General features: G+C 42.3%; 4 protein-coding genes across 4 annotated transcripts; 1 reads left to right on the top strand and 3 right to left on the bottom strand.

The window, feature by feature from the left end:
* Window positions 1-3,144: 3,144 nt before the first annotated feature.
* LOC114362761 (F-actin-monooxygenase MICAL2-like) lies at window positions 3,145-6,248 on the bottom strand. Its single transcript, XM_028318288.1, has 4 exons — window positions 6,221-6,248; window positions 5,822-6,009; window positions 5,463-5,633; window positions 3,145-3,396 (listed from the first exon to the last, which is right to left on the bottom strand). Exons 1-4 carry the CDS (start codon window positions 6,246-6,248, stop codon window positions 3,160-3,162), a joined length of 624 nt encoding a protein of 207 aa, XP_028174089.1. The 3' UTR covers window positions 3,145-3,159.
* A 13,023-nt stretch (window positions 6,249-19,271) lies between these two features.
* On the top strand, window positions 19,272-32,293 carry LIMK1 (LIM domain kinase 1). Its single transcript, XM_028318287.1, has 10 exons — window positions 19,272-19,286; window positions 19,627-19,803; window positions 21,238-21,399; window positions 23,992-24,209; window positions 24,295-24,301; window positions 24,414-24,568; window positions 25,674-25,920; window positions 26,581-26,757; window positions 27,781-27,942; window positions 28,557-32,293. Exons 1-10 carry the CDS (start codon window positions 19,272-19,274, stop codon window positions 29,472-29,474), a joined length of 2,238 nt encoding a protein of 745 aa, XP_028174088.1. The 3' UTR covers window positions 29,475-32,293.
* Window positions 32,294-40,059: 7,766 nt separating this feature from the next.
* Window positions 40,060-43,559, bottom strand: LOC114362765 (uncharacterized). Its single transcript, XM_028318292.1, has 3 exons — window positions 43,429-43,559; window positions 42,745-42,870; window positions 40,060-40,361 (listed from the first exon to the last, which is right to left on the bottom strand). The coding sequence occupies exons 1-3, from the start codon at window positions 43,468-43,470 to the stop codon at window positions 40,206-40,208; spliced, it is 324 nt and encodes a 107-aa protein (XP_028174093.1). The 5' UTR covers window positions 43,471-43,559; the 3' UTR covers window positions 40,060-40,205.
* A 3,502-nt stretch (window positions 43,560-47,061) lies between these two features.
* LOC114362766 (protein strawberry notch-like) lies at window positions 47,062-66,254 on the bottom strand. The gene is made up of 13 exons (XM_028318293.1): window positions 66,190-66,254; window positions 65,423-65,620; window positions 63,178-63,338; window positions 61,416-61,606; window positions 60,935-61,011; window positions 60,475-60,663; window positions 57,909-58,081; window positions 57,305-57,416; window positions 56,703-56,845; window positions 55,253-55,431; window positions 53,193-53,367; window positions 49,281-49,428; window positions 47,062-48,484 (listed from the first exon to the last, which is right to left on the bottom strand). The coding sequence occupies exons 2-13, from the start codon at window positions 65,526-65,528 to the stop codon at window positions 48,381-48,383; spliced, it is 1,758 nt and encodes a 585-aa protein (XP_028174094.1). The 5' UTR covers window positions 65,529-65,620; window positions 66,190-66,254; the 3' UTR covers window positions 47,062-48,380.
* Window positions 66,255-72,089: the final 5,835 nt, after the last annotated feature.

The following is a 72,089-nucleotide window of genomic DNA, read 5'->3' as shown; positions in this document are numbered from 1 at the left end:
TATTATTATTAGTGTATTTTATAGATTAACGAATATTTTTATTTTTATATGGATGACGAATCTTTCTTCTCAGCTCACGATTCCCCTTTATCTGACGACGATTCCTTCTGTGATACGCTAACTCTTGGAGATGCGTTAAATCATAAATTTACGAACTCTAAACGTTTTTTTAATGTTTGCCATGTTAATGCCCAAAGCATTCCTTCCCACTACGCTGACGTCCTTGAGACTTTCTCCGCTGATGATCTACATGCTGTCCTCGTGTCTGAGAGCTGGCTCAAGCCCTGCCTCGAGTCCACATCATACTCTCTTCCTGGATTTATCCTAATCAGAAATGATCGGACTGGTAAGGGTGGTGGTGGTGTCGCTATATACCTGCGCAGTGATATCCCGCATAAAGTGCTGAGCATGTCGCCATCTCCCTACAGTGCGTCCGCCGAGTTTCTATTCATTGAGGTCAGCGTGAAGGGCGTCAAGGCTGTCCTTGGAGTGGTATACTGCCCTCCAGGTGTAGACTACTTCCCACAACTTGAGTCTGCTTTGGAACCCATTTGTTCGGATTACATGCATCACTTAATCATGGGCGACTTCAACACCAATCTTCTTGTCAAATCTTCCTCTTCCACCAAATTAACTTCCTTGGTCACTTCTTTAAATCTCTCCATTCTTCCTCTACAGCCCACTCATCACAACATTGATTCCCCAGATACTTGGTTGGACCTTATCCTCACTTCTTCGCCTGAGGGTGTTATTGCACATGGCCAAATTGCTGCACCTGGTTTCTCCCGCCATGATTTAGTTTACGTGACCTACAGGCTCCACACAACCAAGCAAAAACCGGCCACGGTGTTAATGCGTAACCTCGCTAAGGTGGATGCAGATGCCATTAAGCGCGATGCAGCATCGCTTGACTGGGAGCCTGTTGTGTCTGCGTCGACTATAGACGATAAGGTAGCCCTATTTAACTCCAATCTGCTGTCTCTATATGATGTGCATGCACCGCTGCGGCCTGTAAAACTGAAACGTCTTCCTGCCCCTTGGATCTCGAGGGGGGTAGGCTATCACTTCACTGTACATCCAATTAACAGAACGAAATCTAGGTAACTGGAACTGCAAGAATCATGCAACGGTGACAAATACCTACTCCTTTTCTAAGATAGTACCTATACAACTTGCGAAGTTGAATATAATCCTTGCACAAGTTTAATTTCTCTTGGGCCGAGCGTAAGAACTTCCCGACTTTTAGATAGCAGGATCTATTTTAAACAGTCGGAATCCATATTTCATCGAGCTGTATTTAGACGTCTAGAAATACATAGTGATGTGCATTACTGCATTGAAAGCGTAATCGAAATGAAAATTAATAATCAGCTCCCGAATTTATTCTAGGAAATACTTATAGCATTCGGAAGTCTGAATGCTTACTTATAAGTTGGTACCCACGTACTACATAATGTTCTCGAGGGAAATTGAGGCTTGAAATAATTTAGCTACTGAATTTCTTTGTCTTTTTTATCGATAAAATACCAAGACTGTTTAGTACCTACTACATTGTGGCCAAAAAAACAACAATGTTCTTCCGTCAAGTATTTCAAATTCACCCAGCCATTAGGGTTTATGTCCTAAAATACGTTTCCAAAACTACATGCTCTTGATTTATGTGACAAAATATAGAGTTTAATCCTAAGTGCTTCACTAAAGCACACCACATCACTAGAGCTAGGGTCGCTAGGAGCCGTTATTAATTTCGGTTCTTCGTTCCCGCGGCTTTCCTTAAGACGGAATTAATGCGCAGTACGTCTCCTTTGTTTGTGAAATGTTGCCACTATTTATTTATCCCGTGGAACAAGGATTAAATGTGTGTTTTAATATTTATTACTTTTAGCAGGGGACTAGATTTTGATGTAATGTTGTGTGAAGTAGACTACTTATTATGGTGTAATTAATTAATCACGGTAATGTAACGAAGTATTGTATACTTTTTTAATAAACTCCTGTTTACTTACTAGTAATTGTCTACTTTTACAAAAAGTGGCCCTGGAAACGGAACCCTAAAAATAAACCATTCGGAAGGACGTTTTTAAATATTGAACTAATGAAATACCCATCATATAAGAAAAAAATAATGCACCTCCTGCACCTTTCATTGTGTAACTAAGTTGTAAAACTATACAAAAGATTCATTACTTTCCCTTTACTATTATTAAACTCTTGCATAACTCATGCAAAATTGAGTTTTCTGTTCACAAAGCGCGAGTTGGAAGTTTGGAAACTTCGTGAGCCGGCGTCGGACACCGGCGGCGACAACGGGACATAATTGCTGTTCGCGACAACTTTTAAGCGCGATTCAGGTGTTAATGTGTCGCCATCTGTTGGTGATTGTTTGCAAATTTTAAGGTATCATCTTGAGCGTTGAGCGCACATTTTTCATCGAGTGAACTTTTATGGGGAGAGCTAAAGTTATAAGTTTGTCGTATAAGTAGAAAATGCCACCCAGTATTTGCTTTTATTAGCACTGAATAAGATTTACGGGAATTCTTGAGAATCGTACAAAGAACCCCAAACATATGCCTCCAACAATATAGCGCTTTGAATTGTTGTATTGTAGTTGTAGTAATGAAGCCAGTTTTACCATTACTTATGTTGAAAAGCTTTTCACAAAAGCCTTATTTTGCTCTCAATAAAGACAGCTAAGATACCTAGTTAGTTATGAGGTATCTGATAATCGCCAGATGAAAGAAAACTAAGCCGTGCTCATCCTTAGTTGGGGTTACCTGAACATAAACTGGATTTTTCTTATTTGAGAAATTGTGTGATTTTAATTAGAAACATTCTTTAATATGGAATTCTGGTATTATATTGTGTACATTTTTGTAGCTTTTTAGCACTGCCTACTCAATATCTCTGTTTTGCTCAAGGTCAGCTGGTAGAGAATGACGTATGGCATTAAGCTCGCCTTTTTGTACAGAACATTGTTGTGTGTGCAATAAAGTCTTTAAATAAAATAAATAAATAAATAAATGCTTCCATATCAAAAATCATTTATAAAATAAAATAGGTATTAGATCATCAGATACACGCCCCTTACGTTAATTTCTCGAAAAAGTAGTTTCCTAGAACCTACCTCTACGATTGATAATGGAGAAGCTTTCCGCGACCTTAACTAGGCTGTTTGCCTATTAAAGGGCGTGCACTTACCATGCTAGCGTTCTCCGCGGCATACATCGACGTGAAGTCGAACAGTGCCACGTCTGGTTCCCCGTAGTGGTTGAGGGCGAAGTCTCTGAGCGGCAGGCGGCCGTCGGTAGAGAACCGAGCGGCTTCCTGTGCGTACCGCATGAGAGCGCCGCGGTCTACGTTCTCCACGCTCAGTAAGCGGGAGACTTCGGCGAAATCCTGCAAGATGTGGTCAATAGTGGTAAGCTTGAGCAGGGAAATTGTGAACAATGTTGGGAGTTACATTTAAAAAGGAGCAGCCAACACACAGATTAAAAGCACATATTATTGACATACCTACTCATAGTAGTGCAATTTCAACTTATAGAATGTTTGAGCGTCGATTCAATATTCTAAAAATGGCATTCGCTTGAATGAATGAATGAATGAATTTTTATTTTATGAATTTTATGAATTTTTACCTCTGTTCAAACTCAAACAACCAGTTTATGCCTGCCTGTGATTCAAACAATTTTTGAACTTATTCAACTTTTAGTAGTTCTGGAAAAGTTTCTAAAGCGATTGGAAATGTTCTTACTCGTACTTAACTAAAATTGAATCAACATGACAAGTATAAAATTCGTCTGTCGCCAATGCGTATATTTTCGATTACTAGATCATCAATCGATTGAAAATAAACTTCGCGTTAGCTTTTACTCCAATCCACATAATTAACACATAAACAAATTCGCAGAGTTTAATTTAAAACGTGTAATAATAAATTACAAAAAAAGATTGTGCACGGCCAATGAACATGGTATGTACAAACCAGGAGCGCTATGTAAATTATAGCCTGACCAGAAACATAAAAACCCTGGCATAGAGGCGCGTCAATTGCATTTGATAGTGCAACACTGAGTACAGTCGTACCTGTGTTAAATTAATAGGGTAACTTTATGTATCAGGATTCAGAATTACGGGCTAATTTGATATTTTCATAAATTAACGAAAAAATATTATTATAGGTAACCTGGTTTAAATAAATTAAATGAAACCATCAATCGAGCTAGTAGGATTTATTTTATTATTCATCAATAATAAAATTCAGAACTTGAATATTCAACTGCAATGTCTGCTAAGAACGCTTCAAACTCGGTACTTCTTTCCCAATTCCATAAAATTCAACACTTAAAAAGTGACAAAAAACTTTAAAATAGGTAGTTGAAACAAACCACAGCTAATTTTCATAGTTGACTGTACTATACGATAAACATGTCAGTCAATTTGACAACCTTTGTCGGAAACATTATTCAATGAAAATATTGTCCGAACCCTTAGTNGGCGCGTCAATTGCATTTGATAGTGCAACACTGAGTACAGTCGTACCTGTGTTAAATTAATAGGCTAACTTTATGTATCAGGATTCAGAATTACGGGCTAATTTGATATTTTCATAAATTAACGAAAAAATATTATTATAGGTAACCTGGTTTAAATAAATTAAATGAAACCATCAATCGAGCTAGTAGGATTTATTTTATTATTCATCAATAATAAAATTCAGAACTTGAATATTCAACTGCAATGTCTGCTAAGAACGCTTCAAACTCGGTACTTCTTTCCCAATTCCATAAAATTCAACACTTAAAAAGTGACAAAAAACTTTAAAATAGGTAGTTGAAACAAACCACAGCTAATTTTCATAGTTGACTGTACTATACGATAAACATGTCAGTCAATTTGACAACCTTTGTCGGAAACATTATTCAATGAAAATATTGTCCGAACCCTTAGTATTTCTCTTCGACAAATACTTTAACACATTGTGAACCACTTTTCTTTCACGACTATAAAAAGATTTTAGCAATTTATTCACAAAATCAATTGCGCACATTTAAAATAAAGTTTGTTTACACCACAGATATGGATTGTTTACACTATGACAGCAATAAACTGACATGCAAGGTGACATTATAATGAAGTTTTCAGTTACTGTTGCCATTAAAAGAAATTAGTACCATTAGTTTTCCGCAACATGGCGAGGGTTTTTATGTTCCTGGTCAGGCTATAATACATGTTTATTTTTAAAATGAATATATAATAGAATAGAATTACGTCCAATGACCCCAAGCTACCCATCCTTATCGTTCGCGCGTAATTGTATTGCTGTCGCACTCGTACACTCACTGCTGCCACCCGTCGCACAGTCGCGACAGCAATATAATTACGCGCGAGCGATAAGGATAGGTCATTGAACGAAATTCTACGTGCTTGGCGACCAGAATTTAGTACATAATAGTACTTACGTTTAGTAGCACCCCTTTGTCAAGCAGGCTGTGCTTCTTAGCGGTCATGACGAAGTAGTGTGTGTCGTCTTTGTAGTAGACGATGTTCTCCAGGTCGATGCCCGTCACCTCGTACAGCTCCTTGAAGAACTTCTGGTTGAAAATGAACGCCACGCCGCTTATCTCTGGCACCTGGGGAAGAAAATTATTTCTTCAATTATAATTTAGCTCAAACAAAATATTTAAGTGGACTTTTTCGTTTCAGCCAAATGACGTCCACTCCTGGACAGTTTAGATCTTGAGATGATGCTTGATCCCTCTTGAAGGTAGTCTTATTAAATGAAAGGTCTTAGCGACTGGAATTAATATTGAGCACTCACCGAGGCCTCCTGCTCCGAATGCCGGTTGATGAAGTTGGCTGTGATGGCCATGGCGAGCTTTCCACGAAACTCCTTCCTCTTGAAGCCGCTCAAGGTGTTCCTTTTGCCGTCAGCGCCCAGGAGTACATCGAACTCGTACTGGCACACGGGGTGGTCGGCCGGCGTCACGCGCGCTCGCCATCCCAATGCTAGGAAGAAATCACTTATCAGAAATGGTTCAATACTTCAGACAGCCTGGAGACAAGAAGATTACTTCAGATGAAGACGCCGATCACTAAGGGACTCCAAAATACACTGGCCCGGATGAAGATGCGGCTCTAAAGCGATTCAGACTAAATCTAAATACTGACGAGATGCAATCCTTCAAATGCGCGGGCAGCGAACGCATTATGCACTTACCGGACGAGGCACCTACGCGTCGCCGCATTATACAGTCAAACGCAAAATATGCAATACATTAGGTGTGGTCAGCGAGAATAACTGTAGGTGATAACTGACGTTTTGATTTGAATAAATTTGATGCTATGAACTATTCAACGTTTTATAATGACGGAAAACCAGTGATGTATACAAATGGCAGGATATGAAGATTTTTACGACTACATTTGCTAAACTGACTGAATACTTAGTCTATTTTTTATGAAACAGCTCAATTTAGTTTTCGTAATATTTTATCTTGTTTAGATTGCTTTGTCATATTGGAGTCAGCTGTAGATGACAGACANTGACGATAACTTCTAAACTATGAAAAATCGTAGAACATACATGGGGGTGAAATCGATAGGTCTAGTCCTCACCTATCACCTGCCTTCGGCTTGACACCTTACAAGAAACACCCTGTATAATGAAATTTATGCAATAATAGAGGAAATGCATGAAGCTGGTATTATAAAAGATATTAAATATACAGTGTGTCCGGGCATGTAGTGATCAAACTTTAAGGGCGTAATCTATGGACAATTTTATCGATGAAAATAATTCAAATTTAGAGCTTGAGCCATTTCTCGCAAAATTACAAGGATTTAAGTTTTGAATTTTAAGTTTTCACCTCTTCCTTCAAAAACAAGTGATAGCGTGGGTAGCTTAACACTAATGAGCAAAAAATTTATATCATGCGATATCCAATAAAATTATCTATTAGCAGAAGTAGAAAACAGATACAAGTTTCATACATTTTAAGGGAGTAAGAATGGATTTAATTAGAAAAAAATATGACTTTTTTCACTTCTTTTTCAGTTATTTTCCAACACAAGAAAAACCAGGTCATTAAGGTATGTTTTATTTGCATTTTATTATTAGTATTTGAGCTATTCTACAAAACGAATGTAAATTTATTAGTCTACGTCTATTAGTTTCTACGTAATTGTCGAACAAAGATACCCCTTCCCACCCCTTTCCATAGTAATCGGAATAGGTTGTGTGGTTCTTTCAGGCAGTGCATTTTCGCATGTCGCCTGCACTATGGAAACCGCTGGGAAGGGGTATCTTTGTTCAATAATTACGTCGAAACTAATAGACATAGACTAATAAATTTACATTCGTTTTGTAGAATAGTTCAAATACTAAAAATAAAATGCAAATAAAACATATCTTAACGACCTAGTTTTTCTTGTGTTGGAAAATAACTGAAAGAAAAAAGTCATGTATTTTTCAAACTAAATCCATTCTTAATCCCATAAAATGTATGAAACTTGTGTCTGTTTTCTTCTTCTACTAATAGATAATTTTATTGGCTATCGCATGATATAAAATATTTGCTTATTAATGTTAAGCTACCCACACTTTCACTTGTTTTTGAAGGAAGAGGTGAAAACTAAAAATTAAAAACTTAAATCCTTGTAATTTTGCGATAAATGGGTCAGGCCCCAAATTTGAAGTATTTTTATCGATAAAATTGTCCCTAGATTTCGCCCTTAAAGTTTGATCACTACATGCCCGGACACACTGTATAAAGCTTCCAACGGGAGGGTTTGGCAGTACCATTACACTACAGAAGCCGAGCAGACGGCAATGAATATAGATAAATTTGGTCACCACGTTCATAAGCGTTTACGACTGTCTGAATTTGCGAATATTCTTCTTCTTCTTCTTCTTCTTTGGTTTATGGCGATGAACTTGCGTTTTTTCGCCACTGAGGGCACACTATTCCGCCAATGTCACGTGCGCAGCTTTTACACAGTGGTTGTTGTAAATATATATAATAATAATATAATAATAAAAATAGAAAATTTTGTAGCTGCAATCTAAGCAAACTTATATACCTAAAACAAACAGACATCACAAATAAGACAACACAATACGTGAAAATAAAATATAAAAAGAACAAACAATTATGGGAGACAAAAAAAGGGATGTTGTTGTTGCAGTGCAGGTGACAAATTAGGCTCTTCGAGCTATGTGCCCCGCCCACTGCCACTTGATTTTAGCGATTCTGCGGGCTATGTCAGTCACTCTGGTTCTCCTACGGATCTCCTCATTTCTGATTCGATCACGCAGGGAAACTCCGAGCATAGCACGCTCCATCGCTCTTTGGGTGACCTTGAGCCTTCTTATGAGGCCCATAGTAAGCGACCACGTCTCAGAGCCATACACCATCACTGGCAACACACACTGGTCAAATACTTTTGACTTGAGACACTGCGGTATTTCGGACGTGAGAATTTCGCGAAGCTTCCCGAACGCTGCCCAGCCGAGTTGGATTCGACGATTAACCTCTTTCTCGAAGTTGGACCTACCTAACTGGACTGTTTGTCCCAGGTATACATAATTGTCAACAACTTCGAGTGTAGTGTCTCCAACCTTCAGAGGAGTGGGTACAACACGGGCATTTGACATAATTTTTGTCTTGTCCATGTTCATTTTAAGACCCACTTGTTGAGAGGCTCTACTGAGGCCATCGAGCATTGTGTTTAGGTCCTCCACGGTCTCAGCCATGACTACGATATCGTCCGCGAAACGAAGGTGGGTGATATACTCGCCGTTGATATTTATGCCGAATCCGCTCCAGTCCAGAAGCTTGAAAACATCTTCCAGGGCGGTGGTGAACAGTTTCGGAGATATGACATCTCCCTGTCTCACCCCTCGCTGCAACTGGATAGGTTTCGAGTTCTGATCCTGGAGGCGGACCGACATTGTGGCGTTTTCGTACAAGCCCTTCAGCGCTTCGATGTATCTATAGTCAATTTGGCACCGTTGGAGAGACTGTAGCACTGCCCAGGTCTCGATCGAGTCGAAGGCTTTTTCATATAATCGTTCATCAGTTTATACTTAATTTATAGTATTATACAATGTGTCCGGGCATGTAGTAATCAAACTTTAAGGGCGTGATCTATGGACAATTTTATCGATGAAAATACTTCAAATGGGGCTTGACCCATTTCTCAAAAAATTACAAGGCTTTAAGTTTTTAATTTTTAGAATTCACCTCTCTCTCTCTTCCTTCAAAAACAAGTGACTGCGTGGGCACCTTAACACTAATGAGCAAATATTTTATGTCATGCGATAGCTGATAAAATGATCTATTAGTAAAGTAGAAAACAGACACAAGTTTCATACATTTTAAGGAAGTAGGAATGGATTTAACAAAACATGACTATTTTCACTTCTTTTTCAGTTATTTTCCAACACAAGAAAAACCAGGTCGTTAAAGTATGTCTTATTTGCATTGTATTATTAGTATTTGAGCTATTCTACAAAACCAATGTAAATTTATTAGTCTACGTCTATTACTTTCGAAGCTATTGTTGAACAAAGATACCCCTTCCCAGCCGGTTCCATAGCGCGGCTAGTCATGTAGTCGGAGTAGGTTGTGCGATTCTTTCAGGCAGTGCATTTTCGCATTTCTTTATTTTTCCCTCAAAATATGAGCCTTGTTAGGAAGTTTCGGTTTCGGTTTCGGTTTCGGCCGAAATAGACACCGTTGCCGAAATTCGTTTTCGGTTTCGGTTTCGGTCGTAAAACTAGTTTCGGTCGGACACTACCACAGTATAATCAAAATAGATTTGGATGGTTTCAGAAAAAAAGAGCTCTTTTTTGGCCCAAACGATATTATTACTTGTACAAAAAAAGGTAATTACAATATTTCTTTATGTAATAGAGAGATAGATATTTATATTTACTACATAGCACCAAACAACATGGAAACGGCATAATTTAACCGTTTCAATATTAATTTCTTTTATCTCATAAAGTGCAATAAATTCGTTGCCGCTGTGGCTAATATTGTAAAAGCATATAGCAATCTTCGGTCAATATTTAAAAAGTACCGTATATGTAGCAATTTTCCTCTAAAACAGAAGCCAAAACAGTGTATGTAGAGGCACAATGTTCGCAAGAGGAAACTTTAAATTCATCAGCGTGCAAACCAATTTCGCCGCCGGTTTTCAATTTGGCCCCAATCACGAGAGCCGCATTGGCTCTACGTCAAAGGCTACGACATTTCAACTTTGTAAGACGAACAGCTATTAGCTTACTTTCTACTGGATCGATGTGAAAGGAAATTCATTAAACCCTGTCGTCTGTTTTCTTTTCTTTTTCCGTCTTTTGAATGTAAGTACGAGTATGTTGTTAATTTCCAACAGTGATTAATATTTTTTACTTTCAACATGTAGATATGCAAGATTGACTATGTATTCAAACTTAGGTATGTACTCCTAAACACGGTTAAATAAATAATACTTATGTAGTAGGTAATTTTAACCCTAAGGTACCAATGTTTCGGGACCTGGAATTCTCAGACTAAAAGCACTAGAAACTAAGTCAACATTGTTAAACCCTTGTGCAAAGATTTAAAATAATTAAATATGAAAACTACAATGTCAATTGCCTCATTGTTTTTTGAAAAGGATACAAGAGCTTAGTACATGAGTAATATTTAAATGAGTTAATGTATCCGCGGCCTTAGCGCCTGCATCGAACTCGATCTGCAGTTGAATGTTCGGCGTGTGAATGTTTTTATATGTACCCACTTTTGTGTTCGCGCGTTTACATAATTAATATTTTTGTTGAATTGTATTTTCTCTGTAAGTGATTTTTGTAATCTTTTGAGAAAATAAACATCTTAAACCATAAGTTATTGCTCCTAACTCACATACCTAGAAAAACACTTGAAGCCGTATAAAGAGCCAGCGATGCCAGTTTTTTTTTCGCCAAGTCGGGACTTTGGTACTTTTTGAGTGAAAATAGCGGGATTCTTCCGTCAGAAGCGGGACATAGTAAAAAAACGAATAATCAAAGGTTTTCAAATATTTATCTTTTTATTTGACTTAAAATTACGTTTACGTGACAATAGATAGCAAAAGTAGCTATAGAAAATGTATTTTAACAATAAAAATAATATTTTAAATCAGATTTAGTACGTACGCCACGTACGGTCGAGTTCTCTCCGAAAAGCGGGACCGAGCCTGTCCCGCTTAAAAATCGGGACGTCCCGCCAAAATCGGGACGTCTGGCAACGCTGCCTAGAATGGGATCATACAAGCTCCACAAAGAATAAGTACCGTACGTAAGCATGCTTGATAAAAAACTTAAGAATCCTTCGGAGAATTCCGCGAAAAGAATAGTCTTTTTCGTCACACAAAACATCCCTTTTTCGTTAGTTTTGCTTATGACACTTGTTGAAATTCCGAAATGAAGATGAAGCTTTTTTAGCAGGAGCTTTACTCGCTTATTCTGCTTTTTTGCGTAAAGAAAATGAGCACCACTTACTTTATTCTAACATACTTATATGAAGTCTGTTTAAAATAATAACCACGTAACATTTTGGAGCTTCTAGGTTGAATTTGTTATTTTTGTAGTAGCTTTCTAGTTTCTAGTAATACGATGGAGTAGGTATATGGGATATAGTGCCATACATGAGTCATTATTATCCTACTTAAACACTCTTTAAGATTTTTTGCTTCGCAAGCAGTTCGCTTCTTTATTTGCTATCAAGATTTCTTACAGTGTTCTTCTTAGTCGGACGATGACGCTGACGATGTACAGAGAGGTGATGTGTTCGATATAATTTCCGAGGGCAGCTCTCCTGGCATTGTGTTTCCATATCTGACGTCGCGAGTACACTGGACCATGGTGGACTCAGACAGTGTACTTACTAAGTTATTAATATTATGTAGATTTCGCCGTTCATTTCATTTCTATATTCAGCCCACATGGCGCTCTGGTTCACGTGTATTTTCACAATGGAGCTTAATTTAGCTCACTCCATCAGTCCATCTAGTGGGAATTTATCACAACACTTATATACCCTTAGGACTGCACAAATCTTGCCGGTTAGGTCCAATTGCTCTATAGACCCAATTTACCTACACTCCTACAGGTATTCTGATTTCAGGATCGTTTGATGTTTAAAACAGCACACGTTTGGTCAATCATGAAAATGGTTTTGCTATGTGCGTAGTGAGAGATTTAATTTTTCTATGATATTATGTAATGTAAGGTATTTACAAAAAAAAAAATTAACCTAAGTAAGTATGTCTATATCCGTTGTCTGGTACCCATATAGTACAAGCTTTGCTTAGTTAGGGACTAGGTAGATGGCGCAGTGTCAAATGTCCAAGGATTTTTTTTCAAAGTCAAAGTCAACATTTCTTTATTTGCATAGACTATTGGAATAATAGTATTTACAAATCGTCAAACTTTTAAACATCCAATTGTGGTATGATAGCTTAGTTTGATGAACTAATTTACATGTTAAGTAATAAGAAAAGTTCACACAGCTTCATGTATCCCAAACACGTTAACGCCTCTTTAAGTAAAGATATTTAAAAGCACTTACAGTACAAAGTAACTTCTCATTTCCAGAGCAAAAATAAATCGACTCCGACTTTCCCAGCTTTGCATACGATCGTAACTCTCAATTTTCTGAATCGACAATTTTAAAAGGAACATAATCGTGTCCAACTTATACCGCATCCAATTTCCGTTGCCATCAAAACTTACGACTAACATCGCGTTTTATTCCATAGATAACAAAGTGGACGAAAGCGAGTTCGTATTGAGTTGGAAACAGGGAATTCCCGGTTCTCTGAGGGGCTAGAGTTGGCCGGTTATCGATAGTTTATTTGTCAAAAGTTGGGAGTTTGACTTTGATCAATGGTAAGTTTAGGTTAATGAAAAATTTATTTAATCAATTTTTGTTAAGTTGTCTATTACAATTATGAGGAGTTGACCTCATTTAATTATTGCTCTCATGAAGACACTGGTCTGCTTAATGCCTCTTCCTACTCGACTGTCGACAAAGGATCTTAAGGCAGACAGTGAAATTATTTTTCACTACAGGAGCACTACCATCTCTTATTATACTATTTGACCCACACTTCGCATGTTGGCCACATGGGTTTTGGAAATGCGATATATGGTTTTATAGCCTAGACTTTTTTACGTCGGGAAATGCTTTGCGCATACCCACTGGTCGATGGGGACGGCCAGTGGGTTATGTGGGATTATTTAATTCACTGAATCTCGTTCTCGATATCGATAAATTTATATTTCACTGGCAACACTAGTTCAAACTAGTAACTTAAACTTGAGTGCAAGTTGCAGCTCTCAAACATTCCAGCTAACGAGACGGTGCAGTCAGGTGAAAGTATAGTGGAGTAATCGTTCCAAGGCCTTATTTCTTTTGGATTTGGGTCATTAGTTTCTTTTAAATAACTTGGTTTGATTACATTTAGAATCATCAACATTTCAGCCATAGGACCATTAAATAATACACTCGGCGTCAAATAAATCACACCTTCAAACGCTAGCACTTTCAAACGTATGCAGGCCAGCCCCACTTCCCACCAATATGGGTACCATTTTATTTATTGGGCTTTCAAATAACACTACTATTGGTGGGAAACCATGATTGTGTTAGAAGAAATTCTTTAAAGTTATTGTCGCGGGAGGTGCGATTTATTTGACGTCGAGTGTATAATAAGCCATAGAACATAGGGGGAGGCCTATTTTCAGTAGTAGATACGCGCTCGTATTCACAAACATTAAGTACTATGAGGTCTCACAATGCGCGTGGACGCACAGCGTGACACACGAATCAATCACAGAGCTCTATTCAACGCTCTGTGAGTTCGATTGCTTGCTTCACTTAGGCTGAGTTGCACCACCTAAAGAAGAACGGTCATCTGTGACCCAGGCCCGACAGAAACGAGACATACCTCAGTTTTTTTGTCATGTCTTAATTAGTAAAATTATATATTTTTTATATTCGAAATCTATGTATAACACCAAATTATTACCCTTTGTTTTTGTTCAGGCGTCATACAAAAACTAATACAAAATGCCTATTTATCACCAAAATTGGTAAATGTATGTACCTAAATAGCTGCTATGGAATGTATCTAGGTGACCGGGAGATACAGCCGGATTATACAGGGTGGAAACGAGAAGTTACAAAATCCAAAAATTCAATGTTACCAGCATCCATAATCTGTAACCTATTTATTGGCACCATTTGAAAGAGCTCGTGAAGCACTTTCAGAATCAGTAACTAGTTTTTCGATATCTTGTATAGTTTAGAAATAATCGAGTGAGATCACTTATGGTTCCATATGTATAACCACCCTGTATAATCCGGCTGTATCTCCAGGTCACCTAGATACATTCCATAGCAGGTGTAATAGACATTTAGGTACATACATTTACCAATTTTGGTGATAAATAGGTATTTTGTATTCGTTTTTGTATAACGCCTGAACAAAAACAAAGGGTAATATTTTGGTGTTATACATAGATTTCGAATATAAAAAATATATAATTTAACTAATTAAGACATGACAAAAAAACTGAGGTATGTCTCGTTTCTGTCGGGTCTGGGTTTTTTTTGTATGGGGCGTGACCGTTCTTCTTTGACTGTAACTTTGATGATAACCGGTGTTTTTTGTACGAAGTGTGACAGATTTTTGACGTTTGTCAAAGTTAAAGTAAGATGGTGCAACCCAGCCTTAAACAAGCATCGTTTGTGAATACGGGCGTTAGATTAATTAAGATTTATTTGTTTCAGCGGTCAAACATAATTATGAAAATGTCACCCCACCATATCACGCTTACTATTTGGCGAGCTGAGCAGAACCAGGCGCTAACCAAGGTAGGATTTTTAGAATATTCTTGTAATTGTCACTTTGTGCAATGGCTAAGTCTAGGTAATTGTTCAAAGTTTGTTTAGAAGGACAAATCAGGCTGATATCAACCTGAGTGTCCGAAAAGAATATAGGCACGTTAAAGCGTTGTTTTCTGTAAACCATAATAATAATAATAATAATAAAATCATTTATTTGCAAGAACATGGTTAGATTGGTGTTAATTTAGTTAATTCCAGCATATTCTGTCGCATGCGACGTGCAAAAGTTTTTGTTCTTAAAGTTATGTTAATAGTTATTGCTACATTTGGTCTTAGATTTTACATATTTTTACAACTCAAAATACTTATTTTACTCATAGTTGTTTTTCATTACCATGATAGTAACAAGTAACAATACAATAAATACATGTCAGGGAACAAAATTTGAATTGCAAATGTCAAAGAAATTTAAATTAATTGTAAGATGTCAAATTAAGTTACATTACCGATGTCACATCATTCTATCATTTAAAAAGTCATTCACTGTATAATACATTTTAATTAACAAAAAGTCAAAAACTGCACTTTTAAATTTGGTAAAGGTTAACATTTTTACATTGTTTGGTAATTTATTAAATATTCGTATAGCCATACAATAACAGTTTTTGGAATACAGTGTCAATCTTTGAGGTGGGATTGATAAGTTGTCTGCCTTCCTACCTCTATAGCCATAAGTTTTATTTGTCTCAAATAAATGGGTATATCTCTTGACAAACATTGCCATCTCAAAGATGTATAAGCATGGAAGTGGCAATATGTTTAGATCTTTAAACAATGGCTTGCAACTGTCTAAATAATGTGCTCCGCAAATCGCTCTAATGCACTTTTTTTGTGCTCTAAAGGCTACAGGCATATCGACTGAGTTTCCCCACAATATAAGGCCATATCGTAATATTGATGAAACATATCCATGATAAGCCATAAGAGCTGCGCTTTTAGATGCTGCTTGTCTAAGTCTATTAAGAGCATAAACAAATCTGTCAATTTTATTTACTAGTAAGTCAATATGAGCTTTCCAATTACAGAATTTGTCTATAGTTATACCTAAGAATTTTGTCGAAGTCACATTATCTACATTATTGTTAACATTTTTACATTGTTTGGTAATTTATTAAATATTCGTATAGCCATACAATAACAGTTTTTGGAATACAGTGTCAATCTTTGAGGTGGGATTGATAAGTTGTCTGCCTTCCTACCTCTATAGCCATAAGTTTTATTTGTCTCAAATAAATGGGTATATCTCTTGACAAACATTGCCATCTCAAAGATGTATAAGCATGGAAGTGGCAATATGTTTAGATCTTTAAACAATGGCTTGCAACTGTCTAAATAATGTGCTCCGCAAATCGCTCTAATGCACTTTTTTTGTGCTCTAAAGGCTACAGGCATATCGACTGAGTTTCCCCACAATATAAGGCCATATCGTAATATTGATGAAACATATCCATGATAAGCCATAAGAGCTGCGCTTTTAGATGCTGCTTGTCTAAGTCTATTAAGAGCATAAACAAATCTGTCAATTTTATTTACTAGTAAGTCAATATGAGCTTTCCAATTACAGAATTTGTCTATAGTTATACCTAAGAATTTTGTCGAAGTCACATTATCTACATTATTATTCATATGATTTATGTCAAGTTGTACATTATTTTCATTGAATTTAGCTTCAAATTTAATATACTTTGTTTTACTAACATTAAGGTTCAAATTGTTACATTCCAACCATTCAACAATTTTTTTTAGATTGGCATTTGCCATGAGGGACAATTCTTCCTTCTTTTTACATTTTATGATGAGAGTAGTATCATCCGCAAAAAGTACACACTGTTGCTCTGTGATATTTGGCAGGTCATTAATGTAGAGCAAAAACAATAATGGTCCTAAAACACTGCCTTGCGGGACACCACAGCGATTATATCTGTAAGATGATGTAAATGTTTTTTTAATGTTTGAAGATAACTTGGATATTTTAACACATTGTTGACGGTTTGATAAATAGCTTTCTATCCATGACAAAGCCGGCCCTCGAATACCGTATCTGTCCAATTTATTAAGAAGCCGTTTATGGCACACAAAATCAAATGCTTTGCTCATATCCAGAAATATGGCTAGTGTATGCATTGCGTTATTTAAGTTTTGTGTCACTTCTTTAATTAATTGAAAGGAGGCAAGTGTTGTTGAGCTATTTTTACGAAAACCAAATTGTTCATCTTTTAATAATTTTTCAAATGAAATAAATGTAGATATTTTCTGATGCATAACCTTTTCAAATACTTTAGATAGTATAGGTATTAATGTAATAGGTCGGTAGTTACCGAGTTCTTCATGGGGCCCATTCTTGTGTAAAGGTTTCACAATTGAAAATTTTAATTCAGTTGGAAACTGGCCTTGTACGAGAGAAAGGTTTATTATATGAGCCAAAGGGGTGGAGATAAAAACAGCACTTTTCTTTAAAATGTCAGTGTTGATGTCGTCATAACCTGTAGAATATGTATTTCTTAGTCCTTTTATTATTTTGTATATGTCATTTTCATTAATAGGTGTCAAATAAATACTGTTATGATGGAATGATATATTATGGGCTGAATGTCCGGAATTTATTTCTTTGTCAGTTTTTGGTATGCTTTTATTTGTCATGTCTATAAAATACTTATTGAATTCGTCACATATTTCATTAGGATTGTCAATATAGTTATTATTTCCAATTTTTATTTTTTTAATGTCTTTTTTTGAGTCTATATTTTGCGTGTATTTTTTTAAAATATCCCATGTAGTTTTGCAAACATTCTTTGAGTTTTTGATGTAACGTGTATTTGTGTTTTTTTGTGCTTGGAGTATACATTGCTTTAATACTTTTGTGTAGCGCTGGTAATATTTTCTTTTTCTAATTTTGTTGGAAGAAGAAAGCCGATATTTAAGATAAAGCTGTCTTTTGTAAATACAGCATCGTTTAATACCTCTTGTTAGCCAATTATTTTTCATAGGTTTGTTGACTATTTTTACTTTTATGGTTGGGAAACACAAGTTAAAAAATAAACTAATTAGGTCATGAAAATATTTAAATGCTTTATCAGTATCGTTTTCTTGAAGTACTTCAAGGAACGATAATGCTGAAATACAATTTATGAATTTTTTTACGTTTTCTTCACACATGTCACGCCTATATTCAATCCATGAGTTGATTTTTTTCTGATAATTTGTATTCAAGTCCAGCTCAAAAGTAATGCTTTGACCTGTCTCATGATCAGACAAACAAAGATAATGCAATTTCGGTTCAACTTGTTGATTTATGTTGCTTGTTATTAGGTCTAAGCATGCATTCTTACGTGTTGGGATATTTATATGATTTTTTATATTATAATTACTTAGCAAACTATTCAAATCTTTACTGTACTTATTGTTCTGAGTCATATCTATATTCCAATCCCCACATAATACAATTTTTTTATTACGTTTTTTCGATAGCATATAAAGAAGAGACTGTAATTGTTGAAAGAAAACGTCTAGTTTAGAATTAGGCGTTCTATATATGCAGACTAATATGAGATTATAGAGCAAAATTTCTACAGCACAACACTCAAATGTGTACGGCTTAGCTTGAGAGATATCAATTTTTTTGTAATCCAAGTCACTTTTTATCATTATGCAAGTACCACCTCTACGCTCATTCCTACAGAACGATGCGGCAAGTTTAAAATTGCTGATATTTAAATTTTTTTCAGAACCTTTCTTCATAAAAGTTTCCGAAAAACAAATAAAATCAACAGAACCCAGTTCTTTTTTTAACTCAAGTAATGCTACCTCGAATAGATCTTGCTTGCTGAGAATGCTAGCTATATTCTGATGAAACAATATCAATTTATTTGTCATTGGAACGAAAAAGCTCACTGTCACCTAGCTCGCTTGAGTTTTGTTTTTGTTTTATAAAGTATGACGGTATTATTGTTTNATGTCACGCCTATATTCAATCCATGAGTTGATTTTTTTAGTTTAGTTTGTATAGGGCGTAAGAGTACTGGTTTAGTTTTTTACAAATAACATCAATGTGAGTCTTCCAGGTTAAGTTACTGTCTAACCAAATGCCTAAAAATTTTGTGGTGTCAGTTTCATTAATCTTTTTATTGTCAAATAGAATGTCAATGTTAGTTGAATTCGAATGATTTTTAAATGTCATTAAATTTGTCTTATCTAAATTTATATTAATATTATTCAGTGTCAGCCAGTTTACTATGTCTTTTAGAGTTTTTACGATTTCCGATTTAAGCGAGTCTACATCATCATTTTTCATGAATAATATAGTGCTGTCGTCTGCAAACAATGTCATAGGATATGGGGATATTTTTGGTAAGTCGTTCACATATACCAGAAACAGTAGAGTAAGACTATAAACACTTTTTATTAAATATCTCCGAACAGCGTAGAGTGGATTTATCCGAGTTTGAAGTTAAGCGACACAATTATAAAGTCTAAGTGAGCTGCCACACTGGCGGATTGCAAGCGTTTTCCGTGCATCGCCGCTCCGCTTTGAAAATGCTTATAATCCGCCAGTGTAGCAAGGCCCTAAAGGAGATCTGAATTTCGCTCCCATATCCCAGGCACTGACTGATTAATCGCTAGATTATAGTACTTTATCAGGCTGCAAAAATTATGCCAATTAGCAACTGATTTTCCTGTCGTTTTCCAGTCGGCATCAAACGCGACGCTGCGGCCGCCCGTACCGCGCGCGCTGGGCAAGTGCGTGTCGGCCAGCCACCTGGCGCGCCGCACGGTCACCGTGACCAGCCTCAGCCGCAGCCAGCACGCACTGCACGCGCCCGCGTACATCCTGCGCGCCGCCGGCGCACACATCGACATCACCGAGGTGACCACTACTTAGCCAGCCCTATAAAAATATGTGCAGGATGAACCTGATGAACGGCCTGAGCCGAGGTCCGAGCCGTGGATTATTTTTGAAAATTCGAATCCTATCTTGCGTCCCCCTAGAACTATCAATAAATACAAAATTAAAATACCTCAATGTCGCACAACAATGTATAGAGACAGCCCATATTGCACTGCAATAAGAATATTCAACAAACTACCAATAGTATTAAGAAAAGAAACAAATAAAAAAATATTCCTCAGAGATCTAAAGGACCTACTAATAAAAAAATGCTACTACAGCCCAAACGAGTACTTCAATGACTTAAACTTAAATTAAAAATATTATTGTGTCCGTTACACGTTGATTACTAAATCAATCATTTAATTGCTAAGCCTAAATGGGTAACATGATGTTCTGGATAATATGATAACCACATCTTGTAAACATTCATGAAATGCAATAAACACATTTTGACTTTGACCTACCGTGGCGCCCTCGGGCCGCGTCCGTAGTCCCCTCGATCGGGCCCACTAGAGTGAGCCCGCCGTAGGCTGAACTTTGGTCCAACACCGCGGTGGGCAACCCTCTAGTTGGGTTCTCCACTGATCGGGCGCCTTATTTCGTCTTATTTTCGTCTGCAACCGACGATCGCCAAACGGCTAGAGTACCTTCTGTACTCGCCACTCTGCCCGGTGAAGCTGAAAAAGCTGTTCAAGCTACCAGCGCGCGTCCCTTCAAAAAAAAAGCCATTACATTCATTACTGACTGCGAATTTGTGTCTGTCCTCGGTAGTTGAAAAGGCGTATGTAACATTTTTTCGAATATAAGTTGAGCTCAAGGACAGCTCTCTCCGTTTTGACTTGAAGTTAGATGCGCCCTTTTAACTATCAGGGGCATTATAAATTTATTTTTTCTTTTTTTTTTATCCACAACGAAGAAGCTCTCAGTGACATGTATGTTGGTCTTTGATTCATGTGTGTCAATGACACGGTGGTATGTCAGCAGTAGGTGTAGTATAACTGGCTTAGCGGGTTCATGAAAAATGTAAGCGACATGTCACGGTTACAATTTGCCATATTGTTGAAGTGTCAGAGTTCCCGTCCCGCGATTCGCTTATCAATTACTAGCTTTCCGCCCGCGGCTTCGCCCGCGTGGAATTTTGTCTGTCAGAGAAAAACTTTATCGCGCGCGTCCCTGTTTCAAAAACCAGGATAAAAACTATCCTATGTCCTTCCCCGGGACTCAAACTATCTCTATGCCTTTCATCAAAATCGGTTCAGTGGTTTAGGCGTAAAAGAGAGACAGACAGACAGAAGTACTTTCGCATTCATAATATTAGTATAGGTTCACCATTTTTAATCGCTATATCTTTTTCTGAATACATCTGTTTGAAAATCATTCGACGAATTAATAGAAATACTTTGCATACAGGTGGACGACATCACGAAGTGGCTGGAGCCGCCGGCTCCTCTGAAGCGCAGCAGCGCCGCCACGCGCCTGCACCGCGCGCACAAGCGGCCCGCGCCCGCAGTCTCAGAGACCCCCGCCTTCCTCAGGAACCAGTCGGTTGAAGGGCTGGAGACGCACGCTAAGGTTGGTGCCTACTCTCTCATCCTTTTGATAAATAGTCTTGAGTCTATCAAGCGCAGTAGCAGCTCACTGATACTCTCGCCTTTCTGTGCAACCAGTCAGCTGCAGATGCCCGCTGAAGGACAGGTCGATACCGACTTCTGCTTTTTGATAACCAACTAGCTGGAGCCCCCAGCGTCTCTTTTTTTTGTGTGACAGGAGGCAAACGAGCAGACGGATCACCTGATGGTAAGTGATTACCGTCGCCCATAGACACCCGCAGACCCAGGGGCGTTACAGGTGCGTTGCCAGCCTTTAAGGTGAAGATACGCTCTTAAACAGCTTACTTCCGCTAGGCACCCGCCTTCCTCTGTCGAGGGGCTGGAGACGCACGCTAAGGTTGGTGCCAACTTCTCTTCCTTTGATAAGTAAGTTTCTGGAGCCTGCAGCGCCGCCACGCGCCTGCACCGCGCGCACAAGCGGCCCGCGCCCGCGGTCTCAGAGACCCCCGCTTTTCTCAGGAACCAGTCAGTTGAAGGACTGGAGACGCACGCTAAGGTTCGTACTAAGTTCTGTTCCTTCTGATAACCAAGGCGTCAGGAGGCTCCAGCGACTCCCTCAAGTGTCTCGTGCGCAACAAATCTGTAGAGGGGTTGCAGACGCATACTAAGGGACAGGTTGGTGCCTTCTTCTTTCTTTTGATAGCAAAGTGGCTGGAGCCCCTAGCGTCTAAAGCACAGCGGCCCAAGTCTGCGTCCTCAGAGACCCCCGCCTTCCTCAGGAACCAGTCGGTCGAGGGGCTGGAGACGCACGCTAAGGTTGGTGCCAACTCTCTCATCCTTTTTGATAAATAGTCTTAACTGTCTATCAAGCGTAGTAGCAGCTCACTGAGACTCCCGCCTTTCTGTGCAACCAGTAAGCTGCAGACGCCCGCTAAAGGACAGGTCAGTACCGACTTCTGCCTTTTGATAACCAACTAGCTGGAGCCCCCAGCATCTCTTAAACGGCCTACTTCCGCTAGGCACCCGCCTTCTTCGGTCGAGAGGCTAGAGACGCACGCCAAGGTTGGTGCTAACTTCTGTTCCTTTTGATAACCAAGGCGTTAGGAGGCTCCAGCGACTCTCTCAAGCGTCTCGCGCCCACCAAAATCCTGCCCAACAAATCTGTAGAGGGGTTGCAGACGCATGCTAAGGGACAGGTTGGTGTCTTTTTCCATTTGATAACTAAGATGCTGGAGCCCCTACCGTCTGTCAAGCACAGCGGTCCGCACCTGCGCCTTCAAAGAGCCTTCCTCAAAAACCAGTCGGTTGAAGGGCTGGAGACGCACGCCAAGGTTGGTGCCAACTTCTCTTTCCTTTGATAAGTAAGTTTCTGAAGCGCAGCAGCGCCGCCACGCGCCTGCACCGCGCGCACAAGCGGCCCGCGCCCGCGGTCTCAGAGACCCCCGCTTTTCTCAGGAACCAGTCGGTTGAAGGACTGGAGACGCATGCTAAGGTTGGTACCAAGTTCTGTTCCTTTTGATAACCAAGGCGTTAGGAGGCTCCAGCGACTCTCTCAAGCGTCTCGCGCCCACCAAAATCCTGCGCAACAAAGCTGTAGAGGGGTTGCAGACGCATGCTAAGGGACAGGTTGGTGCCTTCTTCTTTCTTTTGATAGCAAAGTGGCTGGAGCCCCTAGCGTCTAAAGCACAGCGGCCCAAGTCTGCGTCCTCAGAGATCCCCGCCTTCCTCAGGAACCAGCCGGTTGAAGGACTGGAGACGCATGCCAAGGTTGGTGCCAACTTCTGTTCCTTTTGATAACCAAGGCATCAGGAGACTCCAGCGACTCTCTCAAGCGTCTTGCGCCCACCAAAATCCTGCCCAACAAATCTGTAGAGGGGTTGCAGACGCATGCTAACGGACAGGTCGGTGTTTTCTTCATCCTTATGTTAGCCAAGTGATTGGAGCCCCCAGCGTCTGCCAAGCGCAACAGCCCACGCACAGCGGTCCGCAGAAACCCCCGCCTTCCTCAGGAACCAGTCTGTTGAAGGGCTGGTGACGCATGCTAAGGTTGGTGCCAATTTCTTTTTCTTTTGGTTACCAACGCTCTCAGAGATCCTCGCTTTTCTGCGCAACCAGTATAGGGCAGGGCTGCAGACACATGCTAAAGGACAGATCGGTATGATTTACTTCCTTTTAAAAACTGAAGCGGCCTGCGCCCCCAACTTCCTAGCTTTCTACAACTAACCAGTCGGTTGAGGGGTTGCAGACACACGACAAGGTCGGTGGACAACGTAGCAATAGCTATAATATACAGTGCTATAGTTCGAAAACGGTACTTATACAAACGTAATCATATTACGCAGGAACACGGCTGCCTCGCTCTTGTTCGTCTTGCTTTTGCTGTTTCGTGATTACATTTCATATACTACTCCGCATTTAAGAACATTCTGTAACGGGTCTGGGTGTGACTATGTATAATATTTATTATTTAAAGAAAAATAAAGTATATAAGTAGTATATCCGTTAAGCTAGCACCCATAACACAATCATTAAGTTGCTTACTTTGGGGCTAGCTGGCGCTGTGTGAAATTGTCCAAAGATTTATTATTTATTTATTTCATTGTTAACGTTCCAGGCGCACCCGCTACCTACCTTCTGCCGCCACGAGAGCATCCCGGACACCGCCGTGCCCGCCGACACAAACCTCGACTCCGACTCCTCCTCCGACGACGAGCTCAGCCCCTGCCCCCTCCCTTCACCCCCCAAACCCGTTACCCCGCCCACCCCTCCCACCCCCGTCACGTTCCGCAACCCCGAGTGTCTCGATGGAGAGCGAAGGANTTCGATCACTGAGTTTTTGACTGAAAAAATATGCTAAAGAATTTTATTTGAATCAATATAAATATAATATTATGTAATTAATCGACATTATTTTAAGATCAATTGTAATTTGCATGCTAACTGACATAAGCCAAATAGGAATGCACTTTTAATAAAATACTAACACCACTTATGTATTTACCCTATTTTATGAGCAAATAAATAATTTGAATTTAGATAATCGGGCGAGTGTCAGCCGATCCGGACTTCCTTCCGCGACGCTCGGACTTCGGCCTCAACGAGGCGGCCTTCCGCGACAAGTACGGCGGCTGCTGCCCCGAACCGCTGCTGCGACTCGCCTTCATGGCCTGCAGCCTGGACCCTGACGCCAGGTGAGACACGGTACACCAGGGTGGCGATACCGGAAGGGAGATACTACACTAGAGCAACAAATATATAGTTCCAAAATACTGGACTGTCCTATCGATGACAATGACAGTGGGGCGCCACCGTCAATACCGAATCGCTGGTTCCGATTTTTGCCATGTTGGAAACCATATAGTTGAACGATGGTAGCGCCCCCCTGTCATTGAGTTTGGTGGGACAGTTCAGCGTGGGTCATCTATATCAAGGGAGACTAGCGTCTTCTTCTTTCTTTTTGACAGTTCGTCGCTTGCCTCTCTAACTGACGTATCTGACATTTTTTTCGAAACTGAGTTATCTACACCATCTTAATCAATTTCGCAAGAAGAATCGATCTGTCTAATCGCCTGAAAATTTTGCAAAATGTCAGTTACGTCAGTTAGAGAGGCAAGCGACAAGTATAGCTGCGAAAGAACGAAAATACAACCATTGGGCACATTAAAACAGCAAATTACAGAACATGACAGTATTGTATAAGTTAATTTGAATATGATGCCAAAAATACTTCCACTCAGCATAATGCCGCAGTGTATACCACCAAGACGCTGGTTTGTAACGACGAAAGGGAAATATTTAATGTAACTCAACTGTTTTATTGTAAACAAATACACTAAATCAAGGGGAAAACACTGTACCAGGGGAGACACTACTATATCAGGGAAGACACGAAACACTAGGAAAAAGATACTACTTAAGTGGACTAAAACAAGACTGACTCTGCGTGAAGAGAAACGATCCTATATCAAGTGGAGTCAGTGCACCACTATTCTCTTTTCTAGAGGAGACACATTTTCACCAGGGACACTGCACCAAAACACAAATTATATTTAAGCCACGATAGCCGAACAGTGGAGGGGTCGGACTGGCCGACTCGTGATCCGAGGAACGCGGGTTCGGTCCCCGCCGCTCGAATATTGTGGTGAGCTCACTCGTGATACAAGCATATTTAGCTTAGTACGAGGGGCTAACGGGACTATTAGTAATTTGGGTAATAACAAATTACTAATAATCTTAAAAAAATATATCGGAGAATAACATCAAACAGACACATTTCTAACTCTGTATTCTTTCCAGGCCATCATTCGAAGTCATGGAGGGCTGGCTGGAACGCTTAGTCCGCCATCTCAGCGCACCAGCTGCGCCTGACACCACCCTATTATCTGACATCCTCAAACACGCCGCCGAGTTAGAGCACCAAGCTCAGTGTAACTGCACTTGTGACGGCAACGCTTGCAACGTCAACGGGTGCGGCGGCTGCAATGACTGCGACGACTGCGGACGGACACGGGAGGACGTGAAGACTGAGTGCGAGATTGTCAAAGTAAGTGCAAGTGCGGTTTTGTTCCCCAGTCGATGAAGCACCTGATGTCGTGCCCTGAGTGCCCAAGCAACTGCACTCAGGAGGATTTGATGAGTGCTGCTGACGACGCCACTCTTGTGGCGGAGTTTTGGGCTGACACTGTGTAGGTTTGTTGTCGACACGGAAAGAAGAAGAAGGTAAGTTGCTTATAGTAGTGCTAACACCCGTATTCACAAACATTGCTTGCTTAAGTGAAGCGGCAAATCGAACGCATAGAGAGAACAGAGCTTTGTGATTGGTTCGTGTGTCACCCTGTGCGTCCATGCGCACTGTGAGACCTCATAGTAATGTTTGTAATAGTAGTTTGTAACTCATAGTAACTCAGTCAGTGTCTGAGGTATGAGAGTGGCATGAGAGGGGTGACATTGACATAATATGACGAGACAGAGCATAATTATAAAGTCTAAGTGAGCTGCCACACTGGCGGATTGCAAGCGTTTTCCGTGCATCGCCGCTCCGCTTTGAAAACGCTTATAATCCGCCAGTGAAGCAAGGCCCTAAAGGAGATCTGAATTTCGCTCCCATATCCCAGGCACTGACTGATTAATCGCTAGATTATAGTACTTTATCAGGCTGCAAAAATTGTGCCAATTAGCAACTGATTTTCCTGTCGTTTTTCAGTCGGCATCAAACGCGACGCTGCGGCCGCCGGCGCCGCGCGCGCTGGGCAAGTGCGTGTCGGCCAGCCACCTGGCGCGCCGCACGGTCACCGTGACCAGCCTCAGCCGCAGCCAGCACGCACTGCACGCGCCCGCATACATCCTGCGCGCCGCCGGCGCACACATCGACATCACCGAGGTACCACAGCAATATTATCGAGATAAACTATGTGCAGGATGAATGCGATGAAAATTAGATTCACCACTGATTGCGGACCTGTGATGCACAGTGGCCGAACCTCGCTCTTTTATCTATATCTATACTAATATTATAAATGCGAAAGTAACTCTGTCTGTCTCTCTTTCATGCCTAAACCACTGAATCGATTTTGATGAAAGGCATATAGATAGTTTGAGTCCCAGGAAAGGACATGGGGTAATTTTTATCCCGGTTTTTGAAACAGGGACGCGCGCGATAAAGTTTTTCTGTGACAGATAAAATTCCACGCGGGCGAAGCCGCGGGCGGAAAGCCAGTTTTAAATAAATAACTAATTTATTTTCCGTTTTTGATTTAATGTGTCTTATTGCTAGGCATGTGGTAATCTTCATCTGCCCGGCAGCACGGGACTATTCCCACCACCGCAACTCCTGTGTAGCCAGGATCTACAGCTTGACCGCCAATAAAAACACAACCAGTGAAGGTCAAGTTGCCCGGCAGCAGTCTATTTTTTTATGATGATCGTTCGTTTCAGCCAATTGACGTCCAGAACTGGACAAATGCCTCCCCCAAGGATTTCCACAACGATCGGTCCTGCGCCACCCGCATCCAGGCATCTATCCACCTAGTTATGACGATCAATATTGCTAAAGTTATTACCTTCTGCAATGCCAATCCACCAAAACGTATATTTGACGGTGATCCCCATCCAGCGGGTCCATACGTAATGAAAATTGTTACGTTTCACAGTCTTTTATTTTACCTTAGAAGCGGACATCCATGTTTTATTGATTCAATCGTAAGATATTACTATTATGTATAAAAGACTATATACTAGAATACTAAGACTTCTAAAGCAAAATAAAACACTGTGCGTTTCAATCATCGCTTCGATGGTCACTACGGATGGATTCTTCATAAGCATATAAAGGCCCATTTTTATACATACATCCATGTGTTTTGGAATCGTTCGACGGGTTATTATAATACTTGCATACTTCCAGGTGGACGACATCACGAAGTGGCTGGAGCCGCCGGCTCCTCTGAAGCGCAGCAGCGCCGCCACGCGCCTGCACCGCGCGCACAAGCGGCCCGCGCCCGCGGTCTCAGAGACCCCCGCTTTCCTCAGGAACCAGTCGGTCGAGGGGCTGGAGACACACGCCAAGGTTAGTGTCAACTTCTCTTTCCTTTGATAAGTAAGTTTCTGGAGTCTGCAGCGCCGCCACGCGCCTGCACAAGCGGCCCGCGCACGCGGTCTCAGAGACCCCCGCCTTCCTCAGGAACCAGTCGGTCGAGGGGCTGGAGACGCATGCCAAGGTTGGTGCCAACTTCTGTTCCTTTTGATAACCATTTAGCTGGAGCCTCCAGTGTTTTTCAAGCGCACCAGCGCCCACCGAGCTCCCCGCCTTCCTCAGAAATCAGTCGGTTGAGGGACTGCAGACGCACACCAAGGATGGTGCTAACTCTAACTAGGAAAACCTCCAGCTACAGTCCCCGGCGTTTTTTAAGACGTCGTCTTCTTCAGAACCAGTCCTTTGAGGGTCTAATAACACATCAAGGTCGATGGATTAACGTAGTTACAATATAAAGTGGCTATATCTTGTCAGTGGTACAGTTCTCGCAACGAAAATTTAGGCGAATACGATATTTACACAGCAGAATATTAATTTGCATACCGGAATATTGCTACCTCGTTATTGTTGGTCTTGCTTTTGTTGTTCCGTGATTACACCATTTCATATAATACTCCGCCTTTAACAATATTTCATGAATGTTCCAGGCGCACCCGCTACCTACCTTCTGCCGCCACGAGAGCATCCCGGACACCGCCGTGCCCGCCGACATAAACCTTGACTCCGATTCTTCTTCCGATGACGAGCTCAGCCCCTGCCCCCTCCCTTCACCCCCCAAACCCGTTACAACCCCCGTCACGTTCCGCAACCCCGAGTGTCTCGACGGCGAGAGAAGAATCCCCGAGGAAGACTACAGGCGATACAACATCGACCATTTAACCAGAACACCGATAATGGCTGAAGGCGTCAAGAACATACCCAAAGTGATCGAGTCTCAAAAACAGCCGGAGAAAACCAACTTCTTCACCAAAAAACTTCTGTCGCCGAAACTGAGCCGCCTTTTCCGACCGAACACTCCGGAAGTGGTGCGGAACAAACCAGACTCAGACGACAAGGAGGAGAAGTCTAGGAGTAAGTTCTTCATCCAAAGACCGGCGTCGCCGAGCAACATTCGTTCCTATAGAGTACGGCCGGCCGACCGACACGCTGAAAAAAGAGACTGCGATGTCATCAAAAGCGACTTAAAACTCGCCAGCTTAGGGAAACCTATGACTCCTATCTTCCGACGACACATTCCTACAGAGAGACCGGAATTCGCGGACGGTAGATTCAGCTACCGCGACCGGCGACTGAAGCCGAACGAAGCGACCTTCGTCGACGTGGGCCGAAACAAAATTAAAGCACCGGTGATTTCGGTCGAAAAGGAAAAACTGACTCCCCTGATCCGGAGTTCGCAAATCGCTAATATTCCTGCTCTGGCGACAGTTGTGGAAAAGAAAGGAGATGTAGGGAAGAAGAGAGAGACAGGTATATCGCGCAGCAACTACGTCAGTCTGGCCAATCTAAGGATCAACGCTAAGGAAAAGGCCCGAGCGGATAAGCCGCCGTTGGAGCGCGTCATATAGGAACTGTGAGTACAATATCTACCTTCAAACCTCAATTTGGGTGCACAATTTTTGATCTATTAGTCTACTGAATATGATAATCTTCGTTGACAAACTTTGTAATATCAGAAGTATTAGTCTTTCTCCGTAAAAGCTACGTATTGTAGCAATAAATAAATTGAACTGTCAGAAATTGAGTCGAAGATGGCCGATGTGTATGATTTCTTGACGGAGATTATTGTTACTACCCTCGGAATTTGTAAGGGTTAAAGCTTGTCAAAGCCGACGTTTTAGCTTTTATGAATTTAGGAATCGAGTACTGGGCCGGTGATAACGCGTGCGCGGTTCTACCAGTATTTTGTTACATGTATAACGTGTATTTTTGGTGCCAGAGTTTCTTGCAATTGCAATAATTTTGTAAGGTGCTTTTGAGAAATTGTATTTTTTCAAACGACTAAATCCATAGGAATCACGAAACGATCACGGACCTAGTACTTAAAACTTGAAACTTTTATATTGAATATTCCCTGTTATTCCCGTTTTTTGGATTCTTATACTCCATTGTACAACTTATTACATTCTGATTGTATTTAGACTTAGTTAGTCACGCGTGGAGCGCTGAAACTAGTTACAAAGTGACTCTTGCCAAGGCGAGCAGTGTCGCCGATTTTATACAATTGTTGAGTACTTATAACTTAACCGTAAGAGTGGAGGCACAAACGTAGGCGTAATATACTAGCAACACGATTTTGTAATGTCAGATACGCGACACGATTCCTAAGCTAAGTAATTGCTTTTTCTGCGTACAATTTGTTGACTGACTTCAAATAAAACTGCAATATTAGTGGTTTTATAATGGTTTACTATGCCTACACTTGTGTCAGCCGTCTCACTGCGGTAAAGGCGTGCTTTTAGTATGTTTGTATTTGTGGTTTTAGACATGACAATATGCGATAAGTATTACATTCCTGTATACACTTTTTGGATTATATAAATTTATTGTTACGCGTATTTGTTGAAAAATGCTTGATGGTTTATGTGAGTGTAAAGGTATATTCATATTGTTGCAGCGATTGTAAAGGTGAGTAGACTAAATTTCTATGTAGTGTAACGTTCAATACAGATAAAACGTACGTTTGATTTGTGAAAGTATTTAACTGATGCTAGATTATAGAGCCGGCTCGTTCTGTTACAAGTAAATGCTCTAAATCTATACTCACCTTATGAGACTAGTCTCTCCGCGGTATCTTACGAATGTGGTTGACAATGTGAATATGCCATAGAGCATTGGTTCTCAAAGTGGGGGGCACCACCCCCAGGGGAGGCGCAAAGACCTTAAAAGGGGGGCGCGGGCCATCTGTGTACTTAAGTATAAAAAACCAGCGACCGCTGAAAGAATGCATTCCAGACTGCTGACTGACTGTATGGTCGAAAGGGCGCGTCTCAAATAAATTTGGGAACCAATGCCATAGAGTATAGAGTATGTAGATGAGTGTGTTGGTTTGGATCGTCGCGAGTGGCGACGCGTCGTGCCTTCAACAAGACTGCGCGGCTCTGCTGCCGTCAATTACGCGATTCTCGCCCTTTTTGACGCCGATTTGCGCATTCGAGACCTTATGTGTTGCAATTTAGGATATTTTACAAACATAGGTATGATATTTGTTTATGTAGTTCACTCGCTGTGGTCGCCAATCGGCTTTGAAAAGTGCGTGTAGTTCCCCGCTACCCGTGTTAGGGGCGGTATACACTCGTTACCTTCCCGTTATTAAGCCGGATTCACACTGGCTTTAGTGTGATGCTTCAGAAGCGCACGCGTTCTAACACCGACAGTGTGTATGCACCATAACAAAATGCTTCTGATAAGTCACAGCACGCCTGAAAAGTGTGAATCCGGCTTTACTGTTGTAGTTTTTATATCAAACATTAGCTGAATCATTAAATAATTATATACGCAATAATATTATAGAGGTTTTTCTATACAATGTCCAAAGGATCTTTTCTTATTACTCAAACTCTTTTTCTAAGTAATAATTGTTTAGTATGTATGAGATTAAATAGTGCCATTATATCCGCTTAATATACATGTATCGTCGCTAAATACAATATCCGTCATCTACCATCCAATTACGTATGTACATATATCCATTCAAATAGATACAAATATATGCCAAAATCATATTATATTCTGATATAATGCATAGTATTTTTATGGAAAAACATTATATGTTTTTATGCTTTTTCATGCAAAATATTTATCTGCACACATTATAAAGAACGTACAATATTAAAAATATGTACAGCGGTGTCTTTAATTTTGATTTCATTTGGTACAAAGAGATGTTTGCAAGGTGGTACTGGAAGCCCAGTCTGTGTATCGAATTTCAACTTTATTTTACATTTAGTACAGTTTCTCTTATTCTTAACTCGAATAATTTATTAACATTACGTTTAAGTTTAATGTTTAAGATATATTTTTAAGTCTGATTTATTTTATGACACAGGGTGCCATTTTGTATTTTATATTTAATTATATTTGACGACTCAGTTGTCTCATATTTTATTGTGAAGAGCAATCTCATTTGATTGATTTTATGATTGTAGTGGCGACAGTCCGGCTCACGTTTTACCTTATCTGTGATACATTTTGTTTGTAAAATGTTGCAATAACGAGTATTATAGGCCCGCCAGCGCCCTCTGCGCGCGGTTTAGATTTACAAAATAATAATATATTGTAACCCATTAACCGCGTTAACAACGAGTATCTCCGTCTCCTTGCATTCCACATGTTTTTCCATTGTTTAAGTACAAAATATTAATAAAGGATATATTCGTAAAATAAATACTTTTTTCATTATTAAACCTTAAGGCCCAGAACAGACGGTGAAACGCAACTGCAACGAAACTGCAACTGCTAATACTTTTGAGTTGCATCTAAGTTTCTGCCATAGCGTCCGTTGAGAGACCACACATGACGCGACCAGTTTGAAACTTTCAGTTTCATTCATCAGAATCATCGGAAAGTTGCAGTTTCGTTTCACCGTCTGTTCTGGGCCTAAGATTTGGGCTGTAAGTGAAACTAATATGAACCATAAAATATTATTTATTCAAAACAAAATACAAAACAGGGCTGATACAATATCCCAGTTATTGTTACTGCTACCTACAGTGTCCAAAATCATAGAAAATATACGAGAATACATAAGTTGTTCAAAAACATCTACTCGACTAACTTCAACTAAAATAGTATCTCCCAGTATTCGATTTGGCATCCATTGTATGTATGTGCTGCATTATAAGAGCTCTATAATTTTAAATTTCGCCTTATTTTTAGTATAATATCCAATAGTAATTTTTGAATTTCCATCCTTGTTACTCAAAGCGAGATCTTGTCATGAGCGACAGTGACATCTAGACTCCAAACAAGAAATCAGTGAGTAAACCAACTAGACTCGCTAGTGTGTTGTCCAGCAGTGGACAAACCTTAATCATGATCTTTATTCTTTGATCTTTCAGATTGGAACTAATAAAGTCACACACAACCTTGGTGGCAGGCTTAATCAATCTCAAGGGGCGTTTGATAATTAAGCTCTATTCACATACATATATCAGTGAAGCCACAGTTCCGTCACAGTACCGGCACAGTGCGAAATATTCTTTCATACAGTTTCTATCGTCACTGACACTTGTCAGATGTATGGGTACGGTACTGTGACGGAACTGTAGCTTCACTGATATGTGTTAATCGAGCTTTAAACACATGATTACGGTGTTCCATAGTTAGTTTTTAGTTTGAAACTTTATAACTCTTATAATGCAGAAATATACTACAGAAGTACAGAAAAATACTGACATAATCACTCATTCGGGCACAGTTTGCGGCCACGAAAGATTTGCGCCTTCTGACTTGCACATCATGACTCGACGCAAACCACGGGCCTATTAATTAGTACATTCATCAAAAATTGCTAAAGCAAACTACGGAAGTATAGATAGGAATAGAGCGGGTAGGTATTGTCGGAATTGGACATTAGTTACGGCCCGCACCTTTTTGTAACGCATTTAGATGGATGCTAAGAAAATCTAGGACATTTAGTTAAGAATTTTGAACCCACAACATGATTTGGGCTCGGTTCAGACGAGCGATAATCGTGGGGTTACGGTTTTATGCAAATGTACGAGAACTGCCCAGCAATCGCGAGATTATCACCATGTCTGAACTCAGCCTTAAGACGGGTGTAATGTAACACGAATTCTACGTATGGACGGCACTACGAGCATTACATGTGAAGTGCTGCCCATACTATTTCCATTACATTACACGATACATTCCGTTACGCGTTACACCCGTCTGGACCAGACTTTAGGGTGGAGTAAGCCAACGAAATACGTTACAAAAAGGGTGTGATCGAGGCCAGGTCGACGTGATTCTACATTCACACGTAGGTATCAGACAAACCAGCGACACGGGGATGACGGCGACACGTTGATACTTCAGTGTTGCTTACTGCGAGTTTAGCGAATGCGTCAATAAATCTATGAAAATTTTAGTCCTTGAAAGTATCCGCTAGGGGCGCTGTACAACCTGTCATACATTTAATATTTTTTTACGCAATCGCCAGCGATGACGTTTAATGTAAACTCGCACCAAGCACACATACTTCGAAGTCTTTGACACTCAACACTTAACTGCGTAGGCGCAGTTCTCTCAGTCTTATCAGTGACGTCATTCGCGTGCGCCGGCCGAACTAAATGTTATAATTAATTACACGCTGACATCATAAACAAACAGATTGTTTGTGTTCTAAACACAAAACTGTGACATTTCAATAATTTATAGGTAAAATTCTTAATTAATAACAAACTAGTATTGCCGTTTATTGCTATGAATATTGCTTTAGGATGGATTACCACTGATTTAACAAACAAATATCAATCTTAATTAGCAATACGTTACATTTTATTCAACATCATAATTATTTATGAATGTCAGCGCATTAGACACTTATTTTAATAAGTCTAGAAACACTGAAAATCCAGCCAGACTAGTACATACATCCAAAATATCAAGAATGTAAGAAATAATTTATAATTATCTTAAACAGTACATTGAATAAATAGTGCTGAATAATAAATGTATTCACAACGCTGTGTATTAGTGTGTAGATTGGTTGGAGTGAGTTGCGTTTGCCAGGATCTATTTGCGTGTACATAATAAATTAATGTATTTACAGTCAACAGTACAGTCAGCGTCAAACAGTTCGTGACACCCAAAGTTGCCAAAAAGATCGCAACACGTCTTTGTTAGGTACAATAGGCTAGTTGACAAAATTTCAATTATTTGATCGTCAGATAATAATTAGAAAATATTTGACTCATATTTTTTTATTTTCTTTCATAATTAAATAATAACAGTGCTACATCAAGTTGAAATGGCGCGTTACGTCACGCTTGAGCAGATTTTTTACTCAAAAGTGACGTCACGTGACATTTCAACTCAATATAATACTGTAATTATTCGAATATGAAAAAAATTCAAAAATATGTGTCCAAAATTTTTTTAATATCTTTCTCACCGACTAAATAGAATGTCGATTTCATTACCCAGTCATCATCCCTATTGATATACGGTTGTGTTGTCATCTTTTTGACCACCTTGGGTGTCACGAAATATTTGACGCCGATTGTACATCAGAGTAAACATTTTTGCTGTAAAATAGGACTTAATACAACTGAATAAGGTTGATGTCCAGCGGTTTGTACACTGATTTATTGCCAATTTTCATTTGATAGTACGTGTTATTGAAGGAATATACCATTCTTTCAACACTATCGCCAGCACATCATGCTGTTAAGTGTTTGTTGCAATACAGCACCAATTTCTTGGTAATACATAAATTGCCAATATCATAGTTGTTTCGCTTGATGTGCTATCAATAAAGCCGGGTACTCATTAGCGAGCTGTAACCGTAACCGTTACATGCACTGTAACCAAAAAAGATAGTGTATACGTGGTTCGCTAACCTACGAAACACGTACACGCTATGTCTTTTGGTTACAATGCATGCAACGGTTAACGGTTACAGTTCGCTAATGAGTACTCGGCTTAATACTAGACTCTTTTTACAGACTAGTTTGTTTACACAGAAGCTTTAATACAGGGCGACCTAGGATTTAGAATAGTGAGTAAAATCCTGGCAACAGCATCTCACCCTGTATATTAATTAAAGATTGTGCTGCAATGGACGTGCGAGTAGATTAGTATTAGTAGTGTATCATAAGAGTATTCACATCGGAGCTGAGTATAATATAAAATCATCATTTCAGCCACAGGACGTCCAAATATAAAATACGCGTCAATAAATACAAAGAAAAGTACAGACGCGTCCATAAACGTTTGGCATTTTGTGTGAGTCAATATTTGTAATATCTCCTCAATTTTTATTACTAAAATGACAATCGTCTATGGATTAATTTAAAATGGCAGACGAATAACAGTCTCCGCCAAAATAAGTCTACGTATATTTGAAATACAAACGATATCTATAAATAAATTACAATATGACATCTATAAAATAAACAACACATCTAACACGACAACGAACCAATTTTAGGTTCTTTTTATTTATATCCACGCTCTCCAAACGCTTGACAAGACGCACAAAATTATCAGGTACAAGTCAAGTACTAGAAAACCCGATGTAAATTATATCAAAAACGTTATTGGGACTAACGCTAGCCTAGTCTATAAATCAGGTATACGCGTTAAATTTAGACATTACGACTTAGACATAGTTTCAGACATGTATTTTCCTTACCTACTATGAATTTTGACTAAAAAGAGTAAAAATTATAAATGGTTATTGCCGTGAGTGAATTCTTTACGCTAACGGAAACGTGTCATTGAGAAATATAAATAGGAAAATTTTAATTTTATAGATAATTTTAATATTGCTTTGTTTTATAAGTTATTAAAATGATTTGTTTGCCAGTAGCGCAAAGTCGGTCTATTACAGAACGTTGACATTCAATAAACTCTTTCGACGCTTGGTTTTGTAAAATAAATACCAAATCCAGGTAGTCTAGTAATGTAAGTCACAGCCATGAACTACTTAGTCAGTTTTTCCTATACTATGCAGGTCTACGTTCTGTGTAGACCCGTGGACCACACAACCCTTATCGCATAGCAGTCTTTAGGTTAGCGATACAGTGAGAAACGAAAACTCAAATTAAGTATCGTTTTCACCCCTTTATAACGTTCTGCCTTGTGACCTCGTTAGGCCCGGATTCCACCAAGTCGGAGCGGGACAAAGAAACGTTTTGAAAAACCAATCAGATTTCATTGAAATTGAATGAAATTGACAGAATAAAATCGGTGTTTTTATTCAAATCATTTCTCCGCTCCGCTCTGTTTTGGTGGAAACCGGACCGTATTACGTAAATCGCTTGTAAGCTGTGTGGTCAACGCTTCCAGATCTTTGTATTCCAATATTTTAACTGTGAGAATGGTCTTCTAATGTCTTCGACACTTATAATAACATTGAGCTCCTCATAGAGGACTAAAGGTACACTCAGCTGTCCAGCCTTGCATTAAACTGCTTAAAAAGACAGTGCTGCAATCAGAAACATGAGATTTAGAAATGTACAAGGCTTTTAGAAGACCATTCTATCAATTAAGGTATATGAATGCCCTGGTGCTTCACTCGCGGCAATGTACCTAAGACATGCAGGTGCGTGATATGTGTTGTTNAAAATCGGTTTTTTTATTCAAATCATTTCTCCGCTCCGCTCTGTTTTGGTGGAAACCGGACCTTATTACGTAAATCGCTTGTAAGCTGTGTGGTCAACGCTTCCAGATCTTTGTATTCCAATATTTTAACTGTGAGAATGGTCTTCTAATGTCTTTTGACACTTTTAATAACATTGAGCTCCTCATACAGTTAGCTGTACAGCCTTGCAGTAAATTGCTTAAAATTAGTGTTGCGATCAATGGCGAGTTTACATTAAACGTGCTCACTAGTAAGCGCGTTTAAAAAATGTATGAAAATTTCAGTTTTTGAACGTTTCCCGCTAGGGGCGCTGTACAATCCGTCATACATTTAATGTCATTTTTTGACGCGTTCACTGTGAGGCTTTTAGAATACCATTCTATCAATCAAGGTATAGGAATGCCCTGGTGCTTCACTCGCGGCAATGTACCTAAGACATGCAGGTGCGTGATATGTGCTTTTATTAGAATAACTACGCTACATCGCTATGGTCTTACCCTACTCTAAATAACTTTAAATGTAAAAATAAATGCATCGTTTGAACACTACTGAAGCGAAACAAATTCTCACATGGGCGTAGGTCATGATTTTAAATTAAAATAACAAACAAATCAATTCAAATTAAAAAAATAATATGAATATTGCCTGACTATAGATTTGTTATCGTCTTTACTTACTACAATAAGTTTGTGATATTAATAAGAATATAGCGTACCCTTCCTTACAAGGCACAGACAATACAGTTGCTATGATAGCATAATATTTTATTAAGCTTCTTGCATTATCTTGAGATTATTGATTAAGTATTATCAATTTGAACTTGCTTGCTAAGGTTGTTCCAAGTTTAACCTGACGTGACGAGAAACTAGAGAGAAAACTGTTTGAATATTTGTGACATTCAACGTGTTAACAAACAGTTGAGTAAGAAGGGTTAGATTTCATTTACTAATTCTGAACACGTTATAAAACATTACTACGCCCATGTGTATTCTATAAAACAAATACTAACTAAACTAATAAGCCATGCTCGTTACAAAACACTACAAACATTCGTTATTATCTTTATTTGTTTAGCACACGACTAAAATCGATTCAGACGATGTATCGAAACAGAATCGACTTTCAACGTTCGTTTTTGTAGACTGTGGCACTTATTTTGTGACAGATCCCATACATTGCACTATTGGATTCTAGACAAAGTTTTATTCGTTAGAGAACCAGTTTCAAGATCGCTTCGCTATGTCCTTTGTCTGCAACTACTTAGCTAAGAACGGCCGATTGATTCTTTCACGACTGTTACTGGGTGTAGAGTCCAAGAGTGGATTCGCTTCTGTTTTTCTTTTTTAGTTAAATCTCTTTTCAATCAATCTTTTCAGCACCTATATCGACTATCTCTATTTGCCACAAAGTTTAATTTTTTTGAAGTCTTAATCAATAGTTTTCGATTTTTTCCATATAACAATAAACCAGCAGTTATAAGTAATGTTTCATACATCCCTCACCAACATTTAGCACCAACTTGCATCAAACTTCAACCACGATCATCAAAATCGTAAAGCTTGACTGTAAATCTGTTATTCTATTATCTATACAGGGTGTTAGGAAAACATAATATTGAACAGCTTGTTTTTATTGTGATTTTTGCTCTTGTATTAACTTCTCTTGTCGGGACACTGATGAATGCTTCAGTCAGGCGTCACGAGAGCAATTCAGGACAAAAACAGTTAATTACTTGGAACTAACTATCTAGCCCTTGATTTATATTTTCCTAACACCCTGTATTAGCTGATAGAGATTTAATTACGTTACATAAGTATATTCGAGACGTACTTTAATGATCGTGGTCAACAGCTATACCAAACATAACTAACAACCATACTCAAATTACTAACATTACAAAATATATCTAAATTACGTTTCAATAAAAAGTATAACACTAATAAATTGAGTAAATTAATTACATTGACTTACTTTCGATAAAATATTTTTTGATATTTAAAACAACTTTTGACAATTACATTTTTAAACAGTTTTTACGAAAGACTTTCAAATAAACTATATTTTATAAAAGTTATCGTTTAGAAAATCCAAGAGTTGTTAATGATGATGTAATGAACAATGATATTATTTAATCCAAAACTAATTGCTAAACTCTTGAATTTTAAACTTACTATAAAACGAGATCTCATATTATTCGAATAACTTTAGTGATCAAGTGCTTAGTGCGCAGTAAGTCATAATATTATAATTAGTTGGCACATCGTACATAGATATTATTATAATCCTCCTATACCCTACATTATACTATTTGGGGCACTAGGGTGGATCTATTGATTAATTTTGTATCTGGTCTCTAGTATTAGGACATAAGACATCTCTGGCTGCCTCTCACGCCTTATTTTACTCATTTTTGCAAACACAGCAAGATAAATTGTAAACATTTAGTTTGAGAATCATTGAAATAATTGAAGTCAATGGGATGGGACATAACAATCAATCCGTTTCAAACAATATTGATCTTCACAAACAGCGCTCACGAATATTTAATTAATACACGCTTCAATTATTTTTTTCTCGACTTTATATTAATTTCAAGGTTTTTTCCAACTAAGAGATGGTGCTGCTTGCATATTACTTCACGATTATGCTATCATTGAAACGAAGTTGCATTTGTTTTTGCTGTTGAAACTTCAAACTCCTCTTTTTTCCTGATCAATGTCGTTGCAAGTCAATGAGTTTTTAATTTTCCTCTAAGAAAATCTTGGCCTTCATTAGTTGACATTTTTTGCCTGACAAGCTATAGAATCTTGCTACACGGGACTTGCAGCGTTAAGAAGGAAAGTTTGATCAGTCTGTAATTCTTTTTCTAACTAAAAGATGGCGCTGTCTGTCAATTACTTCACGATAGTCCCACCACCAAACATTTGCTGATCAAAGTACATACTAAATCGAAGTAGTAGACATGAGAGGCGTACCATTGAGGCGTTCAGCGTTGCGGTGGTGCTGCGGCGAGGCGCTGACGCAGTCTCGCGAACTTGCCGTGGACTAATCGTAGTTGTGCTCGCAGCCGAGTGGAGAGCTCTCGTTGTAACGCCTGTACCTCCACCAGCTCGCGACGTAGCTGCATGTAGTCTGAGCGCACCTATAAGGGGAGCTTGCTCAGGGTTTGCAAGGGTATGGCGCCGTCAGGGGGTCAAATTCAGTCGGCCATGTTGCAGAATCAATACAAAAAAAGATAAAGTTACTATAACTTGGACCGGACATTCGTTAAAAACGTTTATGGCTTGCTTTCATGATATTTAAAGTCAGATGGAGCTATCGTTCCAATTGGCGTTCTCTCTTTGATAAATAGCGACCTAGTTCGACTGTCCGTCTAGGTGGAAAATTAACTTATCCAGACTAGCAATAGGTCAGTCGGGTCAAACCATTATATGGCCGCTTTTAGAGAATACAAAAAAAGAATACCTTTCAGTCCGAACTTAGACCGTAAAGTTCACATTAAACTCGGAGACTTTAAGTACGAATAAAAGTTACGACTTATCAACAACCGCCTTTATGGCCGACTGGAATTGAACTCCTGGCGTCCGCCGTCAGAACAGAAGCCTTCAGACTAAATTGCGCATAAAAATAGCCTTTGTTCGTTTTATTCTCTATTTTACTACCACTATAACGTCAATTTAGTCTTCAGACTCCGGAGGCATTCCGCTTTATTCTGGCTGACAAAAATCTATATGAAATGAATATGGTTGCCCCATATTTGGAAGTATCTGTGTGAGACATGAGGAAAATAACGGTATAGGTAAATAAATGATAGTTGTTTAGTATTTGAAGTAGTAACGCAAAGGAAGCAGTATAGTACACACATAAAGATATAAAATTGTATGAGTTTGTTTCCAACCATTCTCAAGGAAACACATTAAGGAATTCTTGGTTTATTATTGTGTTCAGATTTCTTTCGTCATTCGCTATAGGAGCTGTCTAAGGGAGTATCGACGCGCCCTCGCGGAGTATCGACGTCACGACGCCAACGCAACGCTACCGCGACGCGACGCCAACGTAACGCTACCGCGACGCGACGACGCTCTAAAGACGCTAGGGTGCAGGGTCCCTATCCTTAATTATACAGGGTGTAAGCTAATCAAAAAGTTCCCTTGAGGATGGTCTCGGTGTCAGCTCTCATGAAGTATATGGCTAGCGAATGAGTCGCCGCCAGCCGGCGCGAAGCGAGCCGTCCTGAAGGCTGGGCCGCTTACGAATCGCAAGCCCCTGCTAATACTCACAAGCATGATAGTTGCGGTCTGACATTGTACAGTCTACTAGTTTTAACAGCCATTTCAACTGTAGTTGCGAAACGCGGACTGCAAAGTGAAAACGTAAGACTACATCGCTTCCTGGCAAAAAAGTCATCATTTAATCTCCAAGAGCACGACCCTCTCTAATACGAGAGGCAAATGGAGGATTTGATCTACACTCCCCACACTGGCCTGGGTTGGGGAGGCATCACACATGACGTTTTTTTTTCAGAAAGCGATATCAATCGCCAATTTTAATCACATGAATATCTTTACAACTGCACATGACCATGAGGATATCTCTAAATGTGTAATTAAATACTGCACAATGTCAGACCACAAGTCACATGACACGGTACACTAATATTTCTCTGACCTTCCATCAACACAAATTGCAACCGGCTGAAAAACAAACATTTCTTATTTTTTTACAAATCAAATACCAATTCATTTATCTTTTCTTAATATAAATTACTTGTTTAATAGTGGTTATAACAGAAAATAAGTAAGTAAATATCATACACAATAAAGTATTTAAGAGGAAATGCAGTTTTTGTTACTAGGCATATTTTTTTCAATTGGCAGACCATTTTTATTCTAATTTAGGTTTACAATAATTTACCAATCTTGAGGCACAGTGGCCAGATAGATTGATTGATGATCCAAATAAATTAACAATAACTTGAGGGTACTAGCAAAAAAGTTTGTTGTACATGTTATATCAATAAAATTGTACTCATTTATCTGGCAATTGAAAAATTAGCACTTATTCATGTAGTTGAATTTTGTTGTTAGTCAACATTACACAGAATGGAATGTTCACTTAGATGTTCACATTAGTCTGTTATCAGGAGGCACATTTGTTATTATCACACTGAATGGCATGTGCATGACATCATTTGTTTGTCAACACACACATCACACATTGTAAGTACGAGAGTCAGGTGTAAATGTTTGTGTAAGAGAATTTGATATGCTATGCTATTAGACATTATCAGTGAATTCAGAATATATGATTGTTAATTAACTTAATTATTTTCATAATTTATGATGTTACAAACTTTTGAGAAGCCAATTAAGAGGTTTAAATTTATATATTTTAATATGATGGCTCAAAATTAACTTGAAACAGTTTCCAGTGATATTACTAGCCATATTAATAATTTGGATACAAAGAACTGATGTCAATGGGAAGAATTTTGATAACTAATATTATTGTGTGTGGATATTTACCTCCGAGACAGACTTGAGTAGGTTCATGACGCAGGCGTCCTGCACGTCCACAGGCTCCACCAGCTCCTTCTCCACATTGTCCATCTTCCACTCCATAAGGTCTAGCTGCTCGTCTGTTCGCTTCACCTGGTTTTTGTAGCCATTTTTATTTTAGTGTCTTGGTTAACAAGAGGAAGTTAAGTTTATAGTACAGAGTAGTAAGGAAGGAAGATAGCATTAATATGTACTTTGTTGAGTGTCATTCATGACTAAGTTAATTTAATAATTTTTGCTATGATGATAACTTTAATTATTTCTTGTAAAACTGTAGGTATCTTTAAAAAAGTTTGATCACATTACTCAGATCAATGTAATAAGAACAGGAATGGGAGTGACACTTATGTTTAGACTTGTATTTCCGATGATTCATAAATGTTTTCATTCATGAGCAAACAATCGCCGCCCTAAAATACACCCGTCTCATAATGAAGCACCTCTGAGCCTTCGTGGTATTGTTACTAAATGAAAGCCCCTGGCCCCTCGCAGCTGGCATATACCAGCCTACAGAGCGGTTACACAGTCCCGGAGTGCAACACAACACGATATTTTATTAATTAAACCAAGCGGCTGACTGACCTACTTAGAAACCCAATCGTTTTTAGGGTCACAAAATTTAATTAAGCGAAAATCAAAGTATCCACTTACCGTCTCCTCGAAATCTTCCATAGTCATCTCTTTTTCAGTCATTCTTACTAGATAATTTGGACACTTTTAGTTAGAATTTTAAAATAAAACAGCGAGTCGCTGGACCAAAACCACCATTCCCGAAATCACGAAATAAATTTGACATTACGTTTTTTTAAATAATCTGTGACTTGACTGACAGGCTAAGACAAAAAATATTATACAGCTTAGACTGGGAAATGAATGACAGTTGCCATGTGGTGGCAGCACAGTCGTCAGTTAATGCATTCAACAGCCAATGCTATAAAAGTTATTCCCTCAGCAAGTTGTCTTCCCTCGCGAAGGTAATGGTAATGCTACAGGCAAATGCTCTATCTAGGTGAGGGAACACCTATATCGATTAGTGAATTTGTACGCTAAGCTAAAACAATAACTTTTATGACAAAAATATGGACTTCCCATAAGACTAAGGGATTATTCGCACTTGGTGGATTAAATATGTAATGAGATGAGAAATAAAAGAGAGTTTATAATTATATACATTTATTTTCTGTCTTTATTTATACACTAAAGTAAGACGAGAACAAGTGAGATAGGTGTGATACCACGTAGAGGCCCGCTGCAGTCTCGCGCCGTCCTGCGCGGGCTCCAAGCAATCAACTAAATATTCACAAATAATAAAAGCTATTTTCAACTAATTCTACAATTTAAAGAAACGTGGCCGTGGAATCTCAGAACGCTGTATGTGTATTTTTGTAATTTAGAATATAAAACCATTGGCAAATAGACTAGGTAGTGTTTTTGCATATAATACTACAGTCACATACGACGTTTTCAATCAGCACAGCCTGAAAGCATTTTGGAAAACAGGTGGGCCAGGAAAGCCATCAATATTGCACATGTATGAAGTGTGAGACGAGTACAGTCATACATACCTAAACACATAATACAATCAACATCGAATAGTCTCTACGATACAATTTCGGGGGTAAACTAAAATAATAATGAGAAATAATTCCACTATAACATTTGATTATTAAATTAAAATACTAGATATTTGTACAAAAATTAAAATTCAATTAATTCGTATACAACATCCTAACGCAAACGCGAACAGCAACTTCATTAAAAAACGTTAATAAATCATCGAGATAACTATTTAAAAGTAAAAATCAATATTTGTAGTCATGTGAAGCTTCAATCTTGATGAAATAATATCAACAATAATTTCTAAATTTTAGAATGTATGCCTATAAGCTAAATACAATTAAAATTTAAAACATTTTTTCTGATTTAAATGTCCAGCAGATAGTTGGTCATCCGAACGAAAAAATAATATTAAAAATAGTGCAATTATAAATATAAATCAAGTCATAGTTGATAGGCGGCTAGGGCCGCTGGCGAGGGGACTAACTACCAATAGAAAGAACATCACATAATAATGGTTTTCCTACTAAAAACATATTTATAAATAATGGGGTCGTCACATATCAGCCGACACAAGTAACCACTGACCGCATGACTGTTATTTGTCTGTGGTTGACCAAAGACAACATTTGTAGTTGGTAGCGATTACTTCTGTCGACGGTGCGACCTCACAACGATTACGACTAACATCATACAAATATATTTTTTTGTTTTCAAAGTTACCTTTGGCACTTAACCTAGAATATAATATCTATTCGTCACCATATACAGACATATCGTCGTCGGCGCAGTCTTTCCTCCGGCTTGACAGGACATCTCAATATTTTTTTACTTTTCTAAATTTTCATAATGCCACATGTTTAATATCAGTGGTATCCCTGCACTTAAGCTTCAGCCAAACCAACGCGTTCAGATCGCGTCGGCGATGGCGATCACTGCATGTTGGTTTGGCTGAAGCTTTATGGAACGCCGAAGGCATAGACTAAAAACTACACGCCATAAAGACGGCTTTTACCCGTGGTCCCCCCAACATGTCCCCAATTTATTTTAACCATGGTCCCACCGCACTAAGTGGCAAACATTGCATGTCACCTATGTCTGGGATGAAATATCAAACGCCGAGTAGGATATGAGTAACTTTAACCCACATGTGTGATGTGAAGATATTATAAAGATATTATGGTACCGTACCTACCTATAATTATTTTCTATACTAGCGGCCGCCCGCGACTTCGTACGCGTGGATCCCGTTTTACCCCCTTCATCTATCTTACCCGGTTTAGATTTTTTCATACAATTTTTTCCCGCTAACTCCCGTTCCGGTGGGAATTTTGCAATATCCTGTTGTAACTAAGCTTTAAGTTTACTAAGGTACCTGCATGCCAAATTTCAAGCGTCTACCTTACGCGGTTTAGAGTTTTTCATACAAATGTTTTTTCCAGCTTACTCCCGTTCCCGTAGGAATTTTGCAATATCCTGTTGGAACTAAGCTTTGAGTTTACTAAGGTACCTGCATGCCAAATTTCAAGCGTCTAACTTAAGCGGTTTAGATTTTTCATACAAAAGGATTTTCCCGCTAATTCCCGTTCCCGTGGGCATTCTTAGGTATCCTATAACCTGCCCAGAAGTATGAAGAATAATTGTACCAAGTTTCGTTAAAATCCGTCGAGTAGTTTTTGTTTCTATAAGGAACATACAGACAGACAGACAGACAGACAGACGGACAGACAGACAGACAAAAATTTTACTGATTGCATTTTTGGCATCAGTATCGATCACTAATCACCCCCTGATAGTTATTTTGAAAATATATTTCATGTACAGAATTGACCTCTCTACAGATTTATTATTAGTATAGATTAATTATAGATTTTTTTATAATATTATAGATACCTAGGCTAGGTGACAAGCAATGTTTGCCACTTAGTGCGGTGGGACCATGGTTAAAATAAATTGGGGACATGTTGGGGGGACCACGGGTAAAAGCCGCATAAAGAATACAACTGTCTATAATTTGTTAAAAATTTTGGTCTCTAATTAGAGACGAAACTAATCCACAGCTAACCTATAAAATTTGTCTAGTCATAGACAATAGTGTTAGTCCCCATCGATAATAGTGCCAATTCTGAAACTGTCTAACTAACCTTAAAATTAACGACATACATGGTTCACACTATCATATTTAAGTGTTCAGACAGAGACAGCGAGTAAAATCAACAGGAGAACTTGTTTCATTGACTGAATATAATTTAAAATAAAACTTATGCACGTGTGCATACAAGATCACTTTAAAACTTACAACAGGACTGGATAGACACCGTCTTTGGCAAATTTGGCAGCTTAGCAAAATGGGTAATAATTCAAATGAGTAATAATAACTATGAAATTTGTACTTTATGCAAAGCGCGTGCTGCGGACCACCGCAGTTACATGAAAGCTAGTGAAATATTTTTTTAATCGCCATCGTAATTTATACGATATAACAAAAATTTTAAATAAACAACTTGAAAAATCGAACTGCTAAGAAAACTTTCATAAATTATGTTTGTAACAAATGTTACCTACTCATGTATTCTCAGTCGATTTCAAAGTGAATTATAGAGCAAAGAATATTCAGATAAATATCAATGAATTCGTGCAAGCTACAAAAATCGTTGTCGCTGTTTGGGTAGTGACCACCTATTTAGTAGACGCGTTTCAAAATACGTAGTGCGTAAATACGTTCTCTATGTTTTGAATGAATTATGTTATCATTATTATTTTAGGGCTAGCTAGAGCGTATCTACCAAGCACGATGTCTATGGATGGTCCTCAAACCTAAGCGCGATGTTGTTGTTTCTGGCAATAGAGAATACAAGACCGTAGACAATGAAACGGGCCCATCGAAGTCCGATAAATCACTCAGTCAGAAGACATTGGAAAAATAGCATTTTGGCACCTCACAATAAAGAGTATTTTAATTTATTGGTGATCTAGTTTTTCTGCTGGATGTGCCTACATTTCTATTCAAGTCTTCCGACTAAATAAATATCGAACTCTTTTTTTTTTATTAAGAAACCTTGAGTTATTAATGTTTTCTTTTTTCTGCTACCCTCTTGCCAAAAATAAATCTATAGCTCGCCATTTCCCGTGCGAATTCACTGTCAACGCACTAAAGATATATTCACATTGCCCCGTAGCATTGTAAATACAGCTTTAACCTTAACTTATCCCTGTTACATGTGTTATAAATTCCTTACGTGTAGGATAGCCAAAATATTTACAGACAAACAGATTTAGTTTACCTTATTCTACGCATGCAGATATAGGCTAATAGGATTTCGTTTCTACTCTACGTAGATATATTTTTTGAATTACATATAATAATATAAAACTTTCTGTAACATCTTACAGTATTTGGAGAGTGAAAAACTGTATAATTATATATCTGACCAGTTCTAATAGGCCGTCCGCTGCTTTGGGCAGGAACCAGCGAAGTTAATCGCATTATAAGAACATTATGTTATGTTAACAAACGATCTAAGTAAATAAACGCGGCGGGAAAACGCTCAAACCAGCGGCCGGCCTACACACGCGTGAGCCATCAAGTACAAAACTATTCTATATCCGCTTCACCTCTATCCTTATCAGTCGTGCCTAATTGACTGCCGTCAACTGCCTCATTCTACACCAAATACTGGCTCAAACTCTTTGGGCTGAATCAGGGAGCCGGCTTACCCAGTGGGTAGTGGGAATTTAGTCGCCACCAAAATTGAAGCGAATTTGAAGCTTATTGAATTGTTTTAAGATCGAAAAGCAACGAGAGATTTTAGTAGACTGAACTAAAAGACATGAAGTCAAGTTTAAAAAAAATGTACATCATCCAGCGATTAGCTGGTCGTATAACAGTTTGAAATAACCGTCTCTTACCTCAATTTCTTCAAAGATGGCGGCCGAAAACTTAAACTAATACCCTAGCCCGGCTCGACCGATCAGCTTATACTGGTGCGAACGAAAGGAACTGAGCGGGCCGCGCCAAAGTGTGCTTAGTGCGGACGCCGGAAAGTTCACTTCAGCGCGTCCGTTTCGAACTTCTGCTCGGTGACCGACACCGCGTCGGAGGAGAGAGCTTCTTTCAGCGGCTCCACACAGTTCTTTGGGATGAGTGTACCTGGCGGGAAAAGATGATTGAGTTTGATTTCAAAATTCCATATCGAAGATTTTGTTTCTAGAAAAGTTGTCCTTTTGCTTGATACCAAATCAGTGTAATGTGCGTACTTTCATGCTTGACAAAGAGTTTGTAGTCTACCGAGACTAAAGCCTGGTTCAGATACATCGATAATTACGCCGTTGCATGTGCAGTTCTCGTACATTTGCTTCAAACCGTAACCGCACGGTTACTCGCCAACGAGAACCACCCAGAAACCGCGCGGATATCTGAGTCTGAACCAGGCCTAAATGAGAAAATGTCTTTAGACAAGTATTCGAGTTCCGTGTCTCGTTTAAATCCCCCGAATCAAGCTAACTCCGCACCTCGCTGGAATGGGATTCTCCCTCGCACTTCCCCGAACATTTCACTTTCCGGTCCGTACTAAAGCCCGGTCCGTGAGCACGTAGAATTTTGTCCAATGACCCCTAGCTAGCCATCCTTATCGCTCACGCGTAATTATGTTGCTGTCACGCTCGCACACTCACTGCGGGCGCCCGTCCCACAGTCGCGACAGCAATATAATTACGCGCGAGCGATAAGGATGGCTAGCTAGGGGTCATTGGACAAAATTGTACGTGCTCTCGGACCGGGCTATAGAGCGTCGACGTGACGTCACGGCTGCCAGGTGCGCAGTTAGCTCGACCGGGTTGTAATAAGTTGATTTTGCTGGCGTCTGTTGTTGTGTGGGCACCCCAGACGTTGTGTAGGCAGCCCAGCCGCTGTGTGGGCATGGGCAGCCCACTGCTGGGACACTCACCCACGATCCTGAGTCCCTGCGCGGTCTTGATGCGCACGACCTGCATCTTGTTGAGCTGGCTGCGCGCGGCCAGCACGCTCTCGACGCGCGCCCACACCGCCAGCACCGAGCCCGCCAGCACGTGGTACGTGCGCTGCCGGAGCCCCACCTGTGGATATAACACTCCATTAGCAACGTCCAGACTGGCCGAGCACGGCTCGCGAGCAGTGTTCGAGCTTTTTTTGCTCGCGAGCAGTGTTCGAGCCTTTTTTTGCTCGCGAGCCGTGTTTGAGCTTCTTTCTACTCGCGAGCGGTGACAACCAAACTAAATTTGAATGGTAGCGCGTGAGCGAGTTAGATTTGTCGCCACATAGCCGTCTAGACAGACTGAGTACTACTCACGAGGTAAACTCAGACTTCATGCAACTTGCGCCAGAGGAAGCATGCGTCACGAGGTTCGTCCACATGTCGAGGCTTTTCACGAAGTTCGGCCAGCTTGGACGCAGAGGATGTCCTATGGCTGAGGTGATGATGAGTGCGCTACTAGTGCCGCTAGTGTGAGTGTACTCGCCTCGCAGTCGGCGGCGTTGCGGCACACGCAGAGCGACGCGCGTACTGCGCGCGCCACGAGCTCTCTGTCCAGCAGTGGACGTCCTATGGCTGGATGATGAGTGCGCTACTAGTGCCGCTAGTGTGAGTGTACTCGCCTCGCAGTCGGCGGCGTTGCGGCACACGCAGAGCGACGCGCGTACTGCGCGCGCCACGAGCTCTCTGTCCAGCAGTGGACGTCCTATGGCTGGATGATGAGTGCGCTACTAGTGCCGCTAGTGTGAGTGTACTCGCCTCGCAGTCGGCGGCGTTGCGGCACACGCAGAGCGACGCGCGTACTGCGCGCGCCACGAGCTCTCTGTCCAGCAGTGGACGTCCTATGGCTGGATGATGAGTGCGCTACTAGTGCCGCTAGTGTGAGTGTACTCGCCTCGCAGTCGGCGGCGTTGCGGCACACGCCGCGCCAGTAGGCGTGGCTGCAGACGCGCAGCGACGCGGCGTACTGCGCGCTACGAGCTCCTGTCCAGCAGTGGACGTCCTATGGCTGGATGATGNCTGTGTGGGCCCACTGCTGGGACACTCACCCACGATCCTGAGTCCCTGCGCGGTCTTGATGCGCACGACCTGCATCTTGTTGAGCTGGCTGCGCGCGGCCAGCTGTGTNACCTTTTAAAAATACGTCAAAATAGCCAAGCTAGAAGTTTTTTAGGCACTCATTTTAACACACAGATTAAGATAAAGGTATAAGCTAATACATTAATAAGTAATAACATAAAACCAGTGAACGAAATTGGATAAATTGACAATACAAACAGAAGTCAGAAAATCCATGATTTTGACTTTGTTCACTTTACGGTCGCACCACATAACTATGATAGTAGATCATGACTTGATATTAGTGATATTTGATAGAATGAAGTCTCATCTTTCAATTTATATGCAAATCAATCTTGTTTTAAGTAGTTGCATTTAAAGCACCATGTCCAACACCTTGTATGGGCTCGATCCACCGTGCGCCGAGTTGACGAGACCTGCCGCGCAGGTGAGAAGTTAGCCGCCCGCGTGAACAGACCACGCGGACGTTGCCCAGGGTGCACCACGAGGAGGTCGCTCACCATCGCACCCCTTCGCAGGCAACCCTATACCACCGTGTTCATAATGAAATAATCTTTATTTTCATTTATATTTGATTAAATTATCAGACCGATGCAAAATGCTCTATCAATTTATAGCCTGACCAGGAACATAAAAACCCTGGCATAGTGGCGCGTCAATTGCATTTGATAGTGCAACACTGGGTACAGTCGTACCTGTATTAAATTAATAGGCTAACTTTATGTATCAGGATTCAGGATTATGGGCTAATTTAATATTTTCATAAATTAACAAAAAATAATTATACTATAGGTAAACTGGTTTAAATAAATTAAATGAAACCATCAATCGAGCAAGTAGGATTTTATTATTATTCATCAATAATCAAATTCTGAACTTGAATATTCAACTACAAAGTCTGCTCATGAACGCTTCAAAATCGGTACTTCTTTCCCAATTCCATAAAATTCAACACTTACAAAGTGACAAAAATCTTTAAAATAGGTAGTTGAAACAAACCACAGCTAATTTTCATAGTTGACTGTACTATACGATAAACATGTCAGTCAATTTGACAACCTTTGTCGGAAACATTATTCAATGAAAATATTGTCCGAACCCTTAGTATTTCTCTTCGACAAATACTTTAACACATTGTGAACCACTTTTATTTCACGACTATAAAAAGATTTTAGCAATTTAATTCACAAAATCAATTGCGCACATTTAAAATAAAGTTTGTTTACACTTTGACAACAATAGACTGACATGCAAGGTGACATGTGAATGAAGTTTTCAGTTACTGTTGCCATTAAAAGAAATTAGTACCATTAATTTTCCGCAACATGGCGAGGGTTTTTATGTTCCTGGTCAGGCTATACCTGTTTATACCTGGCAACCCGAGAGTTATGACTGGAAAAGAATAGGCAACCTAACGTTTGCATATTCTATGGGCTTCATACTTTCGATTGGTATGGAGTTTGTTTAATAATCAAACCGATGAAATATTTAAAAATAAAACGTTTTTTAATGATTAATTAATCATATCCTGGACTGAAATTTATTAGGCAACCCTTAAGCAATATAATTATTGACATGTTAAATTGAATATAAAATATGTTTCATCAAATAAGCATCTCGGTGAAGGTCGTTGTATAGCGGGATCTTAGACTATTCAATATATTCGCGAGCGGTAGCACCTGAGGTAGAATTGAATGGTAGCGCGCAAGCGGGTGTTAATCATATCCTTCCACACCGCGTGATAAGCTCAAACTAAGGTATCGACAAAAACCGAGATCTACCGGGCACAGCTGGCGAGGTCAGACTTCATGCAACGTGAGCCCGAGGAAGCAGGAGTCAGGTGATTCGTCCACACCGGCCGAGGTTTCTCGTAAGGTTCGGTAAGACGTAGCTTACCACAACTGTCCCAGCTATAGTCTAAATTAATTTACAGCGAGTTCGTTACTGCGTATTGTGCGCCCTGCCCATTGCCACTTCAGCTTGCTAATCCGTCGGTGTATGGAACATGGAAAGCATTGAGGGAGGCCTATGTTAAGCAGTGGACGTCCTATGGCTGAGATGATGAGTGCGCTACTTGTGCCGCTAGTGTTACAGTACTCGCCTCGCAGTCGGCGGCGTACTGCGCGTGCCACGAGCTCTCTGTCCAGCAGTGGACTTCCTATGGCTGAGATGATGATGAGTGCGCTACTAAAGCCCAGTCCGTGAGCACGTAGAATTTTGTCCAATGACCCCTAGCTACCCATCTATTGCTGTCGTGACTGTGCGACGCGCGCCCGCAGTGTGTGTGCGAGCGCGATAGCAACATAATTACGCGCGAGCGATAAGGATGCGTAGCTTGGGGTCATTGGACAACATTCTACGTGCTCACGGACCAGACTATAGTGCCGCTAGTGTTAGTGTACTCGCCTCGCAGTCAGCGGCGTACTGCGCGCGCCACGAGCTCTTGTCCAGCAGTGGACTCCTATGACTGGATGATGAGTGCGCTACTTGTGCCGCTAGTGCGCCACTGTGAACTTGTCCAGCAGTGGACGTCCTATGGCTGAGATGATGATGATGAGTTCGCTACTAAAGCCTGGTCCGTGAGCACGTAGAATTTTGTCCAATGACCCCAAGCTACCCATCCTTATCGCTCGTTCGTAATTATGTTGCTGTCGCGCTCGCACACACACTGCGGGCGCGCGTCGCACAGTCGCGACAGCAATATAATTACGCGCGAGCGATAAGGATGGGTAGCTTGGGGTCATTGGACAAAATTGACAGTGTACTCGCCTCGCAGTCGGCGGCGTTGCGGCACACGCCGCGCCAGTAGGCGTGGCTGCAGACGCGCAGCGACGCGGCGTACTGCGCGCGCCACGAGCTCTCGGCCTCGTCGCTTTCGACCTTCTTGTACTTCTTCTCGATCTCAGCCAGCGACTCTTGCCGCAGCTGCAACCCTGTGTTTGGCCTGGAACGAAAGATAATCACGTTAATATGGCACGTTAACTTATGTCAGAAGAGCGATCCATTCAGTATAAGAGTCTACGTTTAAACGTGCGCGGGTGCACGGAGTGGCCCTGTTCCGGGAGTTCGACGCGAGTTTTTGTTCCGCAGCGGTCACACGCTGCGTGCGATCGCCTGTTAATTACACCCCTAGAATGTCGGATCTCGCAAAGTACGCCCACTCCCCACCACGCATGTGGAAATCCGTCTCATGCGTTCGCGCCACACTGCGCTGCTTACTTTATTTTTCGATACAGAGACAGAGTGAATGCGTCCGCCCGAGTCGTAGAGTTAGCTCTAACCTCAGTTGCTCCAACCAACACGACATAAGGTCTGTTGTGAATGTGATGTTATGAAGTGTATTTCTCTCAGAAACTATCACATCTGCAGGCTTGAAATTTAGCGGGTAGGTTCCTTATAGGATGTAGATGTAGACATCCGCTAAGAATTTTACGAAACTCCATCCATCCCGGAGAGGTAAAACGGGGTCCACGAATATGAAGTCGCGGGCAGCTAGTTCTATTATTCCCGTAAGAGACTCCCACGCTTGGCAGGCGGGTTGGAGATTGCAGTTTAAAAGATTGATGTTTTTCAGAGAGCGATGCTGCCCGTTCTCTGTTTGATGTCTCCCACCCGCCTGCCAAGCGTGGGGATTACGGCAAAACCCTCCACTATAGTAGAGGAGGCTCATAGTCCAGCAGTGATCTGTAAAGGGCTGTTGATGATGATGATGATGATCGGGACTATTCCCTCCTCTCGTTCCCACCGCTGCAACTCCTGTGTAGCCAGGATCTNAGGCGCCCGCGGTCTCTTAAATTAGCTCGGTCCGTGCGGCGTGCGGCCGCGCAGCCGTAGGGTGATCAAAATCTCTGCGCTCGGTGCTAGGGCTGTCGATGCGTCGCGGGGCGCGTCACAGGGTAACACGGAAACCACACGTACGAGGTCGCGAGCGGCCGCTAGTTAAATCTAAAGGTCAAGGAGCGGTTGCCTGCTCCGGCCGTTCGACGCGAGTCTTCGCTCCGCAGCGGTCACACGCTGCGTGTTAATTAAACCACTAGTATGTCGCAGCTAGCGGAGTACGCCCACCTCCACCACGCGTGTGGAAACGCATCTCAGCGAATGCGTTCGTGCCACACTGTGCTGCTCATACTATTTGTCGATACAGCGTGTGAATGCATGCCCACTCGAGTCATAGCGTTAGCTCTAACCCCAGTTGCTCCAACCCACACGACAAGATGTAAATAGACCACACACTGTTACAAGTTGTTTCTCATAGAACAGACATTTAAAGAATTTACAAATAAAAACTTAGCGGCTATGAAAGATTTTTCATAATTTATTGAAGGTCGGCTTTTAGGCTGTAGACATCCGCTAAGAACGGGTTTTACAAAACGGGGTCCGCCTGCCAAGCGTGGGGATTATGGCAAAACCCTCCACTATAGTAGAGGAGGCTCATAGTCCAACAGTGATTTGTAAAGGGTTGTTGATGATGATGATGATGATGAGAGGCCCCACCTGTATATGTGGAACATGAGCTCGCGCTTGCTTTCTGTTTGATGTCTCCCATCCGCCTGCCAAGCGTGGGGATTACGGCAAAATCCTCCATTATAGTAGAGGAGGCTCATAGTCCAACAGTGATCTGTGAAGGGTTGTTGATGATGATGATGATGATGAGAGGCCTGACCTGTATATGTGGAACATGAGCTCGCGCTTGCTTTCTGTTTGATGTCTCCCACCCGCCTGCCAAGCGTGGAGATTACGGCAAAACCCTCCACTATAGTGGAGGAGGCTCATAGTCTACTGGACTGGGGGCTGTTGTTGATGATGACGATGATGATGAGAGGCCCCACCTGTATATGTGGAACATGAGCTCGCGCTTGCTGAGCTTCTCCTTCTTGTGCGAGGGCGCGGCCAGGCACAGCACGCACGTGTGCTTGTTGTTCCGCGCGTGCTGGGACAGGTAGAAGCCTTCCTTGGGGCTGCCCGCTTCCGACCACTTCTCCAGGGCCTCTGTCCAGTCCATGCCGCGCTGCGAACATTAATACAGAACATAAATTGACTGTTGAAAACATTGAAAATCCCAGACTTTCCGTGGCTAACGTAAAATCAATTTATTTTATTTTGTTCGGAAAACATTCAGTGCAAAATACAGTGGAAAATGCAACTATAATAATATGTAAACGGCAAGTCCCCTTTGACCAGAGTGGGAAATGCGGATCAAATCTTCTATTTGCCTATGGCGAGTTAGAATGGCCCTGTTAGAAGGAGACTCGTCATTTTTTAAATGTGGTATTGTTGTCTCGAAGTGGTGGTAGGGCAAGCTACATTTGGGACGTGTATAAGCGCCCTGGATGAGCCTAAGTACTGAATATAAGATTTGATCGTTTTGTTGTGACGTAAGGTACTCCGTAGACTGATTGTTGAAATAAATTGTTGTGATCCTTTATTGTGAGGAGTATTTTTTTCTCGCCAGTTGCCGCGGTCCAGGAGCCAGCTGCAGGTGGCTGGTGTGTTACCTCGGAGTGCACGGTGTGCAGCTCGACGGGCGCCTGGCCGGTGGCGTGGCGGCGCAGGAAGCGGTCCAGGAGCCAGCTGCAGGTGGCTGGTGTGTTACCTCGGAGTGCACGGTGTGCAGCTCGACGGGCGCCTGGCCGGTGGCGTGGCGGCGCAGGAAGCGGTCCAGGAGCCAGCTGCAGGTGGCTGGTGTGTTACCTCGGAGTGCACGGTGTGCAGCTCGACGGGCGCCTGGCCGGTGGCGTGGCGGCGCAGGAAGCGGTCCAGGAGCCAGCTGCAGGTGGCTGGTGTGTTACCTCGGAGTGCACGGTGTGCAGCTCGACGGGCGCCTGGCCGGTGGCGTGGCGGCGCAGGAAGCGGTCCAGGAGCCAGCTGCAGGTGGCTGGTGTGTTACCTCGGAGTGCACGGTGTGCAGCTCGACGGGCGCCTGGCCGGTGGCGTGGCGGCGCAGGAAGCGGTCCAGGAGCCAGCTGCAGGTGGCTGGTGTGTTACCTCGGAGTGCACGGTGTGCAGCTCGACGGGCGCCTGGCCGGTGGCGTGGCGGCGCAGGAAGCGGTCCAGGAGCCAGCTGCAGGTGGCTGGTGTGTTACCTCGGAGTGCACGGTGTGGAGCTCGACGGGCGCCTGGCCGGTGGCGTGGCGGCGCAGGAAGCGGTCCAGGAGCCAGCTGCAGGTGGCTGGTGTGTTACCTCGGAGTGCACGGTGTGGAGCTCGACGGGCGCCTGGCCGGTGGCGTGGCGGCGCAGGAAGCGGTCCAGGAGCCAGCTGCAGGTGGCTGGTGTGTTACCTCGGAGTGCACGGTGTGGAGCTCGACGGGCGCCTGGCCGGTGGCGTGGCGGCGCAGGAAGCGCACGCAGCGCGCGCGGCGCACGCTCTCGCCCGCGCTGCCGAGGTCCAGGATACCCAGGTCGAAGCGACCGTTGCGCTTGGCTGTGAACAATGGTTGGGAACGTTAGGCAACGCTAGGGCAGAGGGCGCTAGCACATCGCTAAGCAAGCCATTTTAGAGCCTATGCTAAATTGTACGAAGCAGGTGCCCGCTTCGGACATCCTTCCTAAACTTTGAACTGCATTTAATGCAGTCAAAGCAAAGTTTTAGCGAAGGCCCTTAGGCATTACTTAGCGCAGAGGGCGCCAGTACCACAGTCAGTAAATAAAGTAGTCATTTTGAATCGTTCGTTCGTTTAGCCAAATGACGTGCACTCTGCTAAACAAGTCCCCCCAAGGATTTCAACAACGATCGGGCCTGCACTGCCCGCATTCAATACTTTGGTATTTTTAATCATTTGTATTTATTCATAAACGTATCAAGTTCAACATTGTAGTATTCTAATACTCAGTCACATAACAAAAGTAACAAGAACATGATGTAAACTGAAAATGTTCAAACCTTGCTCCATAACCGTGGTGAGCGTGTCCGTGAAATATTTGAACAGCCTGTTCTGCAGGTCCACCGGCATTCCCAGTATCCTGTTCAGGAACTTCGACATGTTGTTGTAGTCCTGAAACAAATCATTACATTTAATAATGTTCTCTGATAAGTTAGCAATATGAGCTCCTAGTAGGCCAAGCTACTTGTGAACTAATTGTGTGCTAGCTCGGGTCTAACTTGTCCAGCTGCAAGCTAGCTTGGGTTTAACTTGTCCAGCTGCAAGCTAGCTCGGGTTTAGCTTGTCCAGCTGCAAGCTAGCGCAGGTTTAACTTGTCCAGCTGCAAGCTAGCTTGGGTTTAACTTGTCCAGCTGCAAGCTAGCTCGGGTTTAACTTGTCCAGTTGCAAGTTAGCTCGTGTTTAACTTGTCCAGCTGCAAGCTAGCGCGGGTTTACCTTTTCCAGCTACCTATCTTTATCGCTCGTGCGTAATTATATTGCTGGCGCGCTCGCAAACTGCGGCCGCCCGTCGCACGGTGAGTGTGCGAGCGTTTGGGGTGATTGTACGAAATTCTATCTGCTCGGCGACCGGACTTTATTAGCTGCAAGTTATTTTTTTATCTACCTTGTCGAGCTGCAGCACGCCGGGCGCGGCCTCGCTGTTGACGATGAGCCCGACGCCGACCAGCGCCGACGCCACGTCCTGGAAGAAGTCGCCGCGGTAGTCGCGCGGCGGCGGCACGAGTGGTGTCTCGTACTTCATGATCGCTTTCATTACTGCTTCTAGCGCTGTGCGACCTGTAGGAGAAAATAACATTATTGGAATGTGTCTTTCATCACCGGTATGGTGGGTTACAACCTATGTGTGTTACCAGTGTTCACTTATGGTTCGGAAACGGCCTCTCACTATAAGGCTTTATACAGAAGCTGAAAGGTGCACAGCGTGCTATGGAGAGGGCTATGCTCGGTGTTTCTTTATTTACGAGATCGAATCAGATATGAGGAAATCCGTAAACGAACTAAAGTCGCTGACATAGCCCCACGGATTAGCAAACTGAAGTGGCAATGGGCAAGGCACATAGTACGCAGAACTGACCGCCGATGGGGCAGCAAGGTTCTGGAGTGGCGACCACGGGCTGGAAGACGTAGCGTGGGCAGGCCTCCTACTAGGTGGACCGACGATCTGGTGAAGGTCGCGGGAAGAGCCTGCATGCGGGCAGCGCAGGACCGTTCATTATGGAAAACTTTGGGGGAGGCTTTTGTCCAGCAGTGGACGTCATTTGGCTGAAACGACGACGCCGCGGCCGGCGTCAGTGTGGAAGGATATCAAGCCACAAAAAATAAATGAACAGAAGATAAGCTTTTTTAGCCAGTATGCTCCATAACTCGCGGCTCCGTTGGACACCGTCGAGTTTTAGTAGGTAGGTCCCGCCTTTACCGAGCGACTCGCGTCTGCCGTCTCCCATCGACCAGTGAGTATGCGCAGAGCTTTTCCCGACGTTAAAAAAGGAGGTTGACTTGTCGTAGCATTGAGTTGTCAGAGCGTCGAGTTGACGGGGTCGACTCGTCCGAGCCAAGCTGTCCCGGGGTTAATCGTCGCATCACTCACCGTACTTATTGTCGATGTTGAACTGGCTGAGGTCCCTGGTCTCGGTGGCGCGGCGGTCGCCGTGCGTGAGCGCGCCGAGCGACTCGAGGCGCTTGGCCACGGTGCAGGGAAGCGCTCCCGCCATGTGTTAGCCAGTCACATAATCCACTGGTCGTCCCCATCGACCAGTGGGTATCATTCATCATCATCATCTCAGCCATAGGACGTCCACTGCTTTCCATGTTGCCCGGTTGGTAGCGGCCCGCGTCCAGCGCTTTCCTGCTACATTTATGATGTCGTCGGTCCACCTTGTGGCGTTTTCCGGTACGCGGCCTCCACTCCAGAACCTTGCTGCCCCATCGGCCGTCAGTTCTGCGTTCTATGTGCCCTGCCCATTGCCACTTCAGCTTGCTAATCCGTCGGGCTATGTCAGCGACTAGTTCGTTTACGGATCTCCTCATTTCTGATTCGATCTTGTAAAGAAACACCGAGCACAGCCCTCTCCATAGCACGCTGTGCAACTTTTTTGCAATGGAGGGAAGTCGAACCTTAACTTCGAACTCTTATGTTCTTCTGATTAATTTCGTTGCGGGTCCAAAAGCTTCTGGCCACGTTTCCGAACCATAAGTCATCACTGGTAACACACATTGGTATGGACATATGGACCAGTTATGCGCAAGGCATTTCCCGACGTTAAAAAAGGGGGTTGACTGTCGTAGGTATTGACTTGTCGCAGTCGCTTGTCGAGTTATCATATCACTCACCGTATTTATTGTCGATGTTGAACTGGCTGAGGTCCCTGGTCTCGGTGGCGCGGCGGTCGCCGTGCGTGAGCGCGCCGAGCGACTCCAGGCGCTTGGCCACGGTGCAGGGAAGCGCTCCCGCCATGTGTTAGCCAGTCACATAATCCACTGGTCGTCCCCATCGACCAGTGGGTATCATTCATCATCATCATCTCAGCCATAGGACGTCCACTGCTTTCCATGTTGCCCGGTTGGTAGCGGCCCGCGTCCAGCGCTTTCCTGCTACATTTATGATGTCGTCGGTCCACCTTGTGGCGTTTTCCGGTACGCGGCCTCCACTCCAGAACCTTGCAGCCCCATCGGCCGTCAGTTCTGCGTTCTATGTGCCCTGCCCATTGCCACTTCGGCTTGCTAATCCGTCGGGCTATGTAAGCGACTTTAGTTCGTTTACGGATCTCCTCATTTCTGATTCGATCTTGTAAAGAAACACCGAGCATAGCCCTCTCCATAGCACGCTGTGCAACTTTAAGCTTCTGGCCACGTTTCCGAACCATAAGTCATCACTGGTAACACACATTGGTATGGACATATGGACCAGTGGGTATGCGCAAAACATTTCCCGACGGATAAAAGGGGCTTGATTGTCGTAGGTATTGACTTGTCATGGGGTTGACTTGTCGCAGGGGTGGAGTTGTCGCAGGGGTGGAGTAGTCGCAGGGGTGGAGTTGTCGCAGCGGTGGAGTTGTCGCAGGGGTGGAGTAGTCGCAGGGGTGGAGTTGTCGCAGCGGTGGAGTTGTCGCAGGGGTTGAGTTGTCGCAGGGGCTGAGTTGTCGCAGGGGTTGAGTTATCATATCACTTACCGTATTTATTGTCGATGTTGAACTGGCTGAGGTCCCTGGTCTCGGTGGCGCGGCGGTCGCCGTGCGTGAGCGCGCCGAGCGATTCGAGGCGCTTGGCCACGGTGCAGGCGAAGCGCCGCTCGCCGGCCAGGTCGGAGATCAGGAATATGTACTCCGGCGCGTTGACCTGGTTCGACCGGTGAGTACGACCTGGGAGAGGACATAATTATGTCAATTCAAAGGTCGCATTTAAAATCCGGCTCGAAGGACCAAATTTGTTAATTACTCGATAAGTCGGTCGTTAGCTCAATGCGGAGAAAGCCCGCATGCAGATTGATGAAAACGGTTCCTCCCGTGCGAGCCCTGTTGTAAAACCTTCCGCATTCTGTATGGGGGCACTAACGACCAATGAAAATACGCCCTTAACTGTTTCAAATACTATGAAATATAATAGAAGACTGATATCTTAAGTGCCACTTACCGAACTGCTGTATAGCTCTGTCAGCTGACCAGGGTAACTCTAATGTGATGTGTACTCTTCGCCTTTGATTTCTTGCACTGCAAACAAAATATCTCAAATTATAATCGGGACACAGGGCGCGAAGTTACAGAAATTTGGCTAAGTGTAATTAAAATAGTGTAACGCCCATATTCACAAACATTACTATGAGGTCTCACAGTGCGCGTGGACGCACAGGATGACACAAGAACCAATCATAGAGCTCTATTCAACGCTGTGCGTTCGGTTTATTGANTTTATTGCTTCACTTGAACAAGTATCATTTGTGAATACGAGCGTAAGTCTATATCAAAAATATCTTTAAGGAAAAATACTCAAACATTTTACACAGTTTTATAGTACGATCTCTTGCCACATAGAGATACACCTTTGTAAGAACTTCTTGCCACACACAGGTGATGAAATAGTATCAACAACCCAAGCTCAGTTATGGTATTCTCACCGTCTATCACTCTGCAGCGAAATACCGCTGGAAGCGGCTTCAGAGATAATGGCCACGTCCTTCTCTCCGTCCATGAAGCGCTGCTTCTCCGTCAGGTTCAAGGTCTCGAGCGGCACGTCCGCTTCCGAGCGGCTTTCGTAGAGAATCTGGCCGTCTTCCGTCTGCACCACGCGGCCTTTGCGACCTGTCATCTGGGGGTAGAGAATATTTTTAAGATCTACCTATTGTAATGTAACACCACTATAAATTGTATTGTGACATGCAATAGTGAATTTAATGTTTTTTTTTTTTAATTTATTGTTCACAAAAGGATACACAGCAAATACAAAGATACACTTGCCAAACTGCATTACAGTTTGTCGGCAATAATTCTCGTCCTTAGTTTTTTGTTTTCGGGCTCAGTTGCACCAGCCTACTTCAACCGTTACCATAGCAGTAACTGGGTGTTTTTTGTATGGAATTTAATAGAGTTACAGCAAGATGGCGCCACCTAGCCCGAGCATTTATTGTGTTTCCTGCTAATTACTACACTATACTATATCTACTCATGCAATACTTAAATTACATTGTCGTTTCGTATTGAGGGACTTATTTTTTAAAAGAGGACGCTTGATAGTTTTTCAAGAATAGAGCTATAATAGACAGGGACCTGATAGTTTGATATCAATTTAATGACTTTAGGTATTTAACAGCTGGAAATTACCGACTGGTTCCCTGATAGAAAAAAGTTTACATACTCGTTGAACCTGTAGATCAACAGCACTGCTGAGATCTACCCTAAGGATTTCCTCAATGACAAAAATATCCAGATATACCTTAGCCCGTCGTACAGTAAGTATGCGAGCGCGACAGCAATATAATTACGTGCGAGCAATAAGGATGGGTAGCTTGGGGTCAGTGTACGAAATTCTATCTGCTCGGCGATCGGACTTTAGCAGACTACGTCTTCCGCTTCATGGTCGCCAACTTTGTATACCACCCATTGACACTTTAACGCGTTCAGTGTGGCTGCCCCATCGTTTTGAACATCCTGCAGGTTATGATGGTTACTTGGTTCTCCTATAGATGTTGACACTGCAGCGTAGATCATCGCAGATCTAGCGTTTACCGATTACACTTAAACATAATGGTCCAGAACCCTTTTGTGGTGTTCCCAAAAGTCTCGCTCGAATGACCCTGGAGCATGGAGAACGACCTATGGAGAACATCTATTTAAACAAATCCTTTATGGCATGGTCAGACACGCCAGGATTAACTCATTCCAAAGCTCTCATAAAAGCCTATGATCGAAAAAGCTCTAAGCAGATCATAGGACTGAGTAGGACCAAAATGCGCATCTTAGTTCGAGCCCTCACTGGACACTGCAGCTTAAACAAACACTTGTCCACTATGGGACTGTCCGAAACAAGAACGTGCAGGATGTGCCAAGAGGCAGATGAAACGCCACTACACATGCTCACGGACTGCGGACCTCTGATGCGCAAGCGGAGCTTACACCTGGGCAAACACATCCTAAGCCCACAAGATGTAAAACATATCGCCCCCCAAAAGATACTGCACTTCCTAATGGATGCAGGACTCGGAGGCGAACTGTAAGGAAAACAGCGGCGATCACAATAGATCGATAACGGTCGCAGTGATACTAGGACTTTATTGAACTAGAATAGCCGCTCAACACAAATAAAAAAAAAATACACTTAAACATTAGCGGAAGAATGGTAGGGCGCGTCTTCGTGGATGAAAGGTTTACATATCCCGTTACCTCGGCCACGTTGTCGGTGCCGCCCAGCTCGTCGACGAGCTGGTCTAGCGTGTTGGGCGGCAGGCGGCGGCCCAGGCGCTCGATGGCGGCCAGCAACTCCTCCTTCATGCTGCAAGCCCGCTCGATGGCCGAACGCGGCGGTGGCTGACTGCGGGCCGGGCCTAGGGAACGAAATACCGAGTATTAGAGGCTGCGCAAACGTACACTTTTGTGTCTACAAGCCACCAGTGAATATTTATTTTCATATTATCAACATCGAAATCAGCCAATCCCTGGGAGGACGAAAACACTTTTCATGTCCAGTTGCTTCAATGCTTCAACTTGACAAACGTTTCAAATAAGGCCCAGAACAGACGGTGAAACGCAACTGAAACGAAACTGCAACTGCTAGTTACTTTTGAGTTGCATCTAAGTTTATGCCATAGCGTCCGTTGAGAGACCACACATGACGCGACCAGTTTGAAACTTCCAGTTTCAGTTTCATTCATAAGAATCATCAGAAAGTTGCAGTTTCGTTGCAGTTGCGTTTCACCGTCTGTTCTGGGCCTTAGTGTTCAATGTAAGCATTTAAAAACTAAAGTCGTCAGTGGAAGGTACAAAATCTCTGACTCTGAAATGAAAAAAGCTGTCAAAGGTGACCGAGTTTTTTCCCCTATTTCTCAACACTAGACAATATTTCAAAATAATAAAAAACTGAATTACATAATGCCGGTGGTTCCAGCACTACAGAATAAAACCCCAATTTCCGAATGAGGCAATTAGAAGACAAATACAGTCGTGGTCAACTAATTAGGGACGTTATATGACTAAAACACAAGACCGTCTCTCCAGTCCCAAAAAAATATCTTCACGAGGCTTTGTAGCTTGTGCCTATTAATAACAAGTAATTTGGCTAGTATTCTAAATATTTAAAGGCCAGAAAAGAAACTAGCTAGTTGCGATCAATATTTTTAAAATAAACTAGCTGACCCGGCGAACTTCGTACCGCCTTAGCGTAGAGATTTTCTTAATATTTTTTTCCGTAAGAACCATCCTTGGACTTCCACAAACATTTAAAAAAAAGAATTATCGAAATCGGTTCAGCCGTTCACACGTGATGCCGTGACAACGCGAAACGGGTTTCATTTTTATATATATAGATTATTGCCACCTACACATTTATTGACCTAGGGATGGACAACTAATTAGGGACACGTAACACTTTCACTGTAAATGTAAATAAATTGGAAATTATTTAAGTGTTTATTACATAAAAAGTTTTCATTAATAAATATAGAATACAAAACAAAATCATCAAACGTATTTTTATAACCAATATGGTTGGTTTTGTTGGTTATAACCATTTGACATCGGCGCGGCATGGATGCAATCAAATCATTACAGGTTTCTAAAGAAATATTATTCCAAATACCATTAAATGCCACGAAATGCTGATTTTTAGTGCCAGTACGTTGAGCTGCAACTTTTTCCTTCGTTTCATACCATAAGCTCTATAGGGCTTAAGTCTGAGTTGTTTTCGGGCCAATCTAGTACCGTCACTGACTGTTGCGCTAGGAGTTACCTCGGCCACGTTGTCGGTGCCGCCCAGCTCGTCGACGAGCTGGTCCAGCGTGTTGGGCGGCAGGCGGCGGCCCAGGCGCTCGATGGCGGCCAGTAGCTCCTGCTTCATGCTGCGGGTGTAGTTACCTCGGCCACGTTGTCGGTGCCGCCCAGCTCGTCGACGAGCTGGTCCAGCGTGTTGGGCGGCAGGCGGCGGCCCAGGCGCTCGATGGCGGCCAGTAGCTCCTCCTTCATGCTGCAAGCGCGCTCGATGGCCGAACGCGGCGGTGGTTGACTGCGGGCCGGGCCTAGACAGCAAGATACACAGTATTATTGAGAGGTCTTTTCTACACACACAAATCAGGAAAGTTTTTATGGTACAGTCTTCTTCTTGTTCGTCGCTACACTCTGTGTAGCGTGGTTGTGGTCGTCATACCCGGTTTGGTGGCAAGCTAGCTTCTACCTTCGGCCTTTACATTGGCAATATTGGCATCAGGTAAATTAGAAATTGTACAAGTTTCGACAAAGTCACAACACGTTATTTTTATTGAAACTTTGGGCATTGGCGTATCTAGTGTTATTTTTGGCCCTCACATGAAGCTCTTAAATTTTCTAAATGTGCATGTAAGGGTGGAATGATTTTTTTTTGGCTCGGGGAGGCTCAGCGAAATAAAGGTTGAGAAACCCTGCTATAGATGATGCTTACCCAAGTAGAGCCCGTTGGTGCCCACAGGCGTGCCGGTGAGCGTGCGTCCACCAGGCGTAGCAACCGTCACTGTGCTGGGAGCAGTCGTGCTCTTACGCTCCAGCATGGTCTCTATCTTGTCCTGCGTGGACGAAGCCTTCTTCTTGGGAGGCGCCTTCTTCTTCTTGGACACTTTCTTCTTGCGGCAGAGCCATGGTTCTGTAATAAAATGTGTATTTTAGAGTAAATGCATAAATAGGCGGGGTCAGTTACACCGTTTATAATTCAAGAATGGTTGTGCCAGTTTTAATAATTACTACTTGTAACCGTAACTACGGTGTTTTTTGTATGGGGTTTGACAGATTTTAAACGTTTTTTGAACTTAAATTAAGATGGTGCAACCCAGCCTTTGTGTAACAAACGGCCGCCATTGTCTACTTTGTTTATAACTGTGTAATGTGTCCTCCTATTATGTCCAGAATATAGCCAAGTTGAACAAGCGTATCGTTTAGTTCAGCAATAATTTAACATTTCTGATTTGGATTCGTTTCGAATAATTTCGCGACTAACGCTCGGACCGCACCCCGCGCTTCCCTCGATAAAAATTGGTGGGACGCGTTTTCCCGGATGGCACTATCTTAAGTCCGGTCGCGCTCGCACACTCACTGCGGCCGCCCGTCGCACAATCGCAACAGCAATATAATTACGCGCGAGCGATAAGGATGGGTTTGGGTAGCTTGGGGTAATTGGACGAAATTGTATCTGCTCGGCGACCGGACTTTACGTACCGTCGTCGCTGTCGCTGCCGCAGCGGAAGGGGTTGGAGTCGCTCTGGTCGGAGTCGGAGCGGTCGGAGTCGGGCTCCAGCTCGGGGTCGGAGCCGGTACGTACCGTCGTCGCTGTCGCTGCCGCAGCGGAAGGGGTTGGAGTCGCTCTGGTCGGAGTCGGAGCGGCGCGCGTCGTCGGAGTCGGGCTCCAGCTCGTCGTCGGAGCCGCGCAGCCACTCGTCGTCGTCCGACGCCGGCCGCGCGCGCTTGTTGGCCGCGTTCACTTGCTGACGAGCTGTCACTGTCAAACGAACGTCGTCATTCGAAAACAATTCACAAATTCAAACAAAAACGATCAGAGACTTGTCAGAAGATGCGTCCGAAGTGCGCGCTTAACGCTTGAAGCACACCACCGCGTGCATGTCATCAACCCATCGCCGGCGCGATCATAGGGAAATGACAGGTCGCGTGAACTGTCATGGGTCGCGCGACTTGTCATTGGCTTTTGATCGCGCCGGCGATGGCGATCTGCACGCGTTGATATGGTTGAAGCTTAAGGCCTCAGCCTCGAACTTAGCGGGCAGCGGGGCGGCGGCGGCGGCGGCGCGGGAGCGGGGCGGGTAACGCAGACCCGTTCTCGAAACCAGCGGGCAGCTCGCGCGGCGCTTTAGCGGCGAAGTGTTGTGTTCGGGGTTGTGTTGTCGAGATATTTGTTTTTATTCGCAAACGAAATGTCTGAACAACGGCGACAATTTTATTTCGATTCAAATTTATTCCTAACGCTCGATTTATTGTGGGCAAAAGAAGGAGTGCGCTCCCCGCTCGATGCCCGCTCCCTCGCCGCTGCCCGCTCGTTGCCCGCTGCCGCCCCGCTGCTTCCTTCTAGGCATACTTTCTGTGGTTTCATGATTTTGAAATAAGCCACTGCATCGTAGATTCATGTTTTTGGAACATTTCAGATGATCTGCAATTTACCGGTATGGCCATCCACACTGATAAAGATTGATTATAACTTAGCGTATTGTTGCTTTTCTTTCAGCCCATTACCTTTAATAATTTGATGAGTTTTTAACTCGCAAGATAAGAATATCGCTTTTCAAATTGACGCCGAAATTACAAATGAACAGAATAAAAGTTATTACTTTTTATTTTTTTAATTTAGAAGGAAAAACTTAACCGTCCCTAATTAGGTGGCCAGACCGTCCGTACCATAATTACCGATTCATGTGATTTGATTAAGATTTTTTATTAAGTTAGTAAGTTTTTTTGTTGTTATTGTATTCTGTTAAATAGAGTACTTGATAGTCAATATGTTTACAAAGTAACAGCCAGTAATATTGAATGAAGCTCACAATAATAGGATATGAACACTTAGTATTGCTTAGTATTCTATCTGTCCCTAATTAGTTGACCACGACTGTATGTCTCTCCTTCTCCTCTCCCTCTCTAGCTCCTACAGTGGAGACTAATTAATAATCTCGTGATTATTGAGGCAGAATCATGACATGAGAGATGTATACGGATTTTGCATCAGACAAAATGCCTCTGAGTCTGACTAAATTTTTTAAATTTTTTTTTAAAGATTATTAGCAATTTGTATTGCACAAATTAGTAATAGTCCCATTAGCCCCTCGTGTTAAGCTAAATGAGCTTGTGTTACGAGTGGGCTCACCACAATAGTCGAGCGGTGGTGGGATTCGAACCCTCGTTCCTCGGATCTCGAGTCGGCCAGTCCGGCCCATTCGCCGTTCGGCTATCGTGGCTATCTATATCATATGATGATGATGATGCTTACCCAAGTAGAGCCCGTTGGTGCCCACAGGCGTGCCGGTGAGCGTGCGGCCACCAGGCGTAGCAACCGTCACTGTGCTGGGAGCAGTCGTGCTCTTACGCTCCAGCATGGTCTCCCGCTCCCGCGCCGCCGCCGCCGCCGCCCCGCTGCCCGCTAAGTTCGAGGCTGAGGCCTAAGGCCCAATTTCTACCAAGGGCAAGGCGGAGCGGAGGGGAGAAATTATTTAATGAGGGTTTTCGCGATTGAAAAATCCGCCAGATGGCAATATGTAGACGCGAGGTCCAAATGCTGCATGATTGCTTATTTTTGACATGACATTGACAGATATGTCAAAATCCACCTATCATGCAGCATTTGGACCTCCCGTCTACGTATTGCCATCTGGCGGATTTTTCAATCGCGAAAACCCTCATTCAATTAGATTTCGTTCTGCCAATGTCATTTAATCTGATTTCATTTCTCCGCTCCGCCCTGTTGAAAACCAAGCCTTAGGGCCTTTGCTAAAACTCGCGCAAGTTCCCGCATGCGTGTCACGCGGGCGTGCATTTCCGTGCGTTAATAGGTGGGCACAAGGTGGACCGACGACCTCATAAAGGTAACAGAAAGGCGATGGAAAATCATTTGGGAAGGCCTATGTTTAGCACTGGACGTCTTATGACTGAAATGATNTTAAACAAGCACTTGTCCACTATGGGACTGTCCGAAACAAGAACGTGCAGGATGTGCCAAGAGGCAGATGAAACGCCACTACACATTCTCACGGACTGCGGACCTCTGATGCGCAAGCGGAGCTTACACCTGGGCAAACACATCCTAAGCCCACAAGATGTAAAACATATCGCCCCCAAAAGATACTGCACTTCCTAATGGATGCAGGACTCGGAGGCGAACTGTAAGGAAAACAGCGGCGATCACAATAGATCGATAACGGTCGCAGTGACACTAGGACTTTATTGAACTAGAATAGCCGCTCAACACAAATAAAAAAAAAATACACTTAAACATTAGCGGAAGAATGGTAGGGCGCGTCTTCGTGGATGAAAGGTTTACATATCCCGTTACCTCGGCCANCAGCTCGACGGGCGCCTGGCCGGTGGCGTGGCGGCGCAGGAAGCGGTCCAGGAGCCAGCTGCAGGTGGCTGGTGTGTTACCTCGGAGTGCACGGTGTGCAGCTCGACGGGCGCCTGGCCGGTGGCGTGGCGGCGCAGGAAGCGCACGCAGCGCGCGCGGCGCACGCTCTCGCCCGCGCTGCCGAGGTCCAGGATGCCCAGGTCGAAGCGACCGTTGCGCTTGGCTGTGAACAATGGTTGGGAATATTATGCAATGCTCAGGGCAGAGGAAAACTAGCACAATCGTTAAACAAAGCCGCCAGTTTAGAGCCTACGCTGAAACTCTTGCACGGAACAGGTGCCCTCTATCACCGTCGGACGCGACGCCTGCGCTCTGCTGCGGACAACCGCCGCGTGCGCCCGCCTACTAGTTTAACACTGGTATCTACTCATGGCATGCGCTGCCTGCCGCTCGTATGAACCCGTCTTCCGCCTTCGCGCCACACTGCACTGCTTATACTGTTTTTCGATACAAACACGGGTGCGTGCGCCCGCGCATGTTTTAGCGTAGGCCTAAGTTACACAGTGCGGAGGGCGCCATTTTAGCACATTCAGTTTATAAAGCAGCCAATTTGAATAATAATAAGCTATGGAAACGTATCAAATTATAAGGCTATGGTATAAAACATACTCTAGTTACATAACAAGGCTAGTAGCACATAATGATACAAGATGAAACATTTCAAACCTTGCTCCATGACTGTGGTGAGCGTGTCCGTGAAATATTTGAAGAGCCTGTTCTGCAGGTCTACCGGCATTCCCAGTATCCTGTTCAGGAACTTCGACATGTTGTTGTAATCCTGAAACAAATCATTACATTTAATAATGTTCTCTGATAAGTTAGCAATATGAGCTCCTAGTAGGCCAAGCTACTTGTGAACTACTTGTGTGCTAGCTCGGGTCTAACTTGTCCAGCTGCAAGCTAGCTTGGGTTTAACTTGTCCAGCTGCAAGCTAGCTAGGGTTTAACTTGTCCAGCTGCAAGCTAGCTCGGGTTTAGCTTGTCCAGCTGCAAGCTAGCGCAGGTTTAACTTGTCCAGCTGCAAGCTAGCTCGGGTTTAGCTTGTCCAGCTGCAAGCTAGCTTGGGTTTAACTTGTCCAGCTGCAAGCTAGCTCGGGTTTAACTTGTCCAGCTGCAAGCTAGCTTGGGTTTAACTTGTCCAGCTGCAAGCTAGCTCGGGTTTAACTTGTCCAGCTGCAAGCTAGCGTGGGTTTAACTTGTCCAGCTGCAAGCTAGCTCGGGTTTAGCTTGTCCAGCTGCAAGCTAGCTCGGGTTTAACTTGTCCAGCTGTCGCGCTCGCACACTGCAGCCGCCCGTCGCACGGTGAGTGTGCGAGCGCTCGGGGTCATTGTACGAAATTCTATCTGCTCGGCGACCGGACTTTAGCTGCAAGTTATTTTTTTATCTACCTTGTCGAGCTGCAGCACGCCGGGCGCGGCCTCGCTGTTGACGATGAGCCCGACGCCGACCAGCGCCGACGCCACGTCCTGGAAGAAGTCGCCGCGGTAGTCGCGCGGCGGCGGCACGAGTGGTGTCTCGTACTTCATGATCGCTTTCATCACTGCTTCTAGCGCTGTGCGACCTGTAGGACAAAACATCATTATTGGAATGTGTTTTATAAATGGTGCGGTGTGTTATGCTTTTTCAAGCAAAATATAGACACTGCCGGACAAATCCTCCAAATATTACTATGAAGATCTGGAAAGTGGAGGAATTGGCTGTCTATATCCAGGCGTATCGTAACGAAATTTATGTTAGTACGCCGCGACCGACATAGCTCGCATAATTGCTTAAATCAAGTGGCAGTGGGCGGGGCACATAGCTCGTAGAGCTGATGGCCGTTGGGGCAGAAAAGATCTCGAGTGGCGACCACGGGCTGGAACACGTAGCGCGGGCAGGCCTCCTACTAGGTGGACCGACGATCTGGTGAAGGTCGCGGGAAGATCCTGGATGCGGGCAGCGCAGGACCGTTCATTATGGAAAACCTTGGGGGAGGCCTTTGTCCAGCAGTGGACGTCATTTGGCTGAAACGACGACGCCGCGGCCGGCGTCAGTTTGGAAGGATATCAAGCCACAAAAAATAAATGAACAGAAGATAAGCTTTTTTAGCCAGCATGCTCTAACTCGCGGCTCCGTTTCATTGGGCTCCGGTGGACACCGTCGAGTTTTATTTATTTATTTATTTATATTAGGAAGACCAGGGTTTACATAATTGATTATTTTACAGTTAATAACTCTTGATAACCACTTATAGGTCCCCACAGATAGAATTGTGGTGAATATTTAAAGAAATTATAAAAATAGATAAAATTTATACGATACACGATACACCTAATGTTGTAATAAAGAGATAGTAATTTTACCATATTAGAGTTCCCGTTACCTCATATTTATAATAAACAACATGATAAAAAAAAAAAAACTTACATGATAGGCTTGAAAAAACGCTCGCTCAGCAGCCGCCTAAGCGCTGGTACGAGGGCTGCACTAAAAGTATCGGGAATGGAATATTTCCACTGTTCCTATCATATTAAAATACTCCTTGGTTTTAAGCATCGAATACCATTTATTTATTTAAAAAAAGANTAATTATACAAGATATCGAGAAACTGTTTACTGTTCCTGTAAGTGCTTCATGAGCTCTTTAAAACAATAAAAATAAATAAATAGGTCAAAGAATAAACTGGATCTATGCGAAAATTCAATGTTTCCGAATTTCATACTAAATGTATGCCGCCAGCCATACCTACCATATTAGAAGTGTTAATTTTTTAAATTTAAATTTTTAATTGAGTAATATACAGGGTGTTAGGTAAATGGGTATATGAGCCGACACTAGCCCATGTTAACATGGTCATATAAATGGTATGGTGAAGTCAGAAAATTGATATCTTCATTTTAATTATTTTATTTTTCATACAAATCGGATTTAATCAAATTTATTTTGTATGAAAATTAAAAAAATTAAAATGATGATATCAAATTTCTGACTTCACCATACCATTTATATGCCCATGTTA

The sequence above is a fragment of the Ostrinia furnacalis genome, unplaced genomic scaffold, assembly GCF_004193835.3.
Source record: "Ostrinia furnacalis isolate ACB-3 unplaced genomic scaffold, ASM419383v2 OfSCF6717, whole genome shotgun sequence".
NCBI lineage: Eukaryota > Metazoa > Arthropoda > Insecta > Lepidoptera > Crambidae > Ostrinia > Ostrinia furnacalis.
The sequence above is the reverse complement of the archived record's forward strand: the minus strand, read 5'-3'. Positions and strand labels throughout refer to the sequence as shown.

Excerpts from the sequence above, each read along its gene's own strand:
- LOC114362766 (XM_028318293.1), bottom strand. The coding sequence starts at position 65,528 with ATGCTGGAGCGTAAGAGCACGACTGCTCCCAGCACAGTGACGGTTGCT. Across the intron at positions 63,339-65,422 it reads CACCAACGGGCTCTACTTGG|GCCCGGCCCGCAGTCAGCCA; the intron begins GTAAGCATCATC and ends TTCGTTCCCTAG. Across the intron at positions 61,012-61,415 it reads TCGCTGCAGAGTGATAGACG|TGCAAGAAATCAAAGGCGAA; the intron begins GTGAGAATACCA and ends TTTTGTTTGCAG.
- LOC114362765 (XM_028318292.1), bottom strand. The coding sequence starts at position 43,470 with ATGACTGAAAAAGAGATGACTATGGAAGATTTCGAGGAGACG. Across the intron at positions 42,871-43,428 it reads TGGAAGATTTCGAGGAGACG|GTGAAGCGAACAGACGAGCA; the intron begins GTAAGTGGATAC and ends TACAAAAACCAG. Across the intron at positions 40,362-42,744 it reads TACTCAAGTCTGTCTCGGAG|GTGCGCTCAGACTACATGCA; the intron begins GTAAATATCCAC and ends CTCCCCTTATAG.
- LOC114362761 (XM_028318288.1), bottom strand. The coding sequence starts at position 6,248 with ATGCGGCGACGCGTAGGTGCCTCGTCCG. Across the intron at positions 5,634-5,821 it reads ATTCGGAGCAGGAGGCCTCG|GTGCCAGAGATAAGCGGCGT; the intron begins GTGAGTGCTCAA and ends TTTCTTCCCCAG. Across the intron at positions 3,397-5,462 it reads ACAAAGGGGTGCTACTAAAC|GATTTCGCCGAAGTCTCCCG; the intron begins GTAAGTACTATT and ends CACATCTTGCAG.